The sequence below is a fragment of the Maylandia zebra genome, linkage group LG8, assembly GCF_041146795.1.
Source record: "Maylandia zebra isolate NMK-2024a linkage group LG8, Mzebra_GT3a, whole genome shotgun sequence".
NCBI classification, from domain to species: Eukaryota; Metazoa; Chordata; class Actinopteri; order Cichliformes; family Cichlidae; genus Maylandia; species Maylandia zebra.
The window spans coordinates 2,038,267-2,110,005 of NC_135174.1; the positions used below are offsets into that span (position 1 = coordinate 2,038,267).

General features: G+C 42.5%; 4 protein-coding genes and 1 long non-coding RNA gene across 10 annotated transcripts in view; 2 read left to right on the forward strand and 3 right to left on the reverse strand.

The window, feature by feature from the left end:
- Nucleotides 1-5,439, reverse strand: part of jmjd1cb (jumonji domain containing 1Cb) — a 122,129-nt gene extending 116,690 nt beyond the window's left edge. For both annotated transcript variants that reach the window (XM_004570373.6, XM_004570372.5), the window contains exon 1: nucleotides 5,027-5,439. In XM_004570373.6, the coding sequence (XP_004570430.3) occupies nucleotides 5,027-5,182 (156 nt within the window). In that variant the 5' untranslated portion in view covers nucleotides 5,183-5,439. The remainder of the gene's footprint in view (nucleotides 1-5,026) is intronic.
- A 12,002-nt stretch (nucleotides 5,440-17,441) lies between these two features.
- LOC143419935 (uncharacterized) lies at nucleotides 17,442-18,724 on the reverse strand. The gene is made up of 3 exons (XR_013099961.1): nucleotides 18,451-18,724; nucleotides 17,918-18,200; nucleotides 17,442-17,682 (listed from the first exon to the last, which is right to left on the reverse strand). It is a non-coding gene; the product is annotated as an uncharacterized LOC143419935 (long non-coding RNA).
- Nucleotides 18,725-22,198: 3,474 nt separating this feature from the next.
- reep3b (receptor accessory protein 3b) lies at nucleotides 22,199-55,542 on the forward strand. Of its 4 annotated transcripts, none has more exons than XM_014410063.3 (8): nucleotides 22,200-22,532; nucleotides 32,639-32,711; nucleotides 39,240-39,316; nucleotides 40,048-40,168; nucleotides 40,263-40,376; nucleotides 46,834-46,996; nucleotides 53,432-53,565; nucleotides 53,692-55,542. In XM_014410063.3, the coding sequence occupies exons 1-8, from the start codon at nucleotides 22,501-22,503 to the stop codon at nucleotides 53,761-53,763; spliced, it is 786 nt and encodes a 261-aa protein (XP_014265549.1). In that variant the 5' UTR covers nucleotides 22,200-22,500; the 3' UTR covers nucleotides 53,764-55,542. The 4 variants fall into 4 exon arrangements, with proteins under 4 accessions (XP_014265550.1, XP_014265549.1, XP_076743290.1 ...); XM_076887175.1 differs by lacking the exon at nucleotides 22,200-22,532 and adding an exon at nucleotides 30,171-30,235; XM_014410065.4 differs by lacking the exon at nucleotides 22,200-22,532 and adding an exon at nucleotides 31,233-31,365.
- Nucleotides 55,543-60,253: 4,711 nt separating this feature from the next.
- On the reverse strand, nucleotides 60,254-67,147 carry nrbf2b (nuclear receptor binding factor 2b). Of its 2 annotated transcripts, none has more exons than XM_004570378.6 (4): nucleotides 67,037-67,147; nucleotides 65,452-65,536; nucleotides 64,889-64,929; nucleotides 60,254-63,497 (listed from the first exon to the last, which is right to left on the reverse strand). In XM_004570378.6, exons 1-4 carry the CDS (start codon nucleotides 67,103-67,105, stop codon nucleotides 62,796-62,798), a joined length of 897 nt encoding a protein of 298 aa, XP_004570435.1. In that variant the 5' UTR covers nucleotides 67,106-67,147; the 3' UTR covers nucleotides 60,254-62,795. The 2 variants fall into 2 exon arrangements, with proteins under 2 accessions (XP_004570435.1, XP_004570434.1); XM_004570377.6 differs by having other exon boundaries at nucleotides 66,896-67,123.
- Nucleotides 67,148-69,544: 2,397 nt separating this feature from the next.
- Nucleotides 69,545-71,739, forward strand: part of LOC143419764 (NHL repeat-containing protein 3-like) — a 4,541-nt gene continuing 2,346 nt past the window's right edge. Inside the window, exon 1 of the mRNA XM_076887176.1 lies at nucleotides 69,545-70,067. Within this exon, the coding sequence (XP_076743291.1) occupies nucleotides 69,779-70,067 (289 nt within the window). The 5' untranslated portion in view covers nucleotides 69,545-69,778. The remainder of the gene's footprint in view (nucleotides 70,068-71,739) is intronic.

A 71,739-nucleotide genomic window follows, 5' to 3' on the forward strand; every position in this document is an offset into this window, starting at 1 on the left:
GGAGAGGAAAACCTCATATGCAGACAGCTTAATATTTCTATGGCAATTTATACTCAACATGGCTTTATCATAACCATTAACCATCGTACATGCAAAAACTAGCAATACATCGAGTATATTCGATATATCGCCCACGCCTGACTGAAGATGTTTTATATTAAAGGTAAAACAGGTTCTGCCACTTTACTTGATATACAGCTTAGCCAGATGTCAAATTTAAGATCTTAAATAATTTTGACATAATAAAATCTGTCAGACACAGTCCACAGCATTTCATGGCTCTTTGAATTTTGAATATTAACCTGGTAAAATCACACAAAGACAATTATGATTATTTCCATGCTCACTGACTCAATCCACGAGTGTTAGAGTGAAAAATGCAGAAGTCAAAATACCAACGAGTTTCACTTTTTTGTTTTCTCATGTCATACCTGGGAAAACTCTACATTAACTCAATCAACCCTGATAATATAGCTTAGAAGACCTTTATAAACAACCAGTTACCAACAATGACCTCCAAAGCACCCTGTACCAACCCTTGAGTAAACACACAGGGTATATGGTCACTTAATTCGGAGCTCTTCATATTTACACACAATTGTTAAACTGTCTTATGCAAAATGAACTCTAGAAACTGTGAGTAGCCAACATGGTTGGCTAACCATGCAACCAAATGAATACGATATGAATACGTCTGACCGATCACATCTCAGTGCATCAACGCTGTCTGTGATCAGGTCACACGGACCGCACTGCAACAATCAGAGAAACAACATATTTTCTTTCTTTTTCCAAATCAAGTAATAAGCTCTTCCACTCCATATAAGAGTTAAATAGGGCTGTGCGATATGTCCAGAATCTCATATCCCGATATAAGACGTCTATCGTCCGATAACGATATAAATCACAAAAATGTAACATTTTCTGTAAATTCTGTGAATCTCGGGCAGCTCGACTTGCGTGAAGTGTTTCCTGTTGTGCGTCGTGTAGCTGGAGTCGAGTGTTTTAACCGATGTATGAAACTATACATTTTTAGACATAAGTTGTAACTTTCTAACGTTTGAGTCTAAGGTTTATTTTTTAGCACCTGGCTTGTCTTTTTTAATTCTCATCTGTAAATAATCTGCTCTTTCGCGTGATTCAGTTTATTTTGAAACGTCTCAACAGGATCTTGAGCTTTATTGTGAAACATAAACAAGCGGACACGCGATGGTGTTACCGTCGTTGTTGCTAACGACAACACATAAAAACAGGCGCTTGTCCGTCTGTAGTGTGGTTATATTAAATATAAGAGAAAGAGAGAACTTTAAGAAATTGAAGAAGAAGCTACTACAGCGACCATCAGAACCATGAACAAATACAGTGGGGCAAAAAAGTATTTAGTCAGCCACCGATTGTGCAAGTTCCCCCACTTAAAATGATGACAGAGGTCAGTAATTTGCACCAGAGGTACACTTCAACTGTGAGAGACAGAATGTGAAAAAAAATCCATGAATCCACATGGTAGGATTTGTAAAGAATTTATTCGTAAATCAGGGTGGAAAATAAGTATTTGGTCACCTCAAACAAGGAAAATCTCTGGCTCTCACAGACCTGTAACGTCTTCTGTAAGACGCTTTTCTGTCCCCCACTCGTTACCTGTATGAATGGCACCTGTTTGAACTCATCATCTGTATAAAAGACACCTGTCCACAGCCTCAAACAGTCAGACTCCAAACTCCGCCATGGCCAAGACCAAAGAGCTTTCGAAGGACACCAGGAAAAGTATTGTAGACCTGCACCAGACTGGGAAGAGTGAATCTACAATAGGCAAGCAGCTTGGTGTGAAAAAATCAACTGTGGGAGCAATCATCAGAAAATGGAAGACATACAAGACCACTGATAATCTCCCTCCATCTGGGGCTCCACGCAAGATCTCATCCCGTGGGGTCAAAATGATCATGAGAACGGTGAGCAAAGATCCCAGAACCACACGGGGGGACCTGGTGAATGACCTGCAGAGAGCTGGGACCAAAGTAACAAAGGTCACCATCAGTAACACACTACAACGGCAGGGAATCAAATCCCGCAGTGCCAGACGTGTTCCGCTGCTGAAGCCAGTGCATGTCCAGGCCCGTCTGAAGTTTGCCAGAGAGCACATGGATGATACAGCAGAGGATTGGGAGAATGTCATGTGGTCAGATGAAACCAAAGTAGAACTTTTTGGTATAAACTCAACTCGTCGTGTTTGGAGGAAGAAGTTGCATCCCAAGAACACCATACCTACTGTGAAGCATGGGGGTGGAAACATCATGCTATGGGGCTGTTTTTCTGCCAAGGGGACAGGACGACTGATCCGTGTTAAGGACAGAATGAATGGGGCCATGTATCGTGAGATTTTGAGCCAAAACCTCCTTCCATCAGTGAGAACTTTGAAGATGAAACGAGGCTGGGTCTTCCAACATGACAATGATCCAAAACACACCGCCCGGGCAACAAAGGAGTGGCTCCGTAAGAAGCATTTGAAAGTCCTGGAGTGGCCTAGCCAGTCTCCAGACCTCAACCCCATAGAAAATCTGTGGCGGGAGTTGAAAGTCCGTGTTGCTCGGCGACAGCCCCAAAACATCACTGCTCTCGAGAAGATCTGCATGGAGGAATGGGCCAAAATACCAGCTACTGTGTGTGCAAACCTGGTAAAGACCTATAGTAAACGTTTGACCTCTGTTATTGCCAACAAAGGTTATGTTACAAAGTATTGAGTTGTATTTTTGTTATTGACCAAATACTTATTTTCCACCCTGATTTACGAATAAATTCTTTACAAATCCTACCATGTGGATTCATGGATTTTTTTTTCACATTCTGTCTCTCACAGTTGAAGTGTACCTCTGGTGCAAATTACTGACCTCTGTCATCATTTTAAGTGGGGGAACTTGCACAGTCGGTGGCTGACTAAATACTTTTTTGCCCCACTGTATTGCTGTAAACAGTTTATTTTGCGACACCACCAAATAAACGATAGCGTAAAATGAAACGATAGATGTTTTTATATCGTCGTCCGATATATATCGATATATCGAACAGCCCTAGAATTAAATGCAACTTTAAGACAGTGAAACCAAGAGGATCGTCTTTACAGGAATTCTTAAGTGCTGTTCTGTCCAACGGATTTTTGATACACACTCACTGATTTCTACTTCAGCCACAAACGTGAAAAACATTAAGGGGCGTTCTCTTTTTTCTACATTTGTATCTGCTGAGTAATAAATCTCAGTGAGCATTAACAGTAAATATGAACTTTTGGCCTATCTGATCAGAGACACTTGACAAAGGCCTGGCAACCTGGCTTGACACACTTCCTCTAATCTACTCTCAAATCCCTCTCCACTGTATTCACTCTGATAGTTAAGCCCCTTGCTAATGAGACTGTGCCACACTGTATGGAATTAAAGTAGAACACTACTCCATGCCTAAGTTACATCACAGACAAGGACCAGCTCTACTGGGCATTAGTAATCTGGGGACACGGCTGTTGTCCAGTACAAAGAAGCACATGTCTGATCTAGTGAAGGCACCAACAATGTTTTGTTATGAAACTGTAATTAATTCATGAAAGATAACCACCCATGCCAGCCTGATACTTTGATTATATGAATAACAGAAAGCAAGGAAGGTGTGACAACACAAATTCGTCCACTCTCTAATCAAAAAGACATCAGTATTAATCAGTTGCATCTATGGTCTGCCAAGGACTAAGAACACTGAAAAAAAAACGTTTAAGCTTCAAAATCGTTGGAAAATATGCAAGAAATTAACTTGACAAATAAAATCATACACAAAGAATAAATCCGCCACAGAGCTCTGTGACAATCACATGATTAAATTCGCCATAAGCTTTAAAGCCAGACGCTTTACTGCTCTCAAAAAAGGGAACATATAGACAAAGACAACAGGCTAAAGCATCAAATCAGAGCTGGGCTGGGGCTTCTGCCAGTTATCTGCATAGGCAGTCAAAAAAGACTGAACAAAAGAAAAGGGGAGAATGCACTATACACTGCGTTCGCCAGCCAAGGGCTTGTCAGGGCAAATATTTCATTGTTTGCTGGCTTTGGCACGTTAGCCCGTTATAAAAAATGCCTCTTTATAGGAAGGAGGGTTGTGTATTTACTGCCCGGCTACTATTACGAATGCAATTATTACACGTGAAGCGGGAAACGTATGGGCACCTGCGTGACAGGAGCGTGACAGAAGGTCCTTTTTGAAAATGCAAACCATATATTTTACTTGAAGACAAAATGGCCTTTGTTCAGCCTGCAGCGAGCCTCTTCTGTTGTGTGTTTGGAAATCCTAGCATTCCCGCACCCGTGCGCAAGTCCGAGTGGCCACAAGAAATGCCCTAATAACACGGACGGAGACTAGTAACCACGAAGTAATAACGACTATTTAACGTCTGTGGAAAGCCAACTTGACACGCGTCAGCTGATCTGCAGTGTAAAGCAGGGACTCAAATTCCTACACATGCTTTTCTCCAATGACAACATGAGCCATTCACGTGTCACTCGGTGCTTCGCATTGATTATGTGTCAATCGACCCTTACAATATCCCTCAGGCTGGCAGAGGCACACCGCGCTTCAAATGATCTGGGCACTAACTGAATAACCAGCCCACTTATATCAGTCTGAGCCACAGCGCGTGCTTAATGGAAGACACAAGTTGGAGGATTTCGTGTAAATAAGCGCAGAACTTAGACCTGAACTAACCGTTTGCTTTCCAAGCTACCACGCATTGACTCGCAGGCTTAAGCGGTCCGAAAACTAGCCAAACTCACACGTAAACAATGCAACATATTCTACTAATCAGGTGTGCATACACACCACAGACTCCTGCGTCCGAAGAGTCGCAGCGACCGAAAAGAAAGCCGCAAAATAATTTCCGCCTGGCAAGCCTACAACAGTGCCTCGCTGGCTAGCCACCAACCACAGAGATTTTCCCGTTTGCTTTGCATGTAACAGACAACTACGAGGACAAAGTCAGCATTTTCCTTACCGTCAGCTCGGCATTGTCGCTGTCACGATGGTTGACGGCCCGTATAACCCCGGACCTCCACGGCCACCGACCAATGTCGCCGATTTCAGGCGGCTCGGCACCGCTGACACAGAGGAACCGCTTCCCGACCAGCTCCGGCCGAGCCTCGACTGCCATGGCCCTTTGCTGGTCAAACCCCCCCACCCCCCCCGGAATAAACTTCCCAACAACGACGCCCTTGCAGACCTGTAACTTACGACATTAAAACAGCTCTAAATAATCCAACGGATGGGAGGAAAAGGAAAAAAAGAAAAGTTGGCCTTGCTGAAAGATGAAAAACCGACCCGGGGGATTTAAACGTGTAGCAGTCTCCACCCGTTCAAGCGTCAGTCGCCTTTTCTCTCCACTTGAAAAAACGGTGGAACATTGAACCGCAGCACAGCCGCCATCCATTGGTGTTTCTCCGCTGATCCCTAGACATTCACAAACCGCAGCACGCTGGTGTCCCTCCGCTCCGTCGAATAATTGGTACTATTTTTGCTAATACTACACCGACTATTACCGCCACGAGTCGAGGCTAATATAATGAACGGCTAATGTTCAAATTCCTTGTTATGCTCCCGCTCTGTTAGCGGGACTGCACTTCTATTTCTGCCATCACAAGCAGCATTAATATAGGAAGGTAACAATTCTGGAGGAAATTATGTTTATATCATCTATATTTTGTTTAATATGTTGTTTATATTAATATATATTATAAATAATGTAATCATTTATCCATTCTACTAAAGGTATACGTTTTTCATCACTATCCCAGTATGAAAGTTGGGGTTTTTTGGTGCGTGTGTGTGAGAGAGAGAGTTTTTTTTTTTTTTCTTGCAAAATTACTATTAATCTCTACTCTTTAATGGCTACAAAGAACATACCCAGTGTGCTTGGGGGGTCTCAACAACAACAGTCTGCCTCAAGCTGCTTTATGTTGTAAGGTAAAGATCCTACAATAATACAGCGAATACCCCAACATTTAGTTGACTCCTTATGAGCAAGCACTTTGGTGACAGCGGGAAGGACAAACTTCCTTGTAACAGGAAGAAACCTCCAGCAGAACCAGGCTCAGGGACTGACGGGAAAAAGACACACAACTAGAGATTATTAATAACTAATAATTACATGCAGAATGGTGTACAAACACACATAAAGGTGAGTCAAGAAGAAACACTTAAGGAAGGATTAAGGGTCATCCTTATAATATTCTTTGTCAAAAAGGAACGTTTGAAGCCTAATCTTAAAAGTAGAGATAGTGTCTGTCTCCTGAATCCAAACTGGAAGCTGGTTCCACAGAAGAGGGGCCTGAAAACTGAAGGCTCTGCCTCCCATTCTACTTTTAAATACTCTAGGAACAACAAGTAGGCCTGCAGAGCGAGAGCGAAGTGCTCTAATAGGGTGATATGGTACTACAAGGTCATTAAGATAAGATGGGGCCTGATTATTTAAGACCTTGTATGTAATAATAAGGGTTTTTAATTCAATTTTGGATTTAACAGAGAGCCAATGAAGGGACACCAGTGAAATATACTCTCTCTTTTTAGTCCCTGTCAGTACTCTTGTTGAAGCATTTTCAGGCACTTAGCCTATTCATAGGTTTACAGTTTTTAATGTTGAAGCATTAATAAATGATAGGGCTTCTCTGAACAGTCTTGTTGCAATGGGGTCTAAAACACACATTGATTGTTTGGAGGAAGTAATTACTGAAGGTGAACTCACAAAGATCAATTGGACAACAAAAGTCTAAATAAATATCAATGGTATTGCGCTGTGGAGATGTAATACTTCACAATGTATGACTAGCCGAGTAATTGTTGTTGTTGTCACTGGTCGGATTTACTTGTTTAATCTAATTGTTATGTTTTTATGTGATGCCCAATGTCAGTAAATTATTGTGTCCTGAATGTTATGCATCCATCCGCCACCAGGTGGTGCGTTGTTGTTTGGGGGAGTCTTGTATCTCAGTCCGATCTTCTTGTTAACACAATTAGACTGAGATACAAGCAGTGGAAATTTTCTCAGAAAGGTGGATGGGCTCTGCCTTAGCGATAGGGTGAGGACTTCAGTCAGTCAGGAGGTGTTCAGAGCAGTGCTGCTACTCCACATCGAAAGGAGACAGCTAAGGCTGTCGCCTCCTGGGCTAGGTGTTTTGGCTGGGCATGTCTTTCCAGGAGCAGGCCCAGGGTATACCTGGAGACATCAGATAGAAACTCTGATTAAGGTCCAGGAGGACGACAAATATCAACAAATACAATTAAAACACTTTCTGGGTCTTTGGTTGATTGATAACCTCGAGTGGAAGATTGTTGCCACTCACCCGCCTCAACTTGAGCTTCAAGGATTCTAACAGTTAGTATGACTCGGGTGTTGATTCATTTAAACTAAGATAATCCACCTGCTGTAACCAGGTGTCCGTAAGGCAGAGTACATCAATACGTTGATGAATTATTAATTCATGTACCAATAGGAACTTAAGAGAGAAACTTAATAATCTGCATTTCACTGTTTTACTCTTTGGTGCAGTTGTAATTCAGTTGAAATTAATTCATTTATATAGCGCCAAATCACAACAACAGTTGCGTCAAGGCGCTTTATACTATAAGGTAGACCATACAATAACACGGTAGACCCCGCAATAGTTGTAGATACCACATTGTTCTTTCTTTGGGACTTTTTGTTGTCTTTTGGTGGTCTGGAGCTGACGCAGTCAGGTCACCTACTAATCGGAAGGTTGGTGGTTTGATCCCTGTCTGCTCCAGACTGTGCACTGTATGAACACTGAGTTCTCAGAGTAGAAAAGCACTATATAAGAACCAATCCATTTACCAGACTGAAACTCTGCTTCCTGGTCTCAACTCTGGATAGTTTGGGGGGTTTGACCAGATTCCTAGAAAAGAGATTAGCTCCATCCAAGGATTGGATGTTGTAGCTCCTAACAAGACCAGGTATTCCCCAGAAAGTCTTCCAATTATCTATAAAGCCCACATTATTTTTTGGAACCGTTCAGACAACCAGCAATTTAAGAAGGACATGTGGCTAAACACATCACTCCTGGTCCAATTAGTGGGAACCAGAGAAAACTACCTAGTACAACATTGTTTTGACTGTTACATACTGATTCAATTCAAATTTTAGTGACCTCTTATTGATGTAGCTGACTGGTATTACTGCCAATGGGAGTTATAGTTTTACAGAATTTATGTTTATCCTTAGCCAACAGTTTCAGAGCTCCTGCGATGTCACCTGCTTTGGCCACTGGAAGATACTTCACTATGGTTGTTGGTGTCAGCTTCATGTCCAAAAACAGAATCAGCAATAGTCAGAGTTTGTTTGGTGTTGTTTATTGGGTTGGATGATTGAAGTCCTAAGAAACATGACATTTTGGCAATTTAACAATTTATTCATTTAACAAACACAGGCCATAGAACCATGTGGAAGGACGATACACAGCCACAGCAGGCTGGCACTTCCTTCTCATGCTAGTCACCACTTGGTCACACACTGCTGTGGGCATTCCATTCTTCAATGTCACAAGTCAGCCAATGTGAATATATTGGTCACTCTGGCATGAACAGCACGGCCAAGTTGATCCCACAGGTGTTTGGTGGGATTGAGGTCAGGACTGCAGGCAGGCCATTCCATTCTCTCCACTCCCAAATTCTGGATGTAGTCTCTAATAAACCCCATTCTCTGGGGAATTAACATTGTCATTTTAGAGGATAGAGTCCAGGCTCAGACTGTGGAGATATGGCATTGCTGTTATGGTAAGCTGTTTGGCAGGCAGGGGTTGGACCCAAACGCAGGACTCTGAGACGGAGAACTTAACTTAAAGCAGCAGCTTTTATTTGCTGGCAAAAATGAACCTAGAAACAAAATACATGAACAATAAAAGATAAATAAAAATTCAAACTTGGACTAATGAGCTAAACTTGGGAGATGAGACGAGCACCGACAACTAATGCAGAGAATACTGCAGCTTGGATTTGCAGAACACCAGCTTGAAGTTGCCCAGTGGCATGGGCCCTATCCACATCAACCAAATGTGGCATGCACCAGCAGATGCCAAATGACTGCTGTAGCATTATTGTAAGCACCTAGGATATCAGAGTCAGTGGCACCAAATCATAACAACAGTCGCCTCAAGGCGCTTTATATTGCACAGTAGATTGTACAATAATACATACAGAGAAAAACCAACAATCATATGACCCCTATGAGCAAGCATTTTGGTGACAGTGGGAAGGAAAAACTCCCTTTTAACAGGAAGAAACCTCCAGCAGAACCAGGCTCAGGGAGGGGCGGGGCCATCTGCTGTGACCATTTGGGGTGAGAGAAGGAAGACGGGATAAAGACATGCTGTGGAAGAGAGACAGAGGTTAATAACAGATATGATTCAATGCAGAGAGGTCTGTTAACACATAGTGAGTGAGAAAGGTGACTGAAGAAGAAACACGCAGCCTACGTCTATTGCAGCATAACTAAGGGAGGATTCAGGGTCACCTGGTCCAGCCCTAACTATATGCTTTAGCAAAAAGGAAAGTTTGAAGCCTAATCTTGAAAGTAGAGATAGTGTCTGTCTCCTGAATCCAAACTGGAAGCTGGTTCCACAGAAGAGGGGCCTGAAAACTGAAGGCTCTGCCTCCCATTCTACTTTTAAATACTCTAGGAACAACAAGTAGGCCTGCAGTGTGAGAGCGAAGTGCTCTAATAGGGTGATATGATACTACAAGGTCATTACGATAAGATGGGGCCTGATTATTTAAGAGCTTGTATGTGAGGAGCAGGATTTTGAATTCTGGATTTAACAGGAAGCCAAAACAGGAGAAATCTGCTCTTTCTTTCTAGTCCCTGTCAGGACTCTTGCTGCAGCATTTTGGATCAGCTGAAGGCTTTTCAGGGAGTTTTTAGGACTTCCTGATAATAATGAATTACAGTCGTCCAGCCTGGAAGTAATAAATGCATGAACTAGTTTTTCAGCGTCACTCTGAGACAGGATATTTCTAACTTTAGAGATGTTGCACAAATGGAAGAAAGCAGTCTTACATATTTGTTTAATATGTGCATTGAAGGACATGTCCTGGTCAAAAATGACTCCAAGGTTCCTCACAGTGTTACTGGAGACCAAGGTAATGCCATCCAGAGTAAGAATCTGGTTAGATACCATATTTCTAAGCTTTTCAGGGCCGAGTACAATAACCTCAGTTTGATCTGAATTAAGAAGCAGAAAGTTAGCGGCCATCCAGGTCTTTATGTCTTTAAGACATTCCTGCAGTTTAACTCATTGGTGTGTGTTAACTGGCTTCATGGACAGATAGAGCTGGGTGTCATCTGCATAGCAGTGTAAATGTATGCTATGTCTTCTAATGATGCTGCCTAAGGGAAGCATGTATAATGTAAACAGAATTGGTCCTAGCACTGAACCCTGTGGAACTCCATAATTAACCTCAGTGTGTGAAGAGGACTCTCCATTTACATGCACAAACTGGAGTCTATTAGAGAGATATGATACAAACCACTGCAGCGCAGTTGTTAAGCTGAAGGAGAGGACTCTATGGCAAAACACACAGAGATGTAAGAAGTGCAAAAGGTGCTTTTTATTTACAGTGCCCGGAGTATTTACATAGGCTGGGAGGTTGTAAAATAAACGAGGGAAAACCAGGGAAGGAAGCTGACACGCATTCGGAGTGAACGGGGAAATCAGCGCACACAGGGTGGATCTACGGGAAAAAGGGAAACGAAGTTTTAGGGGAAGACACCAAACAATCGATAGCAAACGGCAACAGGCATGGGGAGAGTTGGGGAGCTCACTTGTCACACCGAAAATCTCCGGGATGCAGAGGTAGATCTCAAGGTTGATCTCCATAGAAATCCAGGAAATGCGGCTTCACCAGCACCTGGCAGGCAGGCGGGTGATGGGTCCAGCTAAGGATACAGGAATGCGGATAAGCAGACCAAATCCAAAACATGGGTTTGCCGTAGTGCACACCGCAGAGCTCAATCAACACATTAAAACTCAGGGAGGCGACAACATTCCGACACCAGGCGTCCGTCGCGCTGCTCCTTAAGAACGCGCTATCAAATGACGTCTGATGTACCGCTGGTGTGCCAGCATCCTGTGACACACCGCCCCAACTACCTGTGCTGAAAAAGGAAGCAAAACCCATGAAACCACACCAGAGAGACCCCACCAACTCCTAATAGCAGTACCTGTAATACCTACAGCATGTTCTAATCGCTCTAATAGGATATTATGGTCGACAGTATCGAACGCTGCACTGAGGTCTAGCAGGACAAGCACAGAGATGAGTCCACTGTCAGAGGCCATAAGAAGATCATTTGTAACCTTCACTAAAGCTGTTTCTGTGCTGCAGGCATGTGCAGGCAAGGATGTTTGATATAAAAGGAAGGTTGGAGATTGGCCTATAATTAGCTAAGACTGCTGGGTCTAGGGATGCTTTTTGAGTAAAGGTTTAACTACAGCCAGCTTGAAGGCCTGTGGTACATAGCTGATTATTAGAGATAGGTTGATCATATTTAAGATTGAAGCATTAAAATGGTAGAAGTTAACTCAGAAAGATCAATGGGAGAAAAAGACTAAATGAATATCAATGGTAATGAAAGTAGCTGTAGATAATGTTACATCTGTGAGATGATTATGAGTTATTTTTCTCTAATGGTTAAAATATCTATCTATCTATCTATCTATCTATCTATCTATCTATCTATCTATCTATCTATCTATCTATCTATCTATCTATCTATCTATCTATCTATCTATCTATCTATCTATCTATCTATCTATCTATCTATCTATCTATCTATCTATCTATCTATCTCAATCAGAATTTAAAATGCAGCTGGCATGTTTGATCTCTCTCCTGTGTGGTTTACTCCACGTCTTCCATCGACTTACTATAAACAAGCAAGACTAAAAAAGGAGCAGTGAAGGCAAGAGGAGGAGAATAGGGCAGAGCAAAGCAGAATGAGAGAGGGAAGGTCTGTGTGAGTCTCCTACTCATGTGTAGCCCTGTCCAGGATTGCGCATTTGTCTGCTTTTGCGTTCATGTGCTTACGTCTCAATGGAGTGGAGTGGAGGCATCTTACAGTTTTTCTCAGTCGCTTTGGTGCGTTTCTCAGAACACCATTAACATTTGCACAGCAGTTAGTGCATTTCCCAAAACAATTAGTGCAAACTGCAAAACCTAGTGGATAGCCTGCAAAAGCACGTCACATGCACAGAATTGATTATCCATACCTCAAAAGCAAGTATCCATGTCAATGAAACTGTCAGTGCCATCAAAATGAAAAGTCTTGACACCATCTTTATGAACAAGATAGTCAAATGGCATTGTCATGTTTCCACTATGACAGTTTATAATTTCAGTGTTTCCCATTGCAAAAACAATTGGTGACACCTGAAAATGCTGACGACAGCACTATGGCCTACCTGTACAGCCATCTGAAATGTGCAGTAAAGTCACTGTAGATGTTATGGGAGTCTTGGGAGTAACTGAGACACTGAATACGTACGTTTCACATTTCCATTGTGTAGAAGTGTTTGTAATCCTACAGAATTGTGCAAAAGAAAAATATGCTACAGTCACTTGTGCACTGTAGAATACATGTAAACATAAAATCACCCATTTGGTAGAGCTGTGCACTAATGTGAACAATAAACAGCACATGTAACAGTACAGTAAATCATTCTGGCACATCCAGACGTTCCTGTCTGTCTGGCCACATATTTTCATCTACATCACAACAGATGTTATCCCTCGCAATGCAGCGAGGAAAGTATCTCCTGGAGTGGCGAATCCATCCTCTGCAGGACCCTGCTGTGATGTCGTCACATGCTGCATCCATGGCTGCTAGCAGGGCCATTTGCTCATGTGGATTTCATTTGTCTTGAGTACTCTGTCAATTGTTGAAATTGGAACAGATTCAATATTGCCAAATACCGTGTAATTCTCTATGACAGCGCTTTGTATATCTCTCAGCTTTATTGCATTGTTTGCAATGACCAGTGCACAAATGGCTTCTTCTTGCTGTGGGGTAAAAAGGGGCCCTCTTCCGTCTCCGCGAGGTTGTCTTACAATCCTATGTGGTGCAGAGTGAACTTTTTGTGAAATTGCAAATACAGTACAATAACATGTGATGTGTCTGAGATGGCACAGTACAGTACAGTGTATTACTGTTTGCATACTTGTTTTCCCTACGGAATGTTTGAATGATTGAACTGACAGTAGTTCTTCCAATATTGGGTTGCATCCTTCGACCAGCCTCCTCCATGGTGAGGCCGTGATTGACAACATGGTCCACAATTGTAGCCCTTATTTCATTGGGAATCCGCCTATATCTGCCTCTTCTCCCTCTTCCCCTTCCTCCCCGCATCCTCACCCCTCTTCCACGGTGCTGATCTTCCATTTTGTGTCACAGAAGTGTAGAAATGGTACACACTAGCCCCTGCGCAGTTTATATATGTTTGCCAATTGGGGATTCACAGGATTCATCCATAATTGACAGTGAACAAGTTGTTTGTCATTGGTTACAACTAAACTTTCACACGCCTCCTCATGAGTGACAGCTGTAATTCACCCGAGATCAATTGTTCAATTTCGGAGACATTTCCAGGAACAATGATACAGAAAGGTATAGGATTTGCTTGACAGATGGCCAATATTTGGCATGTGATAACTAGTTCAACAATTTTGTGTGTGATGACTCAAGCAATGGATGTATGACTATTAGTTTTATTGGGAACGACTATTCAGCATCCATAGGTATGATTACTTTTGACTGACATGACATAAGCAAATGGAGATGTCAGAAAGCAGCAGGGAAATGTATGGAAGCAACTGATTCATGTCCAAAATCATTTGCAGTTTGTTCAGAGAGAGGAGAAATTGCTACTATGATGTGCACAAATGACTGAGTGTTGTGGAGGTTGAACTAATAGTTATGAGAATTTCAATTCTGATCTGAGAAACGCACCAAAGCGACTGAGAAAAACTGTAAGGACAGCGTCAAGGTTTATATGCGTGAAGCATGTAGCAATCAGCCTGCAGTGATCTCCAGGCTTGTGGGATGCAAGATAAGGAGAGAACGAGAGCTTGACGAGCGATGGAAGAAGAGCGGCATTGAAAAAAAAAGGGAAAAGATCCTGAGGAAATGCAGTCATAGAACGGACGGACAAGGAAATGCAAGAAAGAGAAAACAAAAGAGTACGAAGAAGGCACAGAGCAGCGGTAGGTATCAGCAGACGAGTAAGACCAATTTGAAAGCAAGAGTATTGTGATAACTATGAAGAAATGACACTGTGGGATGAACATTATTGGATTCTATACTGTACTGTACACATTTATATTGTGCTTTTACATAATACAAGACCTGCTGGGGAGCTCTGCTAAAGACATCCCAGTTCCTTAAATTAGCAGAAGAACTCACTGCATATTCAAGGTTCTTTATTTGTCACATGCATAGTTATACAAGTATAACACACAGTGAAATGTAGCCTGACACGCTCCTCGACATGTGCATATTCATGCTGTTTAAAGAAATACTTCAACGGCTTTCTAGATTTCTAGCCCTAGATGAGTTGGTCAGATGTGACCAGTCACAGTCAGTGTACAGCTGAGTAGGGATGTGTTTGGTCTTCTTCGTCTTTCAGCGGCCTCCATCTAGCCCTATCCCTACCATCCTCCATCACACCAAGCCTCTCACTATCCCTCCTCTGCACACATCCAAATCATTTCAACCCTGCCTCTCTGACTTTGTCCCTCTGATATACTCATTTCCAATCCTGACCAGCCTGGTCCTGCTCTGCTTCTGGTTTTTCGTCAGCACTACCATCTCCAAACCATACATCATAGCAGTTCTCCATACCAGCTTATAAACTTTTCCTTTCACTCTTTCTGCTGTCCTCCTGACACTCAGTCCGCACTGCCTGCTCTCTTCTTCACAGATTTTGTGCACTGTCTGTTGTTTTGGATAATAATCTCCAGGTATTTAAATGTATCTACTTTCAAACACTTGACTCATCCCTCTTCTCTTCAGTGCATACCTTCACCTCTCTAGGCTCTGTTCCATCTGCTCCATACTCTCCTTACAGATCACTGTAGTCCATGCCTGACCTCATGTGCCAACTTGTCCAACACTATCACAAATAATGAGGGGCTCTCAGAACATCTGTGATATAATCCCAGCTGCATCTTGAACCCATCTGTTACTTCCACCCTACAGCTCACCACTGTCTCGCTGTCCTTATCGATGCCCTCCACCACGCTCGCATACTTCTCTGACACTTTTGACTTCTTCATCCAGTACCACACTTCTTCTCTTGGCACCCTATGATATGGCTTCTCTAGATCCACAAAGACACAGATCAGCTCCATCTGACCTTCTCTAGATTGCATTGGTAGTGCTCTTTCTGGGCAAGTACAGCTTCATGCTCACTAATCATTACCACTCTTTTTATCCTAGCTTTAGCTTTTTCCCATAGCTGCATGGCTCATTAATCTCTCTGTAGTTACTACTGTTCCATAGATTACTCTTGTTCCTGAAAATCGCTACCAGCACATTTTTCTCCACTCCTCAGATGTTCTCTTACTTCTTGAAGATTGTGTTAAACATATTACAGTTTTTCTCGATTGGTTTGGCTCATTTCTTGAAACCGAGATGACATTCTCAAAACCATAAGGTCATTTGGCCAAACAGTCTTACTGTCATGGTCCGCGGCCCGGCGTCCGGGGTGCTGTTGGGATGCCCACGCCCACGGGCGTGGCTGCTAACCCCACACCTGCATCCCATCCCAGGCGATCACCAGGTGGACTATTTAATCCTGCCCTACCTGCTGCTCCACGCCAGTCCGTAGTCGCCTCTCAGCGATCACAACTCGGCGTTTTTGCGAGCCACCTGCCTGTCCACCTGTCCGCCTGAGATTCGGAAGCACTATCAGCCTCGCCGTCTCGACCCTTTTGGAGCCCCCCCCCCTCTGGTTCACTCAGCCCGGCTACCTCCGTAAGACGTATACTCCACCTTCCCTCGTATGCTGCCTTTTTTCCGCACCCCAGTAATCTGTTTCTCTTTTTTGTTTTGCAGCTTCTCACAGCCCCGCTCTCGGCGTTCCCTGCGCAGTTCACCTCCCCAGTCCCTCGGTTTCTTCTGGTTCCATACGTTGTTTTTTCGGCTACCCTCACGGGACACCTTTAGTTATAATAAATTTGCTTTCTTTATTCCCTCCTACCCTGGTGTGTGTGTTCTGCTTCTGGGTCCAGCTTGCGCACGGAACTTCGGTTCATGACACTTACAGTTCTGCCCAACATTATAGCTCACTAGCAAAATCAAATATCTTTCCCCAAACTCTTCGTCCATGCTTCAAAAGCATATTCCTTTCCCATATAAAAGGTCAGTACAGTCAAAATAGCACAGATCCTTCTCAATTGCCTTGGCACATGTGCATTCATTTAGTGCTTTTGTCAAAATAACCTGGATGGTTTAGCACAACACCATGGATCCCCTGCAAAAGCTCATATCTCTCCCAAAAGAGTTTATCCATGTGTCAAAACTAAATATCCTTCCCATATAAATAGTCAATGCCCCCAAAATGCATTATACCTTTGGCATTGTTTAAGCACTGCAAGTCAAAATGCTTAGACGTTTTGTCACTGAGACACAGGTCTAGCAACAGAATACCACTATGAATAAAACTAAAAGACTTTACAGTAAAATCAGCCTCCAATAAACCACTCATACTCAAGGAAACTGTAAACATTTTCATTCGTACAAAGAAATGTTAACATTAGAGAACATACTGTGAAAAGAAAACATATACAGGATTCTGTAAATGTGAACAGTTATAAACACAAACAAAAAACAAACAAACTCTAGCCTAACATACTGTACATAAAGTTTCAGAACTATAGTACAGTAATATTTTCAGTGGTCGCCATTGTCACCCTCTCTTTCCTGGCCACCATCCTCATCCCCCTGGCCATCGACGCGCTGCTCTCTGTCAGGCCATAAATTCTCATCCACATCGCAACGGATATTTTCTCTTGCGATGCAGCGAGGGAAGAAACGGTGTGAATGTCTCAACCATCCCCTACATTGATCCCCTGTGATGTCCTCACATGCAGCAGGGCCCTCTGGTCTTGAGCCTGATGCTCATACACCCTCCACCTCCAAGCTGAAAAAAACTCCTCAATTGGATTTAGGAAAGGAGAGTAAGGGGGAAGAAACTCCATTAGCATCCGGGGATGGGTGGTGAACCAGGTTCTGATGCGTGGGCCGCGGTGGAAGTTCACATTATCCCACACAATGACATAATGTGGTAGCTGAGGTCCTTCTTCACCTCTCTCATTTTCTGGGATCAGATCAGTATAAAGGTGGTCCAAAAAATTGAGGAGCTTTTGTGTATTGTAGGGCCCTAAACTGGGAATGTGTGTGGCCACACCTCTTTCTGATATAGCGGCACACATTGTTATATTTGCTCCTCGCTGGCCTGGGACATCCACAGTGGCTCGGTGGCCAATGATGTTACGGCCACGCCTTCGACCTTTGGCCAGGTTGAAGCCAGCTTCATCAACGAACACTAGGATGTGAGGGGTTTCGTTGCCTTCTAATGCCATTATTCTCTACAATAGAATAGAAATAAATCTAATCAGTCAAGTAGAGACAGATACTGCAGGGAGGATCTAAAGTACTGTAAAAACAGGGAGTGGAAAACTGAAGACAATTTCTAGGCAAAATGCTCTAGTCACACAAAGCTGGATTATGAAGGTAAAAAGGATAACGCAAAACAAAAAAACAGTGGTAACCATGTCTTACTGTAATAGTGTTACAATGATAGACAACCAGTAGTTGACTTACATGCACATACTGGTACCGCAGCCCTTTCACTCTGTCAGAGTTTCTCTCAAATGGTACCCTGTAAATCTGTTTCATGGTCATCTGATGTTTCTGCAGTACCCGGTCTATTGTGGAGATGCTGATAGAGTTTATATTTTGGAACATTACATTGTCTAGCAGGATTGCATTACGAATCTGTCTCAGTGTGATGGCAGTATTTGCAATGACCATGTTGCATATTTCTCGTTCTTGTTGTTCATTTAGAAGTTTTCTTCTGCCACCCACTTGAGGCTGTCGTCCAATCCTAGACATACAAGTCAAAGGTCAACACTGTGAATTTGTTACAAAATGAGTTACCAATGTAATTGTACTGCTGTTTTATGGTACTAACAGTGTGATGCACTGCACAGTGACTGGAATACTATTCACAGTATTTTCTCCATTTTTTTTCTTTGTCATTTTTATAGTATCATATAACATGACATGAAGATATTACAGTACTCTAGGCCTACACACACACCAACACTGAATAGTTCAATAGCATAGTTCTGTACCTGTTTTCCCTGCGAAAGGTTTGGATGATGGAGGAGACTGTAGACCGAGGCACATTAGGCTGCACTCGGCGACCTGCCTCTGCCATTGTGAGGCGATGGTTTATAACGTGGTCAATAAGGGTGGCCCGGATTTCATCTGGGACATCATGGTGCCTCCGTGCTCCTCGGCCTCTTCCCCCTATTCCTCCACGCATTCTCACTCCTCCTCTTCTTCTTCCTCCTCTTCCTCTTCTTCTTCCTCCTCTTCCTCGAGCAGGAAGTTGCTGTTGTACTTGGCGAGGTGCTTCCATGTTCACACTGCAAATGAAACTGGCCCTGGGCCAAGCTCTGTCTATATACTTTTGGCAGCAGTCATAATCATAGACAACACCTGTCAGGTATCTAAACGACCTGTTTGATTGGTCATCTGAGATGTGGGAAACTGCTCCTTCGTTAGTTCTAATTTCACCTGATTGATTGTCAAGTACTGTCATAACTTTATCAAATGTTCCAAGACATACTTTCATGGTATTATATCTTTGACTAATTTTGACAGTTGAACAGACAATTGTGCATATGATGACTTACACAATGAAACCATGCTGATATGTTTTGGAGTGAGTAACCATTTCACTGAAAAATCAACTAATCAGTTTAGATCGCCAAGATCTATTTATTTGGAAAATGTGCTAAATGTGGGCTCATTGTGCTAACTGTAGCTACTTGTACATAATCATTTGAAAAGAAGCACAAAGTCACTTGAGACATGTACTAAAGCATTAGCAATTTGATGAAACCACTGAAAAATGACATTCTGTTGTGAACAATTGCAAGGTGGTTTGGAGATTTGTCCATGTTATTTTGAGAAAGTCAACTCGGTTTCAAGAAATGGGCCAAACCAATCGAGAAAAACTGTAATAAAAAATGTCCACGATGATGCGGCTCATCTTTGGGGAAGATCAGTGCACCTACAGGATTGACTTGGAATCAGTGATGGTGTCATGCAGAGACAACAACTTCCTTCTTAATTCACCAAAGACATTGGAGCTCATCGTGGACTTCAGGAAGAAGGAAAGGTTACTCAGCCATTACTCGTTAACAGGAAGTGTATGGAGAAGGTTTCAGTTTCCTGGTTTTTGGGAGTCCACATCACGGCGGACTTGACCAGTGGTGTTAACACAGCTGAGGTGGTGAATAAGGCCCAGCAAAGACTTCATTTCCTGAGTGTGATAACAAAAACAAAACCCCCAACAACATCCACCTCAAACTGCTGGTATCCTGATATCGCTGCTCAATAGAAAGATTACTGACGCATCGTCTCTGTGTGTGGTTTTCCAGCTGCACAGCGGCACAAAGCACTTCAGCAGGTTATCAGAGTTGCCCAGAGAAAAGTCAGTTTGCCCTCTCTGGAGAAACTTCACAATACCCACTGTTTCAGGAAAGGCCCCAAATTTTGTGTGACCCATCACACACATATCAAGATCTTTTAAATTGCTGCCATCAGGCAGACAATACAGGACAATAAAATCAAGGGCAAATAGGCTAAAAAAAGAGTTTCTACCCCACAGCCATTCAAAGATTAAACGCAATTAAAGTATAATTTCTAATTATTATCAATGAGATTGATGCAATCTCCTGTATATTGGGGGCCACGATGGCTGGTTGAGGGTGTGTTCAGGCCAGATTAGTACTAAGACCGAGAAAATGTGATGAATAAACACTTACAGCTGGCAGTCACTATTGTAATGATAAAGTGAAATTTACACTTTGATCTGAGCAGCAAAGCTCTGCTAATATTTCCTGACTCATTTTTACAGGCTTCACACTCTGAATAAAAACACACACACTAAACAATATGTATTATGTATGTCTATGATTCTATTTTGACTTCTTTCAGTTGAATGATTGGGACAAAGAGAGATTGTTGCTTTAATTTCATTTTAAAGTTGCCTGGTGTAATTACTGGGATGCAGAAGTAAAAATTCAACCGCCACCACTGCAGTGTACTCACAAAGAAAGACCCAAACACCTTGCGTAATGGGAATTGCCTTTTACCAGAGGCTGATCTTCAGAATACAGCATATTTGTTCTGTTTGGTTTGTCTGCAAATGTGTATGTTTCTAATTAATGTTGTTGCTCTCTATGACATTAGACCAGTGAGCAGCTGAGGGTGAGGAGGTGTTTTCTGTTCAGCCCTGAGCCTCTGATGCTTTCCCAGACAGATTGTGTGACCAGACAGGCTCCTCTGGGAATCTCCTCGCTGAGCTACACGCTGTAGCAGCCGCCTTCATGAATAACAAGTAGCTATAAAACCAGACCCCCCTCCCAGTCTTACCCACATGCCTGAACATACCTGCACAATACACTAACATGTCTGCATGGGTTTACAAATATCCTGATACAGAAAGGCACAAGCTCATAGCTGCAATTGTACAAGCTCAGATGCTGTTATTACTTAGATTATTATTACCTAAATTATTATTATTACCTAAATTATTATTATTACCTAAAGCAGACACACACAAAGAAGCGCCATTCTGAAAGCTGACAGATGGGGTTTGTGTGTACTGATTACAGTTAGGTCCGTGAGTATTTACGCGATGACACAGTTTGTGTTATATTGCCTCCGTACACTACCACGGTAGAGTTTAAATCAAACAATCAAGAATTGCAGATTCTTACCTTTAATTCAAAGGGATGGCAAAAGTGTTTTTGTACATAGTCCCCATTTTCAGGTGATCAAAAGTAATTGGACATTTGACCAAAAAGCAGTTTCATGGTTGAGGATGGCTTAAGCAGATTAAAAAAAATCTGGGGTTGATTCAAATGTTGAACTTGTATTTGGAGGCTGTTTACTGGAACTCTCAATATGAGGTCCACATAGATGTCAGTGCAAGTGAAGAAGGCCATCACTAAAAAAAAGGCCAAATCAACAATGAATGTAACCACAAAGATGATGAAACACAGCTAACGTGTGGAATTCTGTCTGTGGTTAAGAAAATGACTTCAGAAGCCGTCATGAATGTAAACACAGAGGGTTTCACAACAAAGTGCAAACCGCTGGTTAAACTCAAGAATGGGAAGGGCAGATTAGGCTTTGCCAGAAAACAGAGCTTGCACAGTTCTGTAAAATATTTTTGGACAGATGAGACCAAGATGAATTTGGTACCAGGTGAACCAAAAAGACTGAAGAAAGAAAAGAACAGCTGATGATCTGTTATGGCATGCACGAGTGCCTATGGAGTCAGGTCACTAGTGCTTATTGACCATTACATGACAAAACACTTTTCTGCATAACAACAAGAAACAGACACTTTTTATTTGGCCCATTGGACTTTATGAAATGCTTCAATATTACTTACCCTGATGTACAGTAACCACCTAACCCTTTGCTTTCCAACGTTTATGCGATTAAAGGCATTGTTTATTTTAAAAAATCGTGCTTTCACTTTTAGGTTATTCAAAATGTATTTTGTATAATAACAGCTACAGACATGAAGACTGAACGTAAGGTGGAGGTCAAAGGGCGCGCACCTGCCGTTTTCATGCTCTGAAAAATATTTCCCTCGTGGTTGGCTAGAGCTCGCCACGAATCGACAGCAGACCAATCGGAGCACAGTAACTGAGTTTAAAATGCCACTTGCTTAACCAAATGGATGTGATTGGCTAGCCAAACGTGGCCAGCCAATTACAATTTCAGGTTCGTCGTAAACAGACTGCACTGGCCAATAGCATATGCGGAGGGAGGGTGTTTATTTTCCCTAATGACGACAGCACCTTTCTTGTGCCAGGAACTGAGCAGCGAAGCAGAGAAGGAAGGAGGAAATCTGATGGGAGGGAGCGACTACAGCAGGAATATTTAGGATACGCGCTTCGTCGTGTAGCTATGACTCCAAGGACACTGCAGTGAGGTGTTCCTGGTGTGTTGGCTAGCTGATGTACGACGAGATTAGCTAGCTGTTTCTGTTTACCGAAGTTTGGGCTGAAAAGTTCACGGCGGTGCGGGATCGGCGTTTAACATTATTATTGGCTCTGTTCTACTGCTGAAACAGACCTACAGATACAGAAGACATGGTGTCCTGGATGATTTCGAGATGCGTTGTGTAAGTACAGAGACCGCTCAAGGAGAACTTTCCTCGTTTTATGAGCAGCCGCTGTTTGCCTGGCCTGCTTGGCTAACCCGTTGTCGTGCTTAAGCTAAGTGGAGGCTCGAGTCATTTAAACTTGTACATTCGCTCTAAAACAACATCGCTTACGTCCATGCAGAGCTACAAAGTTGTTCTGTTTATGAAATCTAGTGTTGTGGGGACGCAAGGTATGTAATCTTGTCTGAAGCTAATGCTAACAGAGTCATAGCCATCCGTGGTGCTGGTGAGTCAGTCCTAAGGAACTGTGACTATTGTGAAGTGGAACTTTACAAGCCTTTACATGTTCCACTGTGAAGGAGTGTCAGGTACAGCTGTCAGCCTGGAGATATAACTAACCAGCAATGCCCGGTTCAACCTGTTATCCACAATGTTGTCAAGATGCATGAAGAAGTGCGCTGCTATAAGTGGGGGACGGATTTGGTTACTGGATAGTTATTAAATATCCAATGGCATATCACTGGATATTACGTTGAAATTACGTATGATTAAAGCAGGTGTTTAATGTGTTGGGAGCATGAGAGACATGTTGATCTGGTAAGGAAAACAGTAACTTGGGAGTCGACATAATTCCTTTCTTCCCGTCTGCTCCTCCCTGTGTCTGCATACGTCCACAGGGTAATGGCGGATAGGAACACCAAAAGCCCTCTGGGGAGAGAATAAATGCTCCTCATTTTTAACTAGTACAGCCTGTTACTGTATAATGAACACAGTCATGGGCTGACGGTGCTGCACTTGGGCAGTTATGACAGAAAGAAGGTGTGTTATTGTCTTAGACCAATAATTACATGCACACACATTCCTTCTAATTTTAGATTCATTTGAACAAAAGGAAAATTGTATAGCCAAGTGTACAAACCACATTCGCCTGTACAAATTGTAGCTAGAGTGATAATTTTCATTTTACTTGGACAATAACTTATCCCAATCCTGCTGAGAAAAAGCCTTTAAATCAGCATGCGGTCCATTACACATGCTCTTTTCCAGTTGCTGGTTTGACATTCAGTGTAATTTTGTTTAGTCACACATTTATTACAGTCTGCTATATGCTTATGCATCGCCACAAAGAGACTGTTATCTCCTACACAGATAATGTGGCGAGTGTTACCATCTTTTTGCATCTCTCCACGATCTCATAGCTGGTGTATTTTATTATAGCTGAAATAAATAAGGTTGTGTCTACACATAACAGACAACTTGTTGTTAAAAAAGTTCTGTACTTAGACCCCATTTTTACTTTAACTTGCTAAAGAAACGCCAGCGGTAACAGTTTAACAGGCATCAAATTGTATTTTTGCTCCCACAAGATGATTCCAAAAAGCTGTTGGTGGAACATTCAGCATATCTAAAGTGGAGGACAACATCTCAGATGAACAATTGCTGAAAGTCATTAAATGAGAAGAAAGAGGACAGAAGTTTCAGACTCTCCTTTGCACGTTGTGTCAATCAGCTGCCACAGCAGCTCTGCCTCGACTCATTGATAACAGGTAGTCAGAAATGTGTATAGAAGGACTTTGTGTTGGTATCCTCAGATGCATGTTACCATTTTGGAATCAGCTTTGTGCCACAGCTTAAAATGTTTGCAGTTGCTAATGTTGTAGAAATGCTAAAGGTAACATAATGTATCTAATAGCGTTTAACACTACTGCCTCCTCCACAGTCAGCACCAGCATGTGACTGATTCACAACGACTTTTTAGTAAAAGAGCTTAAACAGTGTGGTACTGGTACTGACTATTACATGTTTGCTGTTGTGATGTCCCTACTTGTGAATATCCATTTTTATGGACATTGCTTACTTTTCACATCTATTTTCCTATCTGTTTTTTTCCTTATGCTTTTATTTGGCTCTAACTCATTTTCATATAGAGTTCATGTTATCTATATGTTAAAGCCATAAAGAACGGCACACAAGGATATAATACTGTGAAATAAGGCAACAGCACAGATGACGTGGCAAGCATGCAGTAACAGCAATCAGTCAAAGTCACTGCCACAGGCCCAGTTTGATTAAGGCAAACCCCAGGCTAGAGCTTTGGTTGGTTTAGCCCATTAGGCTGTGCAAGTGACCTATGTGTTTAGGCTAATGCAGGAAAACATCCCCTCTGTAAGCAGTGTCCTCATGGTCACCACCAAAAAAGGAAAGCAAGTCTTCAATTTGAGATCAAGGACTTCTGTCACTCTGCAAAGAGAACATGTAGGTATAACTAACGGTTTCTGTAGTGCACAGGGAAACCCTGGAAGTGTCACCGTAACATAGGGATAGAATCCAAGAGTTGACATTGTTCTATTTTAAGGTGATGAACTCAGCATGAGGAAAAGAGCAGCAGCACCTCATTCTTACGCGTTTCCTTTTCACTTCAGTGTATCTCCCTTTCAGCAGCTATTTCCCTCGTCTGATTGTGCCGCAGTAGAAAAATAAATCAAAGGCTGATTTTCAACCTGTTTCTAATTTTAGGCAGCACCCTCACAAGTCTGCAAGTTAATGTGCCAAATTTTTGTGCCTTTCTTCAAGTCTGTGTATTCAGCTTGTTTCATAGTTGCCGCGTCCTTTTAAGTTTAGCGACAAAGATGTTTGAGTAACCTGCTTCAGAGATAACGATAATATAACAAAGGAAGCAGTGATTAAAAGACACAGTGGGATTTCAGCATGCTCAGCTGTACAGGTCCAAAAAAGTTTTCCTTCAAAAGAAAGTTTTTGTTGTAGAAGCTCGCCTGTCTCTGCCCGTCTGAGACCCTCACGTTCACTTGTATTGAGGGGAACAAAGTCAATATTCATGCACCAGCTTCACTGTGCTAATGTGTGTGTATTATCCTAACCATAGCTCTCTAGCTAACCACCATGTGGCGCACCATTACATGCCAGCTAGCCAACTTCAGTAACCCTACAAATCAGGCCGCTGTGTGGTTGTGTCTTTATTTATATCCAGTGATAGCAGAGCTGTATGTTTTAGTTTTTCAGAACTCCCTCAGTCAGAAAACGTCCATCATCTTTAGATAGAAACTAGCGATCTAACTCTGTGCTAACTTGTAACGCTGTTAAACTTCTTAAATCCTGTTTTTCATGGATGCTTGTGTGTTCAGCTGGATTGTCACACCTTTTAGAGCAGCCACACTGATCATTTGGACGGTTTTTGACTCAGCAGTGTTTGAGTTTGGGAACTTAAGAGGAGTTTGGACCCAGAAACAGCCATTGACTGTGTTTTTAGTGGAAAAGTCATGTAATCAAGTTCTTATTCCTAAGGCTCAAACCAGATGGTGGGAGGTAAAATCTTGGATATCTCTGGGTCTCCCACTCCTCCTCTCTTCATTGTGTGTGTGTCTCCTGTGTGTTTTTCTTCTGTGTTTTTTTTTGTTTTTTTTTTTAAACACTGCTCTGTGTTTCTCTGTTCTTTCCTTCCACCTCCATCCATCTGGTTTTTGGTGGTGTACGATGTCAGGAAGCCAGGGAAACTGACCTGTCGCCCAGAGTCAAAACCCATCTGAAAGCATTATTTTCACAGCTGCATGCAGAGAGAGGAAGGGGTGGGGCTGTGCTGAAATGAAGCTAAGAGGAAATCAGAGGGAATATAAAGAAATGGACAGATGCTAGTTTTGGCATGATGACATTCAACATGTTTTCTGTGAGTATTTGTAGTTTTCTTTCTTATCCTCGTGCACAGGATACGTTTAAGATCACGAAAAATGTCAACGTGCTCTTGCTACCATAGTAACTATCTAAATGTTTCCTAATAGATTTTTTTAATATAAAAATATACGACACTCCTGTTGTTGTACTAAAGTGGTACTCACAGAGGTCAGACACCATGGCATCAGTAAAGATGAAACCTCTATGTAAAGTCTGTACCAGAAGCATGCCAAGGGTGTGACATACAAAACAAGGAGTCCAGCCTGGGAACGATAGACCTCCGTGTAGATGGGACACAGCTGAAAGTCTAAAGGAATCTCTTTGATCCTGAATGATTCAGTTTAAAATAAATATTAGTACATAAATCAGCACAGTCACATGACCCATAGTAATCTAATTAGGCCATGTGAAGCTCGATGACAGGAGGACATTTGATACTTTTTTCAAACTTCAGATTTGTCCTCAATTCGTCTTATGCCAGGTTCTGCTCTGGTGTTAGTTTGCACAGGTCTTTGGCTAAACAGAGTAAAGGACTGCACAGTAACTGTAGTTTAAGTGTAAATAATAATGTCTTGGTTAGCATGTTAGTTTTCTAAAACCAGAAGGGACCATATTTGGATGATGTGGTACAGTATTAAGTTGTTAGCAAGCTGTGAAACACAAACACATGTGCTAATTAGTGCTAACACTAGACTTTCATTCACGAAGACTGAGGCTCTGTTTCATACAGAAGCTATTTTAAAATGCCATTAAAAATACTGAAGAAGGTGCAAACACAGTGGAGAGGTCCAGTTCAAGCCTCAAACAGGACGATTGGCTAAAGTTCCCAAGTCAGGAGCCGTGTCAGATCAAAGTGGCTGCACTCCAGCGTCATAAGTAAATTCACCCACTTTACAGTAACTGTCGATAGAGGAACAGAACATTACTTTTACTAGGTAACGTATCAAAGTTGATAGCTATGGGGATGGAGGCCAGATTCACTGGCCGGTTTGCTGTTGCAGCACGTACGGTAGCTGCTTCTTCACAGTTTCTTGTTTTGCACATCACCAACCAGAACCTGCACCAGGTGAAGAAACGACTGGTGCGACTGCGCTGAGCTCAGTGTAGTTGTAGAGCAGAACAAAGACTACTGTGGCTGCTGCAGTCTGAAAGGGTGAAGTAGCAGTGACTCTGCAGAATGAGAAACTGCCCGAAGAATTGGCTGAGTATATTACTCAGTTATTTTTTTATAAATAGTTTGCAGAGAATTACAGAAAAGACAGATTAAAATGCATTAATTTAATAATGTAAGACAGTGTGCTGAGAAACAAGCTGCAAGTGCATTAAGAAGGATTCACTCACCCTTCCAAGTCATCAAATTCAGCTGTTTCATTGCCCTTATTGTGACAGGTGTATAAATCAAGCACCTAACCATGCAGACTGCTTCTACAAACATGATGGATGCCACCTGTGCAACAAGTACAGCTGTGAAGTTGCCTTACTGCTAAATATTCCACAGTTGGTGGTATTGTAAGTGGAAGCAACTGGGAAATGACAGCAACTCAGTCACAAAGTGGGGTCAGCTGATGTGGAGACACAGCGTGTGCAGAGTTGCCAAGCATCAGTCACTCAGAACAGTGCTTCATGGAGTGGCTTTCCATAGCTCAACAGCTGCATCCACAGTGTTACGTGTCGTGACTGGACTCGAGAGCAGTAGAGATGTTCTCTGCAGTGACAATCACACGTCTTCTGTCAGGCCAACAGATGAGTCTGGGTTTGACAGTTGCCAAAAGAAGGTTAGCGGTCTGACTGCACTGTGCCAAATGTGAAGTTTGTTGGAAGGTGGATTATGGTGTGGCGTTGTTTATCAGAAGTTGTGGCGCAATCCAATATAACCTCTCTGAGATGAGCCAGGAATTCTCGGGATCAGTGCCTGAACACACAAATGTGCTTCTTGAAGAATGGTCAGAAATGTCCAATAACACTCCTAAACCTCGTGGAAAGCCTTCCCAGAAGAGTTTGAAGTTGATATAGCTGCAAAGGGTGGGCCAGCATGTATTTATAGACAGACATGCAGTACAGTGTATGTGCATGACCTGTCCAGAAAATCTCTGGGAACTATTTTCCCTCCAGTTCTTAAAAAAAGTTTGAAATAAAGCTTTATTGCTCTTGATCTTGGAATGGGCATTGATTGGCTGCTGATGTTTTGATTTTGTGTGGCTTAAATATTTTTATAATAAAATGTATGAAATAGCTCAGGTGACTCCTGCTGAGACAAATCCACTCTTAAGGTTTGATTTTCCTGCCTGTGATTGTCCTACTTTCCTGGAGGAACCTTCCACACCCGCCTTCACTTTCCTGCATAACATACCGTCCTTTAAGTTTAACAGCGTTCACCACCAATATGGGTACTCATGGATTTGTTACCAAGTAATATCTTTGCCTACGTGACAGCAGATGTGGAAGACTCACTTTACATCTTCGGCCACATACAGCTCTCTTTGATTTTAAGTGGGCTGGACTTTCATTGGGAAAGTAAATTCCCAATGAACTAAAAACATTTAACTGGACATTTAATCTCTGAGTAAGAGTGTGTGTGACGAGTCGTCTAATCGTTGCTGCTGTCAGGAGTCGGTACAAGGCGTGGCTGTAGCTGCGGTGGTAGAGCAGGTCACCTACTAATCAGAAGGTTGGTGTTTGGTCCCCGTCTGCTCCAGTGCATGGCAAGTATCCTTGGCTAAGATACTAACCCCAAGGTGTCTCTGCTCCACCGTCAGATTATAGAACATATCTTACATGCAGGAAGAGTGCTTGTGTGACTGGGTGAATGAGGCAGGTTGTGTAAAGCATGTGCTCAGAGTAGAAAAGCGCTATATAAGAACCAGTCCATTTACTAGTCATTTAATTGAATTATTTTCGTATAGCATCAATAGCTGTAGTGGAGATTTTTATCAGTGGGACAGGCTGTAAAATGTGTGAAAATACAGTTAAAAGAAGAAGAAATCAGTGGGCCTGACTGCAGTGTTTTCTGGGCTGATTCTGAATCTTGGACCTTATGTTTGACACCCTTGGTATGGCGAGACCAGGACGTCCTTGCAGGCTCTTGTCCCTGTGTGTCTGGGTAGTCCAGGGTCTGATCTTGGCAGCTTTCCTGTCTGCTTTAAACGCTCACACAAAACCCATTCAGCACCAGAACAGAGAAACAGGATTCAGGTACAGAGTTTTGTTTTCCGTCGGTGGCTCGGCTGTGTGCTTCTCTGCCCTTTATCGAACAAAAAGCACATTTTTGAACCTGCACTGACATGACGCAGAGACGTGACGAGCGTGTGAAGTCTTGGTTACCTCGATGTTTCTATAGCGACAGCTGGAATATAAACAGCTCTGTTTGTTGGCAGCTCGCTGGTTACTGAGGGGACTGTGGTCCGAGGCGGTGTGTCTGTGTACGATACTGTATCCGTGAAGTCTGTGGTTAGAGATTTTTATAGTGCAAAAATGATTTAAAGGCTTCCATGTTTCCTAGAAGTCTGAAAGTTGTTCATAACTAATCAGTAAATAAGCCGATTATTTACAGCCACGGGGCAGTAAATACTCAAAGGATCCGTTCTTGGTTGCTGAGCTCTTGGTAAAATCCTCAACATGTAGCAGAAGGGTTAAATCAGCTCCTTTATTCTTACACCATCATGAGATTATCTGATATTTTTGTCTTTATAAATGTCGAAACATTTTGCAAACATGAAAGTATTTATGTTGTATCCCATCACTGCTGTTGATGTAAGTGATCAGAGTGATCGGGCACTGGAAGGCGGAGTCTTGTTTTTCTTTTAATCTGATCCAATACTGGATGATTAGAATGATCGATGTCTCCGGCCTGTTCTTGCTTCCTTGTGAGGCGTGTTCGGTATTATGAACATCAGTTCCTGTTCCAGCTGCTCGTGAGAGGAGGCTGTGTGCCTGTCTGTGGCTGCAGCGCTGTATCGTGTTGGGTGCTAACTGGAGAAGTTGAAGATGGCACTGATATGGATGATGGTATTTCTCTGGATCCAGGCTACACTTGGGTACGAGAGATTCTGTTTAGTCCAAATCTGTGTTTAGCAGATACCATTTAATCTGCTTTGGCTGTTTCCTCTGTACAGAGTTTCTCACAGGCTTCTTATCATTTGGTTTTCTCTGGTGTTTGCAGTGCTGTTGTGAGACTGGTCAGGTGCATTTGAGTGGAGGCACAAACAGACTACAGCATTAAGATCAGGATTATTTGATTTGGATGGAGAGGATCGTCCCACGCTTATGCGAGCATGTCTGGACTCGCTGTAGCCGCTGCTGTTGTCATGGTAGCTAGCGGCAGTCCGGTAAAACTCATGAAGCCCGTCTTTCTAACGTGTGTGTTTTAATCGTTTCCCGTGAACATCCGCAGAATTAAAGCACTGAAATCTTTATGATGTTAACATGAATCATTCTCACAGTTAGCACAAATTGAAGACCACAAAAATGTTGGGACTTTCTGCAAGACAGGGAGCAGGTCCATGACCACTCCCAGTCAGCTGCAGTCTTCAAAGCAACTTTAATGCGTTCAGACGACAGCAGTAAGACACGGCGAGTCTATCATTCGTCTGGTTTTTGTTTGATATGGGGCTAGTTTGGCAATTACATCGATTCTGTTTGTTATAATACAGCGATTAACCATTAAAATGAACAAAATCACAATTCTGTTTCCATCTACATGTATAGAAAATACAACTACACAAATGTAGTTGCTTCCATTCAGAGTCTAGCCAGAACCTTCAGACTTACAACAGAAATGCCCCCACAAAGAGCCATGCAGTTGCTACAAAATGTCTACATAATGTCAGCAAATTCACTTTTATAAAAGAACAAAAAGAGCGCGACTAGTTTAGTCTCCTCTTCCAGAGAGGCGCTCGCAGGTACTGGGACAGCCAGATTGCAGTAGTTTGCTGATTGCAATTAGACAGACATTATTTGCAAACCTTTGCCAATCTGTGTGAGAGTGATTGCAATCAGACAGCTATGTTCCAGCTGTGTACCTAAACCTTGCTTTGTGATCAAAAGTGGTGAGACTGTTGCATCCTGGTCCATGCTCGACCTCTCAGCCACTACATAAGTTAGTTATTTATTCATTTTTGTGAAAAACCCCCAAGAACAACCAAACAGTCCAGTAAAACTAGACAAGGTAAGCAGGGTAAAACAAGGTAACCCACAACATTGCTGATGGCTACTAGCTAACTAGCTAAAAGAGTAAAAGTTCTTTACTGGTTTTATTCTGTCCTATCGACGAGTCAGACAGCTTTAAGAAAAGACTGGTGACAATTTCCACACTTTTTACGTTAAATGTGACGTACAAAAACTGCAATGATACTAAAGCACTTATTTTGTGCTGTAGCCATGCTGTGCTTCTCCTGTCTGTCAGTGTTTCCTGTAATCTGTGCAGCTGAGTAATGTTGATGGCAGCTGACAAACTGAATGCCGCCCAAGAAGCTGTGTGTTCTTATGTGGTGCACAGTCAGGGTATATCTAGCTTGTGCATACTGGAGAGACCTGCACACTGTGCTGTAGACAGAGTAACCTCAGTGCAAGAGGAGCTTAAGGAAGAGGGATTGGAGGAAAGGAGTGTCCCACTTTAAATTTATCGAGTCGCTTATCTTGCATTGTGAGTCACTCCTTCACAGGCTTCTACCATGAACAGTATATGGTGTTTACCTAGTGTGGGTGTGTAGATGTTCATTGTTTTGCTGTGTGTAACGAGAGCTCTCCTAACGTCATCTGAAACGCTTGATCCTTTATTGCTCGTTGTGCAGTTTCTCTTTCGTTCAGGTGAAATTCAGTATATAATTAAAAAAACGAGGCCTGCACAGTCAAAAGCACCTCAGCTTCAGAAACCCAGCTTCACATTCTTCATATGATTTTCTCTGCTTGAATCTTAGCACACAGTCCTGAGTGAACAGTGCAGTATTTTGGGGTAGTGTTGAAAACTGCATAGAAACCAAACTGTTGCATTATATGACAGAGGAAAGTGGGATATAAATGAGTCCCCACATTGTTCAGATGCAAGAAATGATGGTTTTTAACAATAAAAACGCAGTTTTGGACGTTTGCCTTAGCTTGCATGGTGGCACTGCAGGCTTTCAGCAGTGTATGCATTGGTACAAACAAACCAACATAAAAATAATTTCTTGTATACATGTGAAACAGAATGTATAAACCTGCAGCACTGGTTCACCACTCAGTATCTACTGTATCATATACACCATGTACGGGCCCGTCTTCGCTATGTATGCCTGCTGATCAGCGTGTTGAAATAGGGTGTGGGTTTAAAGGCAAAGCTGTGTTTCCACATACCAGCGATGTTACAGTGCAGAGAACTTTCCTGTTAAACTTTACTAGAGAAACTGTATTTGTGTTGATTAAATTTGAGAGAAGTTGTCATGTGTTCTGTCTCCATGCAGGCTGCTGTTTGGGACTCTGTATCCTGCGTACTACTCTTACAAAGCTGTCAAGACCAAAAATGTTAAGGAATATGTAAGTTCAGAAATATTACTTTTTATTTACTTCTCTTCTCCTGCATGACTTCATCTCACACACAGACACACTGTGGGGGGGTGAGGGGGGGGGGGTCTAAGTTATTAACATTTGTTAATGTTGTTTTTAAACATTAGAAAACATTTCATTTCAACAACTTCGACAAATTAGGAGGTAACGTGGGCCAAAATGATCTGGAGCATGATTATAGCTTTTTCACTTAATGAGTAATTATTCCAGCAGGCATGCAAATGAATAATATCATCAAGTGACGTCATTTTGTATGTGAATGCGTCCAGCATGGTCCTGCTGACACAGCCGTCGTGCTTCATGTGCTTCATGTGCTGTCTGCATATGTCAGTGAAACTGAACATATGATGTTGTAAGTTTAAAATGTATATCTTATTTTCATCATTATGTACCTTTTTCAAAATAACCTGAATGGTGATATTAACTCAGAGATGATATGTGCAGTACAGTAATAGACTATGTTGGACTAATGCAGAGCAGGCTGTGTATCCACTGTTAGTGACATTGACTGCACAGCCCCTTTTCCATCAGTACCTACTGGGATCGACTCGGTATGGTGTGCCACAGTTTTCCATTAGGTCATAGTACCTGGTACCAGGTGTGGGTTTTTTTTTAAATAAAGTACCTGCTTGCCCCGGGGTTCCAGGCGATCCAAGCAGGCACTAAAATGTGAGGTCATCAGACTGCATGCCACTGATTGGCTGGTCAGTAGCGTCACTCGGTGAGTCACGGACAGTGTCTCCTTCATGAAAATTAAAATGGCCATTTTTGAAACTCTGCATTGAATGAAATGGCAAAAACCCCCAACAAAAACAAGGCCATGATCTTTGAGAGTGACGAAACGCCACGGGCCAAACACCAGGTACTGTGTCGACGTCCAACTTTGTTGTAGCGTTCGTGTCGCATATTAATTACATTGCAGGATGCTCGGGCGTGTTGCTATGACAACAACCTCGTTAGGTAGTACTGGATTGGGCGACCAGTCAATCCGTGGGGAGTTGATCCGAGGAGGTACTGATGGAAAAAGGAGCTCGTGTCACATTTTTCTACATTCAGGCTGCTGATGCTGTTTATTTTGACTTGACAACTTCCACTCGTTACACAACAGCATCTTTGTGCTGGTTAGCGGTGTGAAAGCAGCCAGCGCTCATGATGTTCTCCCGTATACATTCTCCTATTTACTGACCACTTTATTAGGTATGAATCGATCATTCAGTGTGCCTCTGTCTGACTTCAGAACTGCTTCATGACTGCATCGACGCAGATTCAGCGAGGTGATGGAAGCAGTCCTCAGAAATGTAGAAATGGATTTCTACAATGGCGGACCTTTAACTTGACTCTCTGCAGTGTTTACATGCTTACATATACAACACAGTTTCAGTCCCTCCACACAAAGGGCTCAGTTCTGCTTCTCTGCGCCATCTTTGTTTACTCTTTCCCACCCAGGCTTCTAGACTTCTGATTGGCCAACATTTCTACACGGTTAGGAATATATCGCCACCTGTTGCTTTGGCATGTTCCTAGCAGCGTTTTCCTTCGTTTTTGCATTTACGTGTGGGCGGGATTAAAAAAAAAAAAAGAAAGCGGTAAATCTGTTTTCAAAAGTACCCGTGTACGTGTGGACGTAGCCTGAACCTCAGTTTGAACTTAAGCAAGCCGACTTGCTTAACTGTTAAATCTATTGGTAGATTAATAGTTCTTTTGAAGTGAGTTATTTCTCCCCTGTGCCATTAGAGGACTTTAGAGTCACCCTGCCTACCAAAGCTCACTTTCATCTGTGATTACAGTCCTCCATCCTTTGAAATATTTTCTTCTCTGTCAGTTTTAAAAATGCGTTTGATGGTTCGAATGATTTGATCTTTCATCTCGATTCAGACATTCTTGTCCTTGTCTTAGGGACTAGCCCCTCTGGTAGATACCAACTTGCTTTCTTTAAGTCTTTTGCAGAATGTTAAACAGGTCTTGGGACTGATTACACATTTGAAGCACGGCTGGATGCATATAGACGATATGCCCTAGAGGTGTTTTGGCTAAGGAGTCGGGTGATGTAACTAATACCAGTGAGAGTGACATTCCAGTCTGCTGAGTTAGTAACACATTCACATACAGCTTTAACACACCCTGTCTCAGACTGCTGCGTCTTTCACCCACTTACTTTATCCTTATCTGCTCTTCTTGTTAGACCTCTGCTTTTACTTTGCTTTTGCAGAGGTTCATAAAGGAATGGTTGGAAATGAAGATCAGTACTGTTTCTTGTTTCATGAAGCAAGCTGTACTTAAGCTGACCAGGAGAAATACTTTGTGTGCAGCGCAGCAGCTATTCTGCGTCTCGTTGCTGCTTGTTTGTAGCTGCAGCTCACCCTGCAGAGGTTACTCCAGTTCATGACAAACTTGAAACAGATTCAAGTCCCAGCCTTCTTCTTTGTTCACTGCTTATGAAAACGTGCACGTACCATTGCGCTCACTGACTGATGTTAGTGATGTCGCTCAGTTTCCAGCAGCGTTGTAGTCGGAGTTGTCCATCCATGTACAGTCGACCACACTCAGTTGTAGATAAACAGGTCTGAGATCAGCCGTGTGTATCCCTGCCATGATTGAGCAGGCCTGTCTGCTCCACCATGTGAGTACATACAACATATCTTTTGCAGTGTGTTTTGGAAAACTTAAGCTGTTGTGCATCAAATGCTTTCCAGATGGTGTTTCCTGATTTAAATTTCCATTAATTTTGACAAAATCTCTAACACGGTGGATTGGACTCTGTGGTTTACAGATGGCTGTAGACGCTGTACTTTCAGAAAGGTTTGTGTTAGGTGGCTACAAAAACCCAAACAGTCCTCCGGTACAAGGACTGAACTGTAAATGAGTATGAAAAACAGCCAATAACCAAATAACAGCTTTCAAAGACCTCCAGAAAGCTTGGAGAGCTGTTGCTCAAGACCACTTAAATCATTTTAAGAAGGTCTGGGATGAAATGAAGGATGACTAAAGACCTGAGCACATGAGATGTTGCTTTATGGTGCTTCAGTGGGGCCAGTATATCGGCCAGTATCAGCTATTTGCCAGTTCAGCGTATCTGCACTTTTGATGGCTGATCAATGAACATAGTAAAGCAGAGATGTGACAGATGGCCTTAAATCATGTTGCATGGTTTTAAGCAACTTACCTTTTGGCAGCATGTGTTTGGAATACCACCAAAAGAAATCAGCTGATCCAAGTATAGTCTGGCAGAGTGTAAACAAGTAATCCACAAATCTCATAACTAACTACATACATCAGATTCTTCTTAATCCCTAGATATCAGCGTATTGATCGAGTGGTGCCCTGTCAGCACTGCTTGGTGAGGTGGGGAGAAAAACCTCTGGGAGAAGCTCCAGCACAGGTCATGAGAGAGAGAGAACTTTTTAGCACCGATGTAAAAGAAAAAGCTGCAGTCGCTGTCTGTGCTTCACTTACAGGCTTTTCAACCAGTCAGCGTTCTTTGGACTGAATGTCATTGCCAACATGCTGGAGCCTTTTCGGAGGATTGAACTCAAAACCGCCATAAAGCCTCCGTATAAGGAATCATAGTTTGTCTGCAAAGCCCAAGAACTAAATAAATTAAGACCAAACATTATGAGCGATGCAAACACACTTTAAATAAAAGCTTGTTAGTCTCTGCAGCTGAGGAACATAAGATGTGGGTCAGTGCTTGAGAAAAGTGTTGTGATGCTCTGTGTGCACCTTAGAAGTTTGGTATGATAGATGACAGATGACAATTTGATGACTAATCGATAAAACTTTAGTGTTTCTTTCATTTAGTCAGGATGCAAGTTTGCTCAAAATTCTTTGAGTTTGTTTCAGAGGCACAACTGAAGCTCGGGTGGTCGTAACTGTTGCCCACCTTTTAGCATTTTACCTCTTGGCTGTAAGCGTGGGTGTTATCACACAGTGGGGCTGGCAGTGTGGAGCATCTACTAGGAGGCTGAGGTGTCGGGCCACCAGAATTTTGATCCAAGTTTAACCTTAGCAGTAGTGGCTGTGCAAGTCTAATGTAATGTTTCTTCTCCCCACCCCCCCTGGAAGGCAGTTATTCAAAGACAGGGTCAGTAAATGTCTACTGTAGCCCCAGGAAGCTAAAAGGCTGGTGTATAGGTTACATCTTAATGTCCTTTGTACTGATAAAATGAATGAAGGAGGAAAGGAGCAAATATTCTATCAGAAATGGAAAGCAGAAGGAAGCTGGGAGCTGAAATGTCTGAAGCAGAGGGAGACTGAACGTATAAATTAAACCTCTCAGTGTCAGCTCACTCTTTACATTTAGTGTGAGTGTGAGAGATGGGTGAATGTGTTTCCCTGTTGTTTCTCTTTCAAACACACTCTCACAGAGATGAGTGAAGTAATGTCATTAAAAACGATGAGAAGTCTTGGCTGACTTTCCATAATCTGCATTTTTTGATCTTGGATGTTTTTCATGGTGAACAGCTGTTCAGCATGACGGAGTGGTAGCTGAAAACCCCCCTCTGTGGGCAAATGGGACACAATTAAGCATCACTTATTTACTCACACACACCTACTGCTTGGTTTAACATGGAAATCCAGTCAGACGGGACTGGAAAGCCGTCAAAGAGGGACGAAGGAAGCCAGACCGCCGGGGGGGGGGGGGGGGACCTTTGTCTAAGGAGCTTGGAAAGAAAAGCGTCTGGACTTCTTTAAGTTGCTTGAAGACGTTTCACCTTTCATCCGAGAAGCTTCTTCAGTTCTAAGGGCAAATGACCTTAGAACTTAGACCTTAGAAGAAGCTTCTTTGACTACGATGACCTGGATGACTGAGAACCTTCACAGACGTCCTCAACCTTTGTTTCACTGCTGCCAGCCTGCGAAGGAGGCAGAGGCTTAGAGAAAGAACAACATCATTTAAAAACGAGTTTATTAGCTCAAAGCTGTCCACTGGGGTTCGTGACCATGTTCGCTTGTTACACCAGTGTGGAGCAGGGTTCTTAGTAGAATAACTTTTGAATGCTCTGCTCAGTCAAAGCTGAGGTGGTTGATCATCAAAAATGATCAATTCTACCCATTTTCAAAATGCAGCTTTTTAGAAGCACCCATTATGCCTCAGGGCATGTAATGTAAGTCAAAAGAAACCCCAAGTATGTCACGTTGTGGGCATTACTATGCTATAAACGTCTTCTACTGAAGGACGCTGTCACAAATACAGGAAGTGTGCCTGTGTTTATTACACAAAGTGATGCACTCTGGGTCGATGATGCAAAATGGTGGCACTCCAGAGCCGCTTATTATAACTAACTAACTCTAACTGTTCAGAGCTACGCTTCCACTACTGTAGATATATTCATAGGACATCTGTTTACCACACACCGGCACATCTGTATATATGTAGCATATCTTTATATTTGTTCATAGTACACCTGTATATCTGCCCGTCTGCACAGATAGAACATCTGTGTGCTGTACAGATCACCTGTATTCATCTCTACTCGACTTATCTGGATATGCTCTGCTCTTATTGCACTTGCTGCTCTTGCAGTCTGCATCTAATCAGAAGTGTGTTTTGTTACTCTGTATTCATTCATGTGCAATGACAATAAAGTGGAATCCTAATCCCGACAGACCAGAATATACAAAATATGAGCTGCTTTTGGTTTTAACTTCCTGTGCGCAGGAAACGAGAGATGCAGTATGAATCCTCACGGCTATGGAGGGCCAGGAGTGACAAAATGAATTAATTAAATACACAAATTAAGTAATTAATTAAATGTGTCATTAATTAATTAAAAATTGGAATTGATTGAATGAATAAATCTATCAATAATTAATTAAAGGCACGATCATTCCATTTAAAACATTGAATTATTTATTTCCTATTTTATTAATGACACGTTTAATTAATTATATAATTGCTTAATTATTTACACATTTAATTATTCCGGTTTTTAATGACGTATTTATGTCATTCATTTTGGCAGTCCTGGCCCTGTGGCTGTTCATGAATGAATTTCAGCCCATCAAAGTCAGGGGCGGGGTTAGTGCTGAAGTCACACCCATTGCTTTGGGCTGCTGCGAGGCTGTATTATAAACTGTGATATGAGTCTGTAGGTGCTCGTATCCTTCTTGCCTTCAGTCGTATTAGTTTCCTTCTGGAAGTGTGTGATGTGTTTCATAGTTTCTAACAGTGAAACGTAACGTGACATAAAAAAGCACGCCCCACACAATCAGATGTTAATCTGATTTTATTTTTATTTTAGTAAATCTCAAAAATCCTAACAGACAGAGGTGCTTAGATTACAGTTGAATTAAAACAAACGGATGATGTCATCATTTCTTCATGATCAGCATGCTGGTTCAGACGCTGCTGCTCTCGGTGGACATGCTCCCTCTCTGTCCTCCTCGTATAACAAAGATTTTTAATGTTAGTGTTAATATTAGTAATGTTAAGAGGTGATGCATGGTTTAATGCTCAGCCAGCCTTTTAAACGATGATTCATGTCTCTCTGCCTGTAGGTGCGATGGATGATGTACTGGATTGTATTTGCCCTCTACACTGTCGTGGAGACGATCACTGACCTAACACTGGCATGGTGAGTTTGCCATGAATGTTAAACACAAACGCAGTGAATCAAACATTATGTAAACCTCGTGAACTCACATGTCGTACAGATACATCTACACTGACTGTGTGAGTGGAAGAAGTTGTTTTCCTCGCTACCCTGAATAATAATGATAGAAATGTACTCTTTCCTAGTGTAACTAGAATAAACTTGTGGTAATGTGGATGTGCACTGTGTAGGAACAGAGTCACATTTGCAGGAACTTCAGGTCGAGTTTCAGTGATTTTATGAATCTCTCATGTGGCAACATTTAGCTCGAAGGAACAATGTAACGATTTTGAGGAATTGATGGAGAACGATGTTTTTTTTTTACAGATGTTATATGCAGTTAAACTTTAAAACGCTGACATTTCTAAAACCAATGAGAAGTTTTTGAATATTTATTATTACTCATTAATAAGAGAAAATAATTTCTTACCCGGTTACTCGATTAATCGATAGAATATTCGATAGATTAGTCCATTAATAAAATAATCGATACCTGCAGCCCTACAGCTGATGTTTTATCAGACAGTCACAGAAAGTGCTGGAACATGTCGGTGCAGTCCAAAAAACCATAATAAACCTTCAGAGCTGTGTGCAACAAAAACTTGACAACAGGAGTGGGAGTGGGTGCATATCTCTTAACCTGTTTTTCTGCAGTGGAAAGCATCATTATGTACCATGGGTTAAACTTACCGTGTGTGTGTCTCCATATCCAGGTTTCCTCTCTACTACGAGCTAAAGATAGCTTTTGTGGTCTGGCTGCTGTCCCCTTACACCAGAGGAGCAAGTCTTATTTACAGGAAGTGTCTGCATCCTTTGCTGTCCTCCAGAGAAAGGGTACATTCATCCGTACATCCACGTGTAATGCAGGTCACACTGCTTTGTGCCCAGTTCAACTGTGTTCTAAAATGTAATTGTTGTCTTCCTTTAGGAAATAGATGAGTACATTGTGCAGGCCAAAGAGAGAAGCTATGAGACCATGGTGAACTTTGGCAAGCAGGGCCTGAGCATTGCAGCCACCGCTGCGGTCACTGCAGCCGTCAAGGCAAGTTATTCTTTTTTTAATTTTTCACGTGAGTGCACTACAGTTTTATGTTAGATAGCATGGCTAAGTCAGTTTTCATCTTCTTTCTCACTATGTTGCTACAGAGTAGGGCTGTGCGATATGACCAAAATCTCATATCCCGATATAAGACGTCTATCGTCCGATAACGATATAAATCACAAAAATGTAACATTTTCTGTAAAGTCTGTGAATCTCGGGCAGCTCGACTTGTGTGAAGTGTTTCCTGCTGGGCGTCGTGTAGCTGGAGCAGAGTGTTTTAACGATGCATGAAACGATACATTTTTAGACATAAGTTGTAACGGCGCCGTTTTCTTTGAGTATTTATTACACGGCGTGCTGCGAGGAAAAGCCCGTTCTAACGTTTGAGTCTAAGATCTATTTTTTAGCACCTGGCGTCTTTTTTACTTCTCATCCGTAAATAATCTGCTCTTTCACGTGATTCAGTTTATTTTGAAAGGTCTCAACAGGATCTTGAGCTTTATTGTGAAAGGTTTAAGTGGAACATAAACAAACGGACACACGATGCTGTTACCGTCGTTGTTGCTAACGACAACGCATAAAAACAGGTGCTTGTCCGTCTGTAGTGTGGTTATATTAAATATAAGAGAAAGAGAAAACTTTAAGAAATGAACATAGCCTCTACAGTGACATCAGAACCATGAACAAATATTGCTGTAAACAGTTTATTTTGCGACACTACGAAACAAACAATAGCGTAAAATGAAACGATAGATGTTTTTATATCGTCATCCGATACATATCGTTATATCGAACAGCCCTACTACAGAGGAATAAAATACCAGTCTGCGGCTTCAGCTCTCTTTGCTTGCAACAGCTTCCTTTGTCTGTGTTCTACAGTAGCGCCTGTGGGCACTGAATGTCCTTATTTAGCGTGCTAAATCAGACGTAAGAGCATACAGACCAGGGGTCGGCAACCTGCGGCTCTTTAGTCCTTACAGTGCGGCTCCGCGTGGTTTGGGAAAATAAATTAGAAGTGTTTAGATGAAGTGTATTTTATTTATATTAGTTCTTTTTTAACTTGTAGTTCTAAATTGGAAGATTATTGTGATATTGAAATATAAAAATAAAATTCTATTATTTTTTTCATCGCTCAAAATAAGCGTCACACTCGTGGAAGCTGAAACGGCGTGCATTTATCGAGACTTTCAGCCCCACGTAGGCCAGTTATGGACCTTCGGATCCACATTATGTCAGCAGCTCCACCGTGAACTATGTTAAAACAAACACGCTCACGCCCCACAGACGACAGCTTACAGTCCTGTAAAGATAAAGTGACTTCGTACAGCCCCGACCTGCAGACGCTGTGCGCAGAGGTTCAGGAGCAGAAGTCCCGTTGTAAACATATCACGGCAGACCCGACGATGTTTGCATGAACGCGCTTTTCAGCATCTCTTTGTTGACCACCTTACACACAGTTGCTGACACATACAGCCGGCTGTAGCTTTGCAGCTCACAGCCCCACACATACCACCAGACGTTAAGGCGGCAAGGCCTGATTGCGGGTGCAGCTCAGGTGCGTCCGCCTCCCCTGCAGCGGCGCTGCAGACCACGCCCCGCCACACGCATTAACCAGGTAAAATACATATTTAGGCAGAATTTTGCAAATATATATTTTTCATTTTTTAGCAGCATAGTGCTTATTTCCCCAGTTATTTATTAAAAGTCAGGTCAAGGCTCCAAAAGCACAAAGGTGATATGAGGGGGGCGGCTCACAGCAGTTTTTGTTTGCTGGATTATTTTAGTTCAGCTTTTGTTGTATTTCTTTAAGAGTTCAAAATGTGTTCATTACATGAATAAAATGTAGTTTTCTCTGTAGCACTTCATGGATGTCATAAGCAACACGCCTTAGTTGTTCACACAAAGCATAAAGGTAAAAAACAATATACACAGTGTTATCTTCATTTTAGATGTCAACAAGTATTTTCTTTTGCGTGGAAACCGGCTCCAAATGGCTCTTTGGGTGTTGAGGTTGCTGACCCCGATATAGACAGTCACTGTGGCATTGGTGCATGACTGAGTGCATAGGAGATGAATCGATAGCCTGTACGAGATCTTCACTTGACGATGTGTCTGATAGCCTTTGCACATGCTCACACATCCTCTGTGCATGTCTGTGCCTCAGATGGTCTTCCTGCAGAGCCAGTATAAATAAATGACATTTGAACTGGTTTCTTCAGCATTTCTTGAATACCTGAGTGATTCAGATACGCCCAGTTGATCTCACGCTTCACAGCACCTGAGCAGTGGGGATGCACTACAAAGAAAAAGCGAATGGTGTCAGGTTAGATCCACAGTAGTACAGCAGTATTTAACTGTGAGACACTACAAAACAGTGAACCCCTGTAACAAATTAATAACTGCTCACATTATTATTATTATTATGATGCTGATGATGATCAAGGATTAGTCTGGTATTAAGTAATTTTATTTGTTTATGGGAGCAGCTGAAAGCAGCTTTATTAAGCAAGACTGAACAATTGAAGCCCATGTTCAGAAATGGAGGAATAATGACTAACTAGTACATTATTAATGATTAATAGTATGTAGTTATTATAATATCGAACTATAATACAATTCTATTGTGTGTTTGTGTGTGTAAATAAATAAAGACTCAGAATTAATCTGAATTGATTGGACCGCTCAGCCAGGATTTAGCAGGTGCAAAGTTCAAGTATCAGAAAATGTTAACATTATGTTAGGATGGTCTCTGTTAGTGTTACTATAAGATGACATTAGCTATGTTACCTTAGCCTAAGCATTTATCCAGTGCTTGCTAACACTTTAGCCTGTGGAGCGGTGTCGGCCGTGTCAAACTAAACAACTTGAATGTTGTTAATGAGTTCAAACTGAAGGAAGTTGAGTTCTTGAGTGGTATTTCCACGACTGCATTGAACAAGGTTCTGCTGACCGTGCTACCCATCGACTCTGAATGGAGTTTTTAACAGGCCATACTTCATTTAAGCGTAACTGAAGTTCTTCAGTGGGATTAGTTTGTGGCTGACTTCAGCTGAGTAACAGTGTTATGTTCTGTTTTAGAGAAAGAGCACCTGCTTTTTCACATAATGAACGAGGTCAGGTGTGCATATTCTAACACAAAGAGGCAGCACTCAGCAGGATCAACGACAGGTCTGGTTGTTTTTGTGTCCTTGCTGTGTCAGTGCAGCCTCCTGTCTCCACTTACCTGAAACACCCTGTTAATCAAAGCGATGCCTCTGTCACTGCCCTGCATCTCACTTCTCTCTCGCTGCCTCACTTTGAGTCTCCTATGGTTCCTCCTTGACATGAAGATCTTCTTACATATTTCATCTTTGTGTTCCCCGTTTGTCTTTACAGTCTCTCTTCTTTTCTCCGCATGCATGTTTTGTCATCACAGGGTTAGTAGCAGTTTTTCATTTCTTTAAAATAGGCTTGCATCTTACTAGGAATTTGATTGACCTTGGCTTTTACAGTAAAACCATCTGAAATGCACATAAAATCAATCTGTCTGAAATGTTTTAGCTGAGCCTAGAGCTGTGGTTAGACATGCAAACCTGGCACCTACACCACATGTACCTGCTGTCACAGACTGAGAAGAAAAGACATTTCAGAGCTTTTCCTCCGTCCAGTTTACAGTTCAAAGCTGCTTCTTTGTCCATCTCACAGCATGGGACCAAGATTCAATAAATGAAGTCATAGCAAACAAAGTAAAATCTAAAATGTGTTGTAATGTGGAAGCTTGCAGTCCTGGCTGGTTTGGTAACCAACCAGTTTACCAAATGAGTATTACAGCTCGCAGTGCTCCTTTTTGTGAGATGTGTCTGTATCCACACTGATAATTGATAAAACATTTGCATTGCTCTTGGTAACTACGGGACTGAAGAACTTATTGCTAATAAGATCACATAAACATAGTTTAGCTTTGAACAGGTAATGAAGGTCACATCACAGCAGATTAGATCCGAGTACTTTCTAACCATCATCTAGGCAACTCTTGGTTAACAATTTGCTAGTTTTAAGCAGATGCAAACAATATAAACAGGGACTATTTTGATGTTCCTGTCACTGCTATCCGGATGGTGCAGACACGCAGTAAACATGCATTTAAGTTGAAAACACTGTAGTATGAAAATGTAGCATCATTGACCCGAAATGTAAGCAGAATAATTGCTTCACTGTATTATTGTTAACTCGGAGTGCCCCAGAGAAACCCAACCACTGTCCTCCTCTGTGGTTGTGTTTTTAAGAATTTGCTGATTGCAAGTGTAACAAACTCGACTAAATATGAGTTGATATTGTGTGTTTGTTGGTCATCAGCATGCAGGGTTGTGAATGTTTTGGATCCTGGGGGAACACTGCAGATCTCAGCTGGACGTTTGCTTTTGAGATGATGTTTTCTGCATCTGCACCAACTTGCCTCCTGTCTTCCCTCTGACGTTTGTTTCTTTTCTGTCTGCACTAACATCCTTGTGTCTTCAGGGTTTCGGTGGTTCAGCAGGCTGCTCTGGGAGGTAAAAACCAGTCAGTGTAAGCAGCATGGACAGAATGTTCTGTTTCGTACAGCTCAGCATCCACCCTTTGATTATCGTCTGTGTCCAGACCTGCTGCTTGAGAACATCAGTTTTAATTTGATTCTTCTTTTTGGTTTTGGTTTTGACATGGACTTGGTGGTGTTGCAGATACATGTCACTCATTATTTACGACACTGTTTGTTTTTCATTGTATGTCCCTTAATGTGTTTGACATTAATTTCATTGTTACAGCAGCATGCCGGGGCTTTATGTTTACAAACAACAAACAAAAAGAAATTAAGAATTATGTATCAAAACCTTCTAAATCACAAAGCTCTAAGAATAATAATAAATGAGCTTACATTGGTGCTACAGGGTGAAAATGTCCCTGTGAATGTCTGACTTCATCATTTTGTTCGTATTAGCGTTTACCTGTAATAGCCCAAATATACTGCTGTACATTACAACAATACCCCCCCCCTGCTGTTCATGTTCTTTGTGAAGTGTTTCCGTGGTAACATCTTCATCATCATTCAGTAGCATCCCTGATCTGAATGTTTTCTGTACCTCGTTATTCACAGTTAGCGTATTCTTGTCATCATCAATTATTCGTTATATGTTTAATTGATTTAAGCTTTAATTCCCAGATCTGAAGCAGACGGTATCATTTAATCAATTCCATTAGGTATCATTTACACTAGTGGGTCTAGTTACAGTGGAAATGCAGCTTCAGAGTGCTGAAGCCTGTTGCTGTTGAAGCTGTGGTGCTGTGACTGTGGCTTTGGGCCTTGTTAATGACTCTGCACCCTCTCTGAGAGTCCAGTGTGGATGAGAGGCATCATGAAGGCAAACGAAGCCTGTTTCAGGCTTTATTTGTTCCTGAGGCTTGAAAAACAAGTGAACTAATCCTTTAATGCAGAAGGTTCCTTTCATGATGTCTCCCAGTATTTCATGTTTCTAAAAATACAGCAATGATGAAGGACAAACACAGATCGGCAGCACAACAAGAAATGAGTGTTGTGGAAAAACATGTAATGCTTCTTAAACTTTTTAATGTAAAAATGTTGTCACAGCAAAGTCATTTAAACGACATGTTTGCATTTCTGTGCTCCACCGTCGGTTTGTCTCACAGGTCTTTAAAGCTGCATGAAGCCCTGTACAGTAACAGCGCAGCAGTGCGGACTGAAGTTTAGTTTTCTCTAATGTAAATATTCTCTTCTTCATGTAAGATACTGATAGTCCAACATATGAACGATCTCCTCCACCTCCATACTTCAGTAAACTTGGATCTATTTCCAGAAGTGAAGGGTTGCTCAACAGCAGCTCACAGTGCTGTAGTTTGCAGTGTCTGTTTTTACTGTCAGATTTCTGCCGTTCCAATAATATCTGTCCTGTATTAATATATCATAGTGTTCCCAGTGAACTAGTAAAATCTGAACAGCTCAGTGTTGATATTAATCAGTCACAGCTACACGATGACATTCTGGATACAATGATGCATAAATATGTGGAATTATAATGCATCAAATTTGAATTGTAGCTGTTTAGATGTGACGTGTGTCTAAGGTACAGATAAGCAAAGAAATATTTCCAATTATACAAAATAGTTATTATGAGGATTTTGATTGGTGAGTAATGAACTCTAGATATCTGACACTAGTTGCAAGCACACAAATACGTCTGCTTTTAATTTAGACAAATTAAAGTCTACAGTGTCTGTTATAACAACTGATGGGATCAGGAACAGGACACCTGTATGACTGTAGCCATTCACGTGAAAGATGACTGCCACACCTGGAAACAAAAGCATCACCACATGATTCAGATTATTGATAAACTACAGGCTCTTTCTGTGATTGTAACACATCAGCACTGCTGATCTCTGAGATGTTTTTGTGGTGTAATGCTGAGTGTTGTGTGTGCTGCAGGGTCAGGGGGCCATTACTGAGAAGCTGCGCAGCCTGAGTATGCATGACCTCACACAGATAGACCAGCAGGACGACAGAGGAAACCAGCTGTACCAGTACAGCTCCCATTCTTCCAACCCTGCTGTCAGGAGGTCTCGCAGCAGTGACGCTCCGGATGGAGATGGTACACACACACTCACACACACTCGTGCGCTTCTCTCATAAACGTAACACAACTTCTCAATCACAACAATTCATGGTAAAGGAAACAGAAAGAGTAGAGCCGCTGCTGCTCCACATCGAAAGGAGCCAGCTGAGGTGGTTCAGGCATCTGACAAGGATGCCTCCTGGGCGAGGTGTTCCAGGCGTGTCCCACCGGGAGGAGGCCCCGGGGCAGACCCAGGACACGCTGGAGAGATTATATCTCTCGGCTGGCCTGGGAACGCCTTGGTGTTCCCCCGGATAAGCTGGAGGAGGTGGCTGGGGAGAGGGAGGGCTGGGCCTCTTTGCTTAGGCTGCTGCCCCCGCGACCCGGCCCCGGACAAAGCGGATGAAGATGGATGGATGGATGGAAACAGAAAGAGAAAACAGTTCGTAAACAGAAACCTAAAAGAATAAAATCTGTGATTAGAGGTTTGACTAGAACCCTGACAGCTGATTGATAACATGTTTGATATGGTAGCTTTTTCTAAACAATGCTAAGATGAGATTTCCAGCCAAAGGTCAGTCCTTCGTGGTGGATGAAGGTGGCGTCGTTCTGTCTGTCACTGGTTCTCGCCACAGTCTCCATGACAACTACAAAACGTCTCGTATCTGAGGAAGCCTGCTGGGGTTTGGAGCTTTGCAGTGAGCCGGTGACTGGACCTTTATGTTCCCCCTGAAAAGTGTCTCCCTGCTGTGCACAGTTCAAAACCAACCAGGACCCTGAAGAGCCTGAGCTCAGCGTTTAGACTGTTGTGTGAGCAACGATGTGCGCAGTGAGCACATGTGCTCAACACTCAGTCATGTAAGCACATGCAAACCTCACACATGCCATGAAGGGATGAATCCCAAACATGACTCCTGGAAAGATATCAGTGAAACTCTTTCCAGTGATATTACGTTTTTATTTTATTATGAGTTTGGCAAAAAACGCCAAAGCAGTAATCCATGAAGACTGACGCTGGTGATGAATGAGAGAACATTATTTTATTACAATGTTGACTAATAATAATTAAGAATAATGACAACCATCATAAATAATGATGATGATGATGATGATGGTCAGAAGAGAACAATAAGGCACACATGAGCAGGACTTTGTTAGACAGCTACATTGTTACCTTTGCACTTCTCTGTGTGTGTTTGTCCTCAGCGTGATGACAACTGCAGGCTGGTTGGAGTGTGAGATGACTTCCCAGCAGACACAGGGGATGAGATAAGGCTGTGTGGGATGCCAGTGGAATGTCAAACAAACACACACACACACACACACACACACACACACACACACACAGCAAGTAGGTGAGGTGTGGAAAGAGACAGAACGGGGGGTGAGATGAAGGAGGCGAGGACAAAGATGAATGGAGATGTAGAGACGGATGGGTGGATGTAAGGGAGAAAGGCTGCTACACAGCATCAGGATACTGAGAGACTGTATTATGTATTCAGCTCAGACGACGAGGAGGAGCTACAGAGAGATGAAGACGGAGATGTTTATGCCTAACAACTCTCTTTTGTGTGTGCTCCTCGCTGCCTCTGAGGCTTCATATGTCTGTCATCCTTTTAACAGACTTAAAAATGACTGGTGATGATGCACATTAGGGCTGTTCAATATAACGGTGTATATCTGATGACGATATGAAAACGTCTATCGTTTAATATTACTATCGTTTGTTTTGTGGTGTCACAAAATAAACTGTTTATGGTTTATTTTCTCATGGTTTTGATGGTCGCTATAGTGACTGTATTAATTTCTTAAGGTTCTCTCTTTCGCTTATATTTAAAATAACCACACTACGGACAGATAAGCGACTGTTTTTACGCGTTGTCGTTAGCCACAGCAATGGTAAACCCTGCATTTGGCTCCGCTTGTTTATTTTCCACATAAACCTTTCACAATAAAGCTGAAGATCCTGTTGAGATTTTTCAAAATAAACTGAAGTGATGACAAACAGAAGGACCAGTGAAAACGAGGGGCTACCTCTGTAGCATGGACATGGTTTGGTTATGAAAAGTCTGACACGGACCAGAAAAGCGTACTGAGGTCCCCACCTCAGACTCAAACACGACAAACCTCTACCACCCACGCAAGGATCACGTGAAACAGTGTGGAGAGAGTTTACGGATGAGAAGCAACGAAGAGCCGTCAGGTGCTCAACATAAACCTTAGACTAAACGTTAGAGCAGGCCTTTCCCCGCAGCACGCCGTCTGATAAATACTCACAAAGAAAATGACGGCCGTTATAAGTTATGTGTAAAAATATATAGTTTCATGCATCAGTCAAAACATTCAGCTCCAGGTACACGACGCCCGGCTGGAAATACTTCAGCTGCCCGAGATTCACAGAATTGAAAATGTTTTTGTGATTTCTATCGTTGTCGGGACGATAAATGTCTAATATCAGGATATGAGATTGTGGTCAAAGGGCACAGCCCTACTGCACACTCATTTTACTATTAACAGATCTGATGCTTAATAAATCCTGCATAGAACCTTTGTGTTGTTACGACCACGTGTGGATGAGACGCACGGAGTCGGGGATGTAGAGGTGAATGAGCTTGAATACCTTGAGCCATAGTTTTCACGTGATTCGAGAGCTGCGGTACTGCGGCCCTTTGCCTTCCAGCCATCCTTTGAATATCTTTGAGTTTACCTTAAGCAAAATACCAGACAGTTGCTGTGTGAGACGTACTAATCAGCCTTTACTTAAAGCTGCCACGAGAGCGTCGAGTACGGTACCAGCACGTGAACACACCTCCCCTAACCCTGCGTTATAGGCTCGCACCAATCCCTGCTTCTCCACAGCGACCCGGCTGTCAGTGGCGGCTCATGTAAACTATAGGAACAGTTTACCCGACATCGGGTGACAAACGAGAACACTACCAGAGCTGGTCCTGCACTGTCCAAGTCAACAAAACATAAGATTTGTGGTAGTTTGTTTAAACCAGCTATGTAACACTTAATTTTGCTTTAACGATGAATAATACCTGTTTTCACCTTCTTCACATTGACCCACCCAGATGGAAAATGCATGTAGCTGTCCATACTTTGAAAGCTTTCAGTCCTGTGTTAAGAGCCTACACAGTATAAAAGATGGGTGGAGCTTCTGTGGCATCACCCACTGGTTTCCATTGTTGGAAGGATGCAAAGATATGGACGGGGAGGGATGGTTTGTGACTGTAAACTGTACACAAACTGTGTATGACCCAAAATAGTGACTGAGACCATAAGAAGCCAGGTTTTTCTCACTGACGTCTTCATGACTGGAAGTCTTTGTGTAACCATCGTCTTTATGGAAGAATGCAGGTTACAGAAGTCACAGCCTCGGTTTGTACTGTCTGTGGTTCTTTGCCACAAAAACACAATAGAAATAACAACAAGGTCGACAAGAAGAATTGAGGATGACATCATTGCTATGAAAATTGCTGTCAGTTAATTGAAGAGCAGGGAACATGTTCCACTGGACAGTCTACAGATCAGAGCACTGCTGAGGCATGGTGCACTGTTCTGGATCTGCACTGACCACAGGGTTAGGGTGTTTGATTCCCATGATGCACCCAGTGCATCATGGGAATCCCCAGCAGTCTACACCTATTGCAGCATAACTAAGGGAGGATTCAGGGTGACCTGGTCCAGCCCTAACTATATGCTTTAGGAAAAAGGAAAGTTTGAAGCTTTAAAAGTAGAGATAGTGTCTGTCTCCCGAATCCAAACTGGAAGCTGGTTCCTGAAAACTGAAGGCTCTGCAGGATGTTTCTGTGCGAGCGCCGGAGCCGTGCTGTGCAGTCGTGAGTGTCGTTCTCTGTCACAACACATGATGTGGTTTCTTCTTTCTGCTAGTAACTGATTGTGAGTGTGTTTGGTAACGATTCATTCATCCAGTCCAAATCAACTTTGTCGTCATACTAATATTCAAGTATAGTGCATACAGTTGATACAAGTAGGAGTGTGTATTGGCGAGAATCTGGCGATACAATATGTGTCACGATACAATATATTGGGATACTAAAAGCCAGACGATATTTGTGTTTGTGTTGATTGTATGAGAACTGTCAGGGGTTTAGACATTTGTTCAAAACACAAGTAAGAGAAATGAGACAACTGCAGACCGACTCAGAGAGTAATTAGAAAACGTGCGCACGGGTGAATGCCTCTGAGAAGACACACACACCGAGCACAGGCTCGCTTGCTTTATTTATAAGGCAAAAATGGGTTACATAGTACTTCCTCTTTTTAACTGTCAGGGAAGAGATTAAACATTAAATCAGCTTATCTGATCTTTCACACACTGGGATAAAAATACAGAAGTATATCATGCTTTATCTGACATCACAGACACTATAGGAAAAGAATGCATCATTATATCATGCTGTCAAACATCTCAGACACTTAGGTAAGGAATGCATCAGTTTTCCTTTAACAATAGACTTGATTAGGTAATTCTTCAACAATAGGTTTGGTTATGTGAAAATATATGAACACACAAAATATAAGGCATACTTGGTTAGAATATAAGGCCTACTTGATTATATTGTATTATAGAGATTTGGTTATAATGTAGAAAATCTCTAACAAGAACTCACAGTAAACAGTCCAAAGTGTTAAATGAGCTGTTAACTAAAACAGAGGGATACGTTTCACTCTCCAAGTTCAAAATGAATGGAGAAATGTCTTATCAGAAGATAAACAAAAACCACTTTACTGATAGAAGTAAACAATGTAACACTGAGGTCTTACTTAGTGAGTACTATCATTTTAAAATACTAATCCAAAAACTGCTCTCTGCAGCATCAAAAAGAAGCACTTTTATGTGACCTTAACATAAACAACTATACATGAAAAATGAAATTGCTTGAAGAATTCATCCAAGTAAACAATATAAAGTGCTAATAAAAGAAGCCCTGCCATGTCCACCAGTGGAACACTTTTTGTGCAACCTGAAAAGGAGTTTGTTCGTCTGTGACTGAAGGTTCCACGGATCAGTATGTGATGAGCTGTGATCTCGAAGTCCAAGCAGCTGTCTGCTGAGCTGGGAGTCCAGGACTGTCGCTGTGACTTCTTGGTACAACTTTGGAGAGCGATGTCTGCGATATGTTGTCCGGAGAAACGGTGTAACGGGGCTCCAGCGTTGTAATCATATCACCGAATCCTTTATTCTCTACTGCGCTCAGACAGCGCAAATAGAAACAAGTACCGACTGCGCTGGTTTTGTTGCACGAGTCAGTTGCTGGTAGTTTTAAGGTTAGCATTTGATGCTACGTTGCTATGGTACTCGTAAATTTGTGTTACCTGAGTATTTGACTGTGGCGGTGCAGATTTTACGGACTTCGTAGCTCTTGTCAAAGTTTTACTGCCTTGTTTTGTCCTAAATCCAAAAGAAGTCCACACATCTGCTTTGAAAGCTGCTGTGTCCTCTCCTCTTCTGTCATCAGTGAGCTAGCACAGTTTGCCACACGTCCGCTGGTCCACTTCTTAGGTTTGGTAAAATAGACGCTTCTACGGCACATCCAGTGTTATCGCGAGACCTTGTTTTTCCATCATAGTGAAAGCGGTAAACACTAGCGGCCGGAGTTTGAATTGCTACACATAAAAGAAATACACAGTAAATGCAAGTAAATTCTCAATAAAAAAGTCGATAACACTGCTTTTGAATATCGATTCAGTATCGTAACACGAAACATCGCAATATTCCAATGTATCGATATTTATCCCTGGATACAAGAGTGCGATAGTGTGAGGCAGTCCTGTCCATGATGTGATGTCCACGAGCTCGTAATGATAAGCTCAGTGCAGTGAAGCTGCAGATGTTATTAATAATGAGCTTGTGCTGTTGTGTGTTTATGACAGTGGAGCCAGAGAGAGGCGGCACTTCTGGTGTGTGCTGCCCTCTGCTGGGACACATGCGCCTCACAGTCATCGCTCACACTCTTCAGTGTTACAGTTTTCCTGTTGTTGGTCCTCACAGGACCTCACCAGTTTGTGATGGTTTTGTGTCTCGTTGTTGTTTTAGTATCGTTGTGTATTTGATTTGTGCTTCTGTTTCCTGTTTATATTACTGTACTGAATATTTCAGTTTGAGTGTGCTTATTGACTGTGGGCCCTTTTAATAGTAAGAACAGTATAAAAAGTCTTACGTTGAATTTGGTGATCATTGTTGAAACTCAGACGTGTTGGTCAGCACGGACGCCTCACAGCAGGAAGGTCCTGGGTTCAAATCCGGGCACTCCAGCTCCGCCCAGAGTCCCAAACATGCAACTCTGAGTCTGTCACAGCTGTGAATGTGAGCGTCTTAATCTCTGTGTGTTAGCACTGGGCACCTGTGCAGGGTGAACCTCTTAAGTGGAGGAGAACAGATGGATGCAAACATTGTGTGTCTTGGTGATTCCTGACGCGTCTGTATGTGTTTCTGTTCTCCAGAGTACTATTATGATCAGGAGGAAAGGACGGACGAAGAGGCCGAGCCAACCTTCTCTGAAGACGAGGCTGTGAGTCAGAAAGGACTGAGGCGATCGCAGAGCGTCAAACTGTCTCGATCCAGAGTTCGCAAAGACGTGAGTGTTCTGTTCCACTGAGTACGCACATTAGTGTGTCGATACATCCTTCTGCCACAGTCAGTAGTGCTGAATCTCTGGACTGCATGCACACTGATGAGTGTTTTTCTTAAACGTTGTCACCAGGCTCGTTACGGATCACTGAAGATTAAAGGCAAGAAGAGACCAGCGCTGAGCGCCGTTAACTACGGAGTCTGAAGACATTACTGCTGTCACATACATACACACAGCTGAGCAGGCTGCTGGTTGGTGGATGGTACTGTCAGCTTGTTTTTAGCTCTGACTTTTCACTCTGCTGAGCTCTTTGACGATCACCTTTCTGCTGACATATTTATTACACGCAGTGGCTCAAAGAGCGCTCGCTCTCAGCGAACACGGGCTGACTTTGTTGTGGGACGTGTGATTTGTTTCTTTCTTCGTTAGCATTGTAGACATGTTTCTATGTGTGTCTAGATTTTAGATGAGCTGTTGATTTGTTTGTAATTTTACAGGACACATGCCACCTAAGGCGTCCTCTGTGAGGAGTTCATAAAGTCATGCTTCACTAGTTTTCATGCTGTTGCATCACAGCATAACAGTAACCCCTCAACAGGCACAAGCTTTGGTTTCTCCACTATTGTCAACTTTTTGCATCAATGATTTTTCTTGTGCAAAAGACCAAAATCTCAAAGTTTGAGTGAACCTTCAACTATTGTGTGCTTGGCTGGAGTCACGTGACACTAATGGCTAACACTCATACTCTACATAGACATTTACATTACTTTTAAAATAGCTTGTTAAAAATCTTAATTAAAGCTTTATCAGGCAGTTGTTGTTAGAGCAGCAGAAGAAGGGCGAATGTCTAATAACACGTCTGTCTTATTAGCAAACATGAGCGAGCTGCACATTCAGCTACACAACAACAACACAGTTGTGTTACTAAGTGCATTCAGGAGTAAATCATCCTGATTTGGATTGAACTTCATTCCAACTTTCAGTGAAAAATCACTGTTCTCGTGGTGGAATATAAAATGTTGAACTTGCATTTAGAATAACCAAAGTTGTTTTTATTATATATGTTTTTATGATTTATTTAGCAGTTCAGCTTCAAACTCTATTCGAAAAGTTTGGCATTAGTTCTGCTTTTGCTGCCTTTTAGCTGTTTTACCTGCTCGTACCACTATTGTTGGAGTCTGGACTTGTGGCCTAATTGGTACCCACTTACAGTACCAGTGGAGAGCAATGTGAAAGCATGAACATTTGAGGAGAGCAGGCCTGACAGAGCTGATATTCAGACTCTTCTGTCGGGGGGAAACAACGTGAATAAGAGAGAGTGTCAGCACTTGTGCAGGCCTGCAGCTCCCACTCTTGATGATTATTTTCTGTTTTTTATTGGTGCACTTTGTACTGTGTCCCGATCACTCCCTGGTTGTAAATTTCAAGTCGTGTTTTGTGCTATTACTCAAGTTTTGCTTTCTGAATGGTGTTTTTTTTGTGAGGTGATCAAAAGGTGTTTTGTATGCAACCACATGTTTTGCACATATACCTCCTCTTATACTTTTTTATCTTTATGCTGTCCTTGCTTGTCATCTCAATTTTAATGTAACTAGCTGTGAGAGGATGCAGAGCACGAGGTGGCTGATGGATGCTGATAACAGCTGCTCGTAGCATTCGTTTCCTCGCACACTGCTGGTTGAGCGACGTTGTGATTTCTGCGTTTCTCTGGCAGAAACGATGTCGATGTGTCATCGTGCTCCTGGTTCAGCAGGTCGTCCTAAAGCAGAGGAATTTTCAGCCTGTTTTTATTTGCTTTGATGCAACAACAAGCCAAACGTATTCACATCAGCGGGTCCATGTAACCATTGTAACTGACTAATGATACCAAAGCTTTATGTATCCACACAAAGCACTGTGGCTGTATGACCTTTGTGGGGAAGATACCTGGTGTGTGGAGGTGTAATAAAAGAAAGTTTGTCTGACTGCAGTCAGGCCAACAGATCCTGTGGTCTGTCCATTATTATTCAGTTCTGAGAGTTTGCAGTGGATCTAATGTAGCGCCCATATTTCCTGTTCAAATCTTTGTGTGAGACTATGAAACAATACTGTACAGTGTTAATATTACAGAAGAACCGCAGGTGAAACAGACAATTCATTTTATTACAAAATTATACAAATGTATGAACTGTACTCCTGTGGTGTTGGGCGCTGTAACAGTACTCTGGCCCATGGTCATAATTCATATTTCAGTGTGTGGTGCCACTCGGGCTTTTTCAGGAGCAAAGTGTGGACAGATCATTTTTCATTTGCTACTATTACAGTTTTTCTCAGTTGCTTTGGTGCATTTCTCACAACAGAATTGATCTCTGCACCACTACTAAGGCTCTTCTCAAAACAATTAGTGCAAACTGCAAAACATGGTGGATAACTTGCAAAAGCGAGTCACTTCATTAAAACAAATATATCCATCCAAAGCAAGTACTTATATCAAAGTGTCAGGGCGTCACAATTACAAGTCACTACACCAGCACCTTTGCTCACAAAATCAAATGGTTTGAACATGTTCTCATTGTGACGGAGTTCTTTGTAGGTGCTTCCCAATGACATGTCAAGTCTGGACAGCATGCACGGCATGTTGAAAACCATAACTTGCAAAGGAAAATCAAGACACTTCCTCTGCACTCTTGATAATATTTAATTGAAACTGTTCACAGCTTTGTGCAACTGGGGAAATACAGCAAATCAAACATTTTACAGCAAACAAACTCACTTAGACAGTAAACCTTACTGCAGTAGTCATGAAACAAAAACCTGAAAAACAGACACTGCTGCATATCAATCATTGATATCTAGACGCTCCCGTCTGTCTGCCCACATATTTGCATCAACATCGCAGCGAATGTCAGCTCTATCGATGCATCTATGAAAGCATCTTCTGGAGTGTCGAATCCACCCTTTGCAGGACTCTGCTGTGATGTCATCACAAGCTGCATCCATAGCTGCTAGCAGGGTCATTTGGGTACGTGGATGCCTGTCATATACCCTCCACCTCCAGGAAGAGAAAAACTCCTCAATTGGATTTAGGAATGGACTGTAAGGAGGAAGAAACTCCATAAGCATCCTGTCGTGTGCTGCAAACAACTGCCCGACTACAGCAGAGTGATGGAAGCTAACATTATCCCAAACCACTGCATACATTGTCCGATTGTCACCAGGATCATCCCTTTCATTTTGTGGGATTAGGTCCCTATAAAGAGCGTCCAGAAAAGCCAACAGGTGTTGTGTATTGTATGCACCAATACGAGGAATATGGGTGTGAACGCCATTTTCTGAGATTGCTGCACACATTGTAATATTTCCTCCTCGTTGGCCTGGGACATCAATGGTGGCTCTTTCGTCCACGCCGTCTGCCTTTTGTGAGATTGAATCCAGCTTCGTCAAGATATACAAACATGTGCAGGGGTTCCCTGGCCTCCAATTCCAGGATACACTATCCAAAGGATGAGAATAAAAAAGTCTGTAATGGTGCATTTGGCACAACAGATTGTACAGTTTGAACTGTGAATAGGATTACAGTAACATGCATAAATGTAAGTGCAGTACATGGCCTAAACTTTTACAGTAAACAGAGGTACATATGCAAACATGTTTTACCTGTACATACTGGTGACGGAGCTCCTTCACTGTTCCGTTCAAATGGTACTTTGCACAATTGCTTCATGGACATTTCATTCCGTCTGAGGACTCTGTCTATGGTGGGCATTGATATTGACTGAATATTTCCAAAGATGGTGTCATCTTCTACGACAGCTCTTTGTATTTCTCTCAGTCTCAAAGCGTTGTTTGCAGCCACCATTGCACAAATTCTTTCCTCTTGCTGCGGAGTCAAAAGTGGACCTCGTCCACCTCTTCTAGGTTGTCTAGCAGTCCTTTAAGTGCAAACATGCTTACAGTAATGGTTACAGGACTATCATTCTAAACTCCTTTCTTTACAGCATTACTGTACCACAGCACACTATGCCACACCAAGTCTGCGCTTCAGTTACACTACGTCTATATGTAAAGATCTATAAGGTCATGTCCTAATGCAAATCTCCTGTATGACTATGAAAGTGCAGAGCAAATTAGTTTGTGCTGAATAACTACATTACAGTATGCTCACCTGTTTTCCCGACGAAATGTCTGAATAATGGAACTTACAGTAGTTCTCCCAACATTTGGCTGCACCCTTTGACCAGCCTCGGCCATTGTGAGGCCATGGTTTATCACATGACCCACAAGTGTTGCCCTGATTTCGTCAGGGACGTGTCTATGTGGTTGGCCTCTTCTTGCCCGGTTTTGTCCTCGTCCTCCACCGATCCTCACCCCTCTTCCACAAGGCTGACGTTCCATGTTCTGCAGTTTTGTAGATTCAGTATGCACCTCATGCCAATCCTGTCTGTTGGTTTACATTATATACATACTTGTAGAGTAGGGGATCCTGTAACGCGATTCACCTGTGACTGGGTAGAAGAGGCTTTTCATTGGTTGCAAGTAAGAGTAACACACACCAATATTCACTAGTGTGAGATAAGGTTCACCTGAGAAAAGTAATTTATGGAGATTTTCATGGAAACTCCTTAAAAATAGGGTTTTCAAAATGGGTGTACAAATTGTTTGACAAGATGTTCAACAATTTTGAGTGCACTGACACAAGCAATGAAATGAAGACTATTAGTTGTAAGGACAATGACTATTCAGCCGGCACAAGTATAAATAATTGTGACATTCATGATCAAAGCAAGGAGATGGTGATGAACAGCAAGTCAAAAGTGACCATTCTTTAGATATTTGTACTTATTCAACTGCTTCATGTCCAAAGGCATTTGACGAAATGAACATGAAACTGCCACAAGGTTGTGCCAAAACGACTACATGTTGTGGAGGTTGAACTGACTATTGTGCAAAGTTTAATTCTGTTGTGAGAAATGCACCAAAGCAACTGAGAAAAACTGTAATAAACTACGTAGAAGCTGATGATTGAAGCCGCCCACAGAGCAGCTTTTGGACTTCTCCCTTTGCCAGAAAAACCCGTTTTGCCAGAGCTGCTCTGCTCAGAGTTCACACCAACAGCAATTAGAAGTGTGTGCAAATCACACAGTACAGAGTTTGTATAGGGCTAAGATGAATCTGACAACAGCACATGAATGTGGTTCTGTCAATATAAGAACACTGCCCGTCACTGACAGCAGTAAAGCCAAGAGTCTGATCCCAAAGGCTGATTCTGTTCATCTGGACGTTTTCAGAGGGAGAAACTTTCATCATCAGGTGACGTCTTCAGTCTCAGCTGACTGCAGGTTCCAATCTTATAAACAGGACATTTGCATAATGACTGAAACCAGCCCACTGATGGAACAATGGGCTGGGAGGTCAGTTCCTTAATCTTAATCATGCAAATTGATGACCATTGATCAACAACCACTGATCAATGGCCATGAGTCCCATTCGCAGAGAGTTGGGGAATGGCTGCAATCACAGCATTGTAAGATGGTGACAGATGTACCCTTAGGCCCCCTCCTCCATTCAGAGATGGTCTTTCCCTCCTTGACTCCGCCCTAAAACCAGCGTCCCTCCCTGTCCAGGATGTTACATCCTCATCATTGAAAGAGTGTCCACTGGCCTGTAGGTGTAAATAGGCTGCAGAGTCCTGATCTGACGAGGTGGCTCTGCTGTGTTGTGCCGTCCTCTTAGCCAGAGGTTGTTTGGTTTCCCCGATGTAGAAATCCTGGCACTTAACAGCGTACACTATGTTACTCTGTCTGTGTCGGGGACCCGATCCTTGGGGTGGACCAGCTTTTGGTGCAGCGTGTTTTGGGGTTGAAAAGCCAGAGAAATCACTTGGATGAGTGACGAAACATTTCTGTCATTGAAAACGTCCAGATGAACAGAATCAGTCTTTTAGGATTTACTTACCTGGATGATTGAGCATGCAGCGAGCATGCAGCACCTGGACGACACTCCAGAACTGCCTCTATATGACATCAGTTACAAAGCTGCAAGAACAATGGAACCAAATGAGATTACACACAGAGCTCTAGAAGATGTGCTTCTGTTCACTGATCTTGAAAAGGAGATCAGCCAGATTTAAAATAAGATTTTTATTTCTGGCTTTAAGCCTTTATAGATGGGTTTAATGACTTGCAGGAAAATGGCCCAGTGTGGTCCCAGGCCTCTGTAGTAGCAGCATATGAGCCACCTGCTCAACTAACTTACCTATATTGGTGGCCCATTCTCAGAACCAGTGCTTACTGAACTGCTCAAATACTACTTGACATTTCCCTGTAGTTGCTTCGACAGCTCTAGGTGGTTTGCAAGTGAAACCCTTAAAGTGAAGCATCAGCAGTAAGAATGTCTTCAGTGGTGTTTTAACAAATCTCTGATCCAACCGGCCACAAGTGGCGAGCTGGGACACAGATGTGTGGGCCTTAGTTAAGCGCTTGGGCATTTGGAAGAACTGAGGTGGTTTTAGAGCTGCTGCTTTCAGTCAATGAGTCAAAAACTTGTCCAAAAACAAGACAACTTGAAGCTTTTTCAGCCGCTGTGATTCTGATAGCTGACCATCTGGCAGGTTTGTCATGCTGCATTCATGCCCTGTGAGAATGATAAAGCAGCTTCTGTAAAGCTCATTTCAAAAACACATGAATAACATGAAGTCCAAATGACACTCTGAGACTGACAGTCAGTTAGCTTTATTCAAAAACAGAACATCATTTTGTACAACTGTTCACATCACCATCGATTTAAAGGCCAGCTAAGCCAAACACGTGGCTTACAATGAATGAGTTTTGCATAGCTGGGAAATGCAGCAAAGTGTCCTGTGTGTAGCCACGTCTTCATCTTCATCATAGTGGATCCAGGAAGGAAATGCACTCTCTTAAGTGAATACACGAGTTTGTACAAGTGCCTCGAAATATGTGATAGTATGCATGCACGTGCTGCATGCATTAGACTGCAAGCAACACAGTAAACAAGTTGCCTCGAGTCCTCTTTATTCTGTTGTGCCGACATAAACGATCAGCTTTGCTCGTAGACATGCTGGACTAAACGCTGCTCAGCTCGGTTAAAGCTGCACCACAGCTTCAGTTCAGGAGCCGGTGAGTGTCGGGACGTGAATGATCCATCAATAAGAATCTTTTAAAGGGATGGCTTTGTGATTAAGCTGGACTAGCCTCGCTGGATGTTCACGGACGGCCTATGATAATATAAACGTGCCCTGCCTGCAGTTTATGCTGCATTCTGCTCCTTCTGTTGTCATGGATGTTTGTGATCAGATTTTATGATGTGGATCAAAATATCTTCAGTTATTTGAGGCATCCAAACAAAAAGAAATTCACAAAGTCACATCCTGGGATGACTGTGAGCCAAACATTTAAGAGAGCTTCAGATTACCGAAGGTGCTTCTTTTGGCTTTGCAGGTAATGTACAAACTGCCACATTTGGGACTAAAAACGTGTAACTGACATAAATTGTAGTTCCTCCACCGGCCACTTGAAGCTCGCGCCAAGACAGACTCTTTCCCCTTAGACTCACGTTACAATGCCCAGCTACCCACATTAGAAAACAAATTTCCCACGTGTGGGACTAATAAAGGTTATCTTATCTTATCTTAGAAAGCATGTTCACTGGCCTCAAACAATAGTTTTACCCTGCCACAGCTATAAGGAGGGTGAGCAGCCTTTCATGCCTCTGCTATTTGGATACTGGTGAGGCTTAACTTTGGGGCTTGACACAGAGTCAGCCCGTCACCGTCTGCTCACCCCAGTCAAAATGAGTTTATTTGAGCTGAGTGCTCTGCTGCCTTCATGCTCTTTGTGTGTTGGAAACCAGGCCTGCTGAGATGCACCCGTCCAAGAAGTCAAGTATTCTGACTGTATTCACATGTGGTCTACAGTAAACACAGCTGATGTTACCATTAGAGCACACTGTAGTTTAATGTATGCGTGACCACCAGATGATATGGTACTGCAAACGCTCAGGACTAAACATTTCCATTAATGAATAATTACTTGGTTTCAAAACAGGAAATAAAATGCAGACTACAGTTTGTTAGCAGAGTCAACAAGACACGATGAATGACGTCAACATCATAAACAGTACAGACATGAAGATCCTGAGACACAACAACCCACAACTACACTTGTTTTTGAAGAACTGTGTGAAGCATCTGATGGACTCTGCCCTTTGACCTTTGAAGAACACTGTCATTATTCACATGGTGTTTGTTGGAAACCTTAATGTATCAACTCTTCAGAATAGATCAACATATCTGCTCGCTGATGACACTGTGTGCGCGTCAGCCCTCATTCCTATTGATCCCCACTGACACATTGATAACCCGTGTGTCTCTACATTTCTGGTGGGGAATAAGAAGAACATCAGAAGGCTTGTTTGTTTTATAAGCCTTCAAGTATCTGCTCAGAAAAACATCAATGAGTCTATTACAAGCTTTTCCCTAACACCAGTATGCTTTCTTATAATTAAGTTACACATGATCTGAATGCATCTGTGTGGATACAAAAGAATTTTAGGAGCAGTTCATCCAGACAATCGACACTCAGTCTTTACCTCTCATGTCACTTAAAATCCAGCTCAGGCCTGCGGTGCCGAACACCTGGAACAGAACGTCCAGGACGGAGTTCATCCGCAGGACCAGTTATTCTGAGAACAGCTGAGTTTGGAGCCACAAAGCACACATACACAGAATTATGTCATAACTCTTGTAGGAAAGCTGTGTGTGTCCTTTCATAATAATGCACACACTTGCACACACCCCCGCTTCCACAACACCTTAAATAAAGTCTAAATCTGTGGGAAACATCAGCTGATCTGCTGCTGACAGAACTAAGCTGTCGTTGAATGCTGTATGAGATCTGGGTCATGTGATAACACAGTAGAAGTCTGAGACATAAGTGAAAGTTTTGGGAAAACCTTGAACCTTGCCCGTATTCCTGTCATGCTGACACACAGCCTCGCTGCTGTTCTCACAGATTAGTGAACGTTTCCTTTATCTGCGGCTTGGACTGCCTTGCACCAGTGATAGTAGCGTTATCACTTCCTCCCTCTCTGATGTTCCCGTTTGTCGTCTGATTCCACCTGAGCAGAGGCCTCGTGGGTCGAGCCGGTAGCTTTCACTGTATAACGTTTTGGCATCTGAACTCAAAGTCGTACTGGTTGAACCACATGTATGTGTGTGTATGTGTGTGTGATGTGTTCTATTACAGCTTATCCCTGTCTAGTAGCTCCTGCAGTTCATTCTGGATGTCCTCTGGCAGCTCCAGAGGAGGCAGGTCATCCAGACACAGGTCTTCCTGAGCTGGCATTTCCAACGGTGGCAGCTGAGGGATTGCGATCTCCTTTCCCTTCCTTTTACTCTCCCCTCCCTGTCCAACTCCGGTTCCCATAGGACCACCTGCTTGTGGGAGCACCCAGAGCTCGGAGCGCTCCACAAAGTCGGCTGCCTCCGAGTGCAGCCTCATGTTTTCCAGTCGTAGCCGCTCGTTCTCGGCTCTCAGCTGCTGGTTTTCGTTCGTCAGGCCGTCAACCAGGAGTCGCAAGTTCTCAATGGTCGTCTGTTGTTCTTCCAGGCGCGTTTTGTCATCTTTGGTGGTCTTAGATCCCGAACACACTGGAGTTAAAATCTGTGTTCCTCCAGTCTGCCGAGTCTGAAGCTGGTATAGTAAGGTGTCATACTCCCTCTCCCCGACGCTTCCAAGCTCTGCAGCTGAGGCGCCTGGAGAGGCATAGGGCCGGCTGCTGCCCGTGGACGGAGATTTTGAAAAGAACCCTGGCCCGGTAGCCTGCACTAGACCAAGTCGTGTCTTAACCGCCTCTCGCCGAGCTTCTCTCTTCCAGCGCTCTTGGATTAACCGTTGCTGTTTAATGTGACTGTCCCTCTGCAGCTCCATGGACAAACGAGCCTACAGTCAAGGAACAAACAATCACTCTCCTGATACAAGACATACACAAACAATCAGCTCTGAAACTCTGACGATCAGGCAGGTGGGTGAGTGACTTCTGACTTTCCTACGTTTAAGATTTGTCTGTTTTTAAGACTACTACAGATTACTACTTATTGAGATTTGCACAGAGACTGATTAACAGTAGTAGTGCTAATAAAAAAAATCCTCAGCATATCCAACCAAGAAGAGGCCACGGAGACCACATGTCAATGTAGTTTTTATTTACAGCAGACATGTGCAGGTCACCTCTGTCACTACACCCCTGAATCTGCTCTGTGGTCCTGCTCTGCCCCTCTGACACCCTCATGTCTAATCCTGTCCGTCCTGGTCAGGCCTAATGAGAAGTCTTAGCATCTTCAACTCTTTTTGTTTGTGCTGCTGTCTCCAAACCATACATCACAGCAGTGTGATGTACAGGGTCTGCGGTTACACCCGTCTCATTCGCACATGCATTCTGTCTCACGTCTACTGATTTTCATTGCTCTTCTTCAACTGTCAACATGACCACTGACCATCAGAGCTACTGATGTACTCCTGCCTGAAACTCCGTCTGTCATTCCTGCTTTTACACCTCACCCACTGTCTCGCTGTCTTCCTGATGTTACATGTTCAACATTACATTAAGTTTATTTTCCCCTTAAATTTTTCTTTGATGATAAGATGGACATTTTAGAGGAAGTGACCCTTAACTTCAGCTGCTGCTTTAAAAAAAACAAACAAACTTGAGTTGTCATGGCTTCAGTTTTCCTCTGGGGTCTACGTCAGCGGTCCCCAACCTTTTTTGGGCCACAGACCGGTTTAATGTCAGACAATATTTTCACTCATCGGCCTTCAAGGTGTCGCGGATAAATAGAACAAAATAAAATGACACGACCGAGACAAAAACTGGTATTTGGTAAATATAATAATAAACATGAATTCACTGTGTAATTGTGTAACTTTTTTAGCAGCGTCCTCCTGAAATGCGCCAACAACATTGAGAGTAACATCCTCCTCTCTGCCCCTTAATGCTCTCTGGTCGCTATGGTAACATGTAAATATTTCTTTCAAAATAAGACACAACTACAACACGGGAAAAGACCCGGGGAAACAGAGTTAACGATAAAAACCCTGAAAACCATAAATTTCACACCCGAGCCTCAACTCTCGCTGCCCGGTACCAAACGACTCACGGACCGGTCCGCGGCCCAGAGGTTGGGGACCGCTGGTCTAGATGATCTACAGCATGCTACAGGTGGTGTTAGAACTGTGTGTGAATCTGAATCAGCATGTTTACATGACAGAGAATATGTTTCACTCCATCACTGCTCAAACACAGAGAGATAAAAAGATAAAACTGAGTGTCTCACCTGCTCACACACGGGTGCCTTCATTGCCTCAGTCAGAAAATCTGGTAGTGAGACAGTGTGTGTGTGTGTGTGTGTGTGTGTGTGTGTGTGTGTGTGTGTGTGTGTGTGTGTGTGTGTGTGTGAGAGAGAGAGAGAGAGAGATGAGACAGAATACACACCTAACACACACACAGTATATTGGATTAAACATCAGTTTAATGTATGGTCATCACAATAAGACAGGGACAGTATTTGTTGCGCTGGATTGGAGTGAAGTGGATGTAGTAAAAAAAACCCAAACCCAACAACACCACCCTTCCTCAGACGCTTTCTTATAAGATGTTACCATGGCTACAACATAAAAGTATATAGGAAGTGAAATGCAGTTTGCTTATGTGAGGAGAGTCAGCACTGTAACGTTCTACTCGTTGTTTGGTTACTTCCTGATTCTGCATAAAAGCAGATCAAGTCCAGAAAGAGTCCAAAGCACATTCAGTGAACGACCTCCGCTCTGCAGAGCATCTACAGAGGAGCAATGCACTACATGGCAGGACTGTAAGGAGTGTGTGTGAAACTGAGACTACCTGCTGCTTTTCCATGGCAGGAGATGGCCTCTTCATACTTCCCAGCAGCTACCAAACGGTCGGCCTGTCTGCACTGCTGGTGAGCCTGAAGAACGTAAGACAGGGAATGCAATGTGTTACGAGAATGTTAAAGAGGTGGTGGAATGAAACCAGGGATAATATATGAAGCAAAAATACGAAACAGAGACTAGCTTCCCCTCTTTACTGTAAGAAAACTTCTTGTCATACGTGAACATTAATGCTATGAAAATGAGACTGATGATCCGATAGAATCTGAAGACTTTAAGTCTTCAGATCCGATAAATTGGATTTTATGTGATTTACTGTGTTTTTTGTTCTTGACATGTTACACTAGCTGGTAGTTCTACTGTAATCCTGGATGACCGAGTTTCAGAGCTGTAGCTAAGTTAGGAGGAAATATTAAGATCAAATGGAGAAGGGTTTCATGTGTCGCAGACATGCTCCTGATCAATCATCTAAAACCCTGACTGTGCATTGCTGACATGGATGGCCTATGTGTCTGCTAAATGCTGACAAGCGGGCCAGAGTCAGCATCCAGCTGACGTCAGAAGGTGCCGTTTTCATCTGGAACGCCTCCTCAACCAATTTATACTTGGAAAGTCGGAGAAGCCACAAGAACCTTAAGTTAACAAACAAGGATCGTGACAATGAAGGTAAAGATTTTAATCTGTAATCCCACTATTGTATTTGTGACTCACTACATAAACCATACGAAGGAAACTGACCAGGCTCTGTCCACTGCTTCAGTATCCTGATATATATCCTTTGTGTACATACAGCACCTACATCTCCTGATGATTTGTGCCCCACGAGTAAATTTGACCTGGGTGCACTTTATTTTTTAAACATCTTCTCTTTCACTTCTGCATCTCTATGGTGCGGTTAGCGTATATTGCTAACTATTGCATGATCCGCCATTGCTGTAAAAAACGAAACGTTCCGTTGGAGTGAATGGGGATGACGCGGCTCTGGTTCTGATTTCCGAGGTAACTGAAACGTTCCCATAAATTGGATTTCCAACTCAGAAAGTCGAAGTAGCTCCACCAATGAGTGTAAACAGCAACCCAACCGTGCCGGTCTGTTCGGCCACGGTTGTGTATTTGTCACCGACTAAATAAACCATGCGCAGAGCGCTGGTTAGCCTCTGTTCGTGAACGGACTGCAGCGGTGTGTTATGAGGCATAAAAGCATTGCGCTATGTTGCTAGTGATGCCTGAATGGCTCTGCTAACGAGTAAAACAGATCCATATATTCTTGTTTTTCCCGACTTTACGCCTTGAGAGTAACGCCAGTCTCTGCTCCAACATCTGACTTACGAAGCAAATGGGTCGCAGCACAACAGCAGCAAAGCTAACAACAAAGCGGCTAGCCGCTAGCTCCTAGCTGCTGTAAAGATAGCCTCTTATTGCAACATCAAACTTACAAGGTTGAGCGGGCTGTCCACGACCTCCATGGAGTCGATCCTTCGACGGCTTACACTACATGAAACGCGCCTCTGTCCCTCACTGACTGTCATTCGCACTGAGATTCAAAAGCTCGAATAAAATAATTACAAGAAAATTACTGTAAAGGAAGCAAGAGTCGCCTCGCTGCACAGCCACAGCAGCGTCGTGACATCACAGCTAGCTTGCATCTTGATTGGTCAACTGTGGTGCTGGGTCGGCTTTCTTCTTCTTCTGTTAATTATTTTAACGGCGTCGGTAAAGCATGCAGCAGCATCACCGCCTGCACTGGCGTGTGGACAGATTAGCAGAGGAAACGAGCTGTATTCTCAATCCTGTAGTTCAAAGATGCTCCTGTAATAATAACATAATCTGTGGTGCTTCCTCTAACATGTAAAGTTCTGATTACGATCCTTTCAATCACGCTACTAAATCTCTCCCCACTCGCACTTATTGCATTTTTAACACTTTCTGTCATAATAGAGTAAAGACGGGGTGTTAATGGGTGTAGTGTATGGGTCAGTCCTATATGATCTCCTGCTTTGGGTTCCTGCCCTGCATGCTGTTCAAAACTACTTACTACTTAATGGATTCTCTGTAGATGTATTTGTGTGTCCACTATCTCAACATTCATATCAAATCTTCTGCATATGATTATGAATTATATTTTTTCCTTTGGTGCTAATTTTCTATAAACTGAATTCATTTTTGCCAACAAGTCCACCTTTATATTCCCTGAACACATACACGTACGGGCAGATAAGCTCTTCTTTCCTCCCGTCTACTTCGACTTGAGAGACACACAAAGCAGAAACTAGACTTGTGTCTAACTTTCTTTAACACCAGTTTAGCTTCTCATCAAACAAGCATGTAGAAATCTCACCACGTGCACCTGTAACCATGAATGTACTGATTTTTAGTATTTTTTTTAAAAAGACATGATTTTTTTAACTGATAAAATAAATAAATATAGGATAAATCCCGACTTATTTGCACAGTCTTCTACTTCCTTTCCTGCAGGCTGCATTTTATTTCAGAGACATTCCATTTTTCTACCCAGTGCGCCCCATCTTTAGCATAACGCAATTTTCCTACATTTGTTCAGTCTTTTCAAAAACGTCATTATTCTTTATGTTAAGTAATATACGACACATCATACGACAGTCGGCACCTATTTTTACTTCTTTTGTCCTACCAAACAGGAATTCTAATGTCAACTTTTACAATTTGCTATTTACTGCTTGTTTTCTGAGTTGCAGAAGTCCCTCACCACATTTGATGAGGAGCCTCTGTTATCATCAACTCTATGCTCCCTGATCTTAATGCCATGGATCTATAGCTTAACAGATTTGTTGGGTCTTTACCTGAATTGACTATTTACACTATAACTGCTTGGTTTGATTGAGGGGATTGGGATAGCTTGTGCCCTTTACTAATATACACACAATCATGATCATTTATGAACTTTTTCAATCTCTTCATTCACATGAACGAGTTCTGCTACGACTCCCCACATCACATTTCCTCTGATGGGGACACCAACGTCATTCAGTATATCAGTTCTCGGTGTGTTGCTAGGATTATGATAATAGACCACACAATGACATGATATCGTCACACTATGTTTATCTGTCCATACCTTGATTACATTCATAATATTATACCATGTCCTATTCTGGGATAAGACATACCACATGTATGTCCTATTCTTCACCTTTCTAGTCTGTCTGTGACTCCTGATTGTATACCAATATCTGACACAATCAAACTGTCATTTCAACCATATTTCTTGAATACATATTAAATTAGGCGTTTCTAACAATTCTGAAACAATTTTGTAAAATTCTTGTCCATTGGCTTCAAGACTCATTGAATTCCACAGTGAATACACGAAGAGCCATCAGACCTTGACAGAAAGTTAGTATTTCTGGAATTTAACATTCTTCTACTGTTTCACAGTGTAGTCCTTAGATAATAATTGTATTGTTTTTTCCTGTCTTAAACAGTAACAGCAAATACAGTAACACCCGGTTTCCTTGCAACAAACAGAGTCACAGTTTTGTGTGAGAGCTGCTCTTCCGAGCACATCCCACGGATCTGTTTACTGCGGAGGCCTTTTGAGTGTTTTTCAATCTTCTGTTTCTTTTTGGTGAGTCCGAAGTGTGGCGTCAGTTTCCTGTTCTTAGCTGACAGTTGTGCCCCCCACTGTGGGGGCCCCACTGTGGTCTTCTGTTGCTGTAACACAGATATGTAAATAACGCAGAGTCATAAAGATACACGCAAAAGAGGTCATTTCTTTAGCGCTGTCTGTAAATCCCGCTGACTACAGCTCATTCATTACACATAAAACCAGACAGGGAAACACAGGCATCACCGAGCATCCTCCTCCTCCTGCTGCTGATTCAAGCGACCGGAAATAGAAATGTTTCTGTAAAAATAAAACCTCAACGATATTCATATGTTAGCTTGTTTATGCTACGTTATATATTAAATCTCATGGGTCTATTTTTTAAATTCATCTTTATTCAGTGGTTATTTCTGAACTCGAATGAATCTAGTTTTTTCTTTTCTTTTTCTTCACGCGGTTTTATTGCGACATAATAAACAGAAATGCTTTGCGTGCTTGTCTCACGTGACAGCCTGTTTGGTTTTCGTTTAGTGCTGAAGAGGAAGTGTCTTTCTGTTTGGTCGGTGGGATTCAAATATATAAGACAATCGCGAGCTTTTAACCGTATAATATCTTAGCAGGTATCGTACGAAGGTTCTGCTTGTTCCGTAGCCCGTGTAGCAAAGCCGACTTCCGCCTGTGCGTCCTGCGCGGATACGTACGCAGCATCCTGGCAGCTTTAAAACGAGAGTGTTAAATGAAGTACACGCCAACAGCAAAACCACTGATGCTGATGACAAAGACAAGTCATACGTGTTTGATAGTTTCCAGCATGGCCTCTTTGGTCCTGCTCATGATGGTGCTTTACGGGACCATGAGCAGCCAGCAGCCGGGCGGCTCGAGCCTCAGACACGACTACCAGCTGCTGGGCAGACCCCTGTACAAACTGGATCTGAGCTGGCCCAAGAACCCGGAGCTCTACACCGGAGACGTGTTTGGAGTGGCAGTCAACCAGTATGCTGGGGTGGTGTATGTGGCTCAGAGAGGTAATCACACTCTGTTGGTAAAGTACTTCAGAGTCAAACATCATAATGGTGACTGCGTCATCAGTGTGTCAGTGCAGATGAAGATGATCTTAATTGTTATCTGTTACGATAAGGTCGACATTTGGAAACTGCTTCATTACAGAAGTTAATTTAAACACAACAAATATAATAAAGGTAGTAAAACAGTGCTGCTGAGGTCAGATGAAGTAGCTCACTGTATCAGAGTGTAAGGGCACCAGGTGGCAGCGATGCTTTTATAGATGTTGCCAACGCAACCCAGTGTGGAGCAGGGCTGGACTGGGACACAAAATGGGCCCAGGCATTTTGAGTAGAGCCCCCAGGTATTGTAGGAAAAGCTACAAAGCCTTTGAATGAAACACTGCAGTGACAGTGATGTACAGTCTTGTTGGTATATGTATGATTTCTATACAGGTTACATCAGATGACCACTTTAGTTTAAAGATTCAGATAAATATTTATTAAAAGTGAGACATTTTAAATAAGAATAAGACAGAAAAGTATTTCTTTGTGCCCCCCTCTCCCTGTTAATGCCCTACCTGCCCCCCTAGCAAAACTTTGCTAGATCCGCACCTGCACAGCCAGCTGTCAGCTACTTAGAAAAGGATCCTGGTGTTATTAGTCTCTCAGAAACAGTTCGTAACTTCAACTCATCCATGTCACCTAAAAGGTAAACCTGTTTCTCCATCACAGCTCTGATGGTTCAGTAAGGACATCTCCTGGTTTCATCTTCATGTTTCCCTCTCACCAGATAACCAAACCATATCATGACCAGCAGCTTTACAGCTGTGGCTCCAGCAAACATCAGCTGATACTAGAAATTAATATTAAATAAATTCTAACAACAGCTGATCAAGCTTAAACGTGCTGCTGTTGTTTAGCGCAACATCTGCTGGTTTCATCTTTCTGGCACAGAGTGGGCGATAAATAAACACGAGAGAAAAGCCGATCAGCTGATCATTGATCAGTTTCATGATTGAAGTAGCAACAGGAGAGGGAGGGGGAGATAAGAGAAGAGGCAGCTGTGCAGCAAAGACACAGAATAACTCCAGCTTTGTAGCTGAAGTCTGGGACAAATCAATACTATTTTCTTCTGTGTATCTGTGATAAGACAAGGGGGCGGGTGCATCTGACCTCCTCGGCTGTAATTGGTCCATTTCAGAATTGATCATGGCACATTGTCCAATCAACCACCTTTCATTGTTTATGCCATTACAAAATAAGCAAAAACCAAAAAACCTTGGCCCGTAAAAACGAAAAATCACCATCGGCCGAAGGCTGGTCAGCTGTGGTGTGGAGGGACATCTGTGTGTGGTATTTAGTACATGATACAGCGCAGTTTTGAATCTGTGAATGTATTATCAAGGTATCTGTAATCTGAGTAGATACACCGAAAGAAGAAGATGATTTTAAAAAAGAAAAAATCACTCAGAAAATTACAAAACGTCAGTACACACGAGGGGTTTGACATTGTGCTGCAGTTCTCTGTTTAACAAGTGCATCAGTTTGTGGACAAACAAATTCTGCAGTGTCACAGTTTTGTGGTCAGGAGTCAGTCGTGTAATAATCAGCAGTTATTTCTCTTCTCCTCCTTTAAATGAAGCACATGTCAGCTCTCAGTCCATTTAACCCAGCATGTCAGCACATCTTTCAG

Excerpts from the sequence above, each read along its gene's own strand:
- nrbf2b (XM_004570377.6), bottom strand. The coding sequence starts at position 66,988 with ATGACAGTCAGTGAGGGACAGAGGCGCGTTTCATGTAGTGTAAGCCGT. Across the intron at positions 65,537-66,895 it reads TGGACAGCCCGCTCAACCTT|GCTCACCAGCAGTGCAGACA; the intron begins GTAAGTTTGATG and ends TACGTTCTTCAG. Across the intron at positions 64,930-65,451 it reads CTGCCATGGAAAAGCAGCAG|ATTTTCTGACTGAGGCAATG; the intron begins GTAGTCTCAGTT and ends TCTCACTACCAG.
- reep3b (XM_076887175.1), top strand. The coding sequence starts at position 30,186 with ATGGCACTGATATGGATGATGGTATTTCTCTGGATCCAGGCTACACTT. Across the intron at positions 30,236-32,638 it reads TGGATCCAGGCTACACTTGG|GCTGCTGTTTGGGACTCTGT; the intron begins GTACGAGAGATT and ends GTCTCCATGCAG. Across the intron at positions 32,712-39,239 it reads CCAAAAATGTTAAGGAATAT|GTGCGATGGATGATGTACTG; the intron begins GTAAGTTCAGAA and ends CTCTGCCTGTAG.